This window comes from Oncorhynchus clarkii, chromosome 1 (genome assembly GCF_045791955.1).
Source record: "Oncorhynchus clarkii lewisi isolate Uvic-CL-2024 chromosome 1, UVic_Ocla_1.0, whole genome shotgun sequence".
Lineage (NCBI taxonomy): Eukaryota > Metazoa > Chordata > Actinopteri > Salmoniformes > Salmonidae > Oncorhynchus > Oncorhynchus clarkii.
Genome location: NC_092147.1, coordinates 17,854,407 through 17,926,495, shown reverse-complemented (window position 1 = coordinate 17,926,495; position 72,089 = coordinate 17,854,407). Strand labels below are relative to the sequence as shown.

Below are 72,089 nucleotides of genomic sequence, written 5' to 3'. Positions count from 1 at the left end.
TGCCTCACTGTCATTCAGGTGCCTCTTCCTCCTCCAGCTCCCAGACTGTCTGACCCTCCTTAATAGGCTAATGAAAAGCTTATTTGTAAAAATAAAAATAAAAAACATTAACAAGAATGCAACCATTTCCCTTTACTGAGAAGAACGAAAATCTATCCGTTTTATTTTTAGAATCTAAAATAATTAGACATACACCAATCTTACCATTAGACATTTGATTTGGATTTGATTTGATTTGGATTTATGCCAATCTTATCATTAGACATATACCAATCTTATCATTAGACATATACCAATCTTATCATTAGACACATACCAATCTTATCATTAGACATATACCAATCTTATCATTAGACACATACCCATCTTATCATTAGACACATACCCATATTATAATTAGACATACACCAATCTTACCATTAGACATATACCAATGTTATCATTAGATATATAGCAATCTTACCATTAGACATATGCCAATCGTATCATTAGACATATACCAATCTTATCATTAGACACATAGCAATCTGATCATTAGACACATAGCAATCTGATCATTAGACATATACCAATCTTATAATTAGACATATACCAATCTTATAATTAGACATATACCAATCTTATAATTAGACATATACCAATCTTATAATTAGACACATACCAATCTTATAATTAGACACATACCAATCTTATAATTAGACACATACCAATCTTATAATTAGACATACTGTAGGAATTGTCCCCATATTTATTTTATTTTCATAACCATTGCAGAATATATTCCTCACCTTTTCTGTCCGTAATGGGTTTATATTTCCAAATGAGTCATACAACAAATTACCATGCACATCTCTTATTTAACTGGATATATGTATTTCAAGTTTTGCAATATCACATAGGCAGTGTGGTTTTAATACAGGTATAAAGTCTAATTCAACAGAATATATTTTACATTGAAGTAGGCCTATGTATCAAGTTATGTTTTTATTGTCACGTGCACAAGTACAGTGAAATGCCTTTCTTGCTTGCTGTTTCCCAACAATGCAGTAATGAATATCATTAGTGCAACGAAATAAAAAGTCAAGAACAAAAACACACAATAAAAATAACTATGACTACTGCAAGTAGTATAACTATGACTACTTCTTAGTCGTATTGTTTCAAGTTGTATTAGTCTTATGTACAGTACAGGATACGCATGGAAAAGGCCTACATTGTCAAACGACACGCTTACTTGCAGGTTCCTTCCCGACAAAACAACAATATGAAATAATAAAATCAAATAATACGAACATAATTAAATGGCTTAGTAGAATAGAATAAACATCTTAGTATAAGTATAATACAATAACAAACTATTTACAGTAGAAATATTTACAAGAGGGGTGTATAAACTGAGCATTAAAATAAGAGTTTGGTAGCAGCAGTTGTGATGTGTGTGACTTCTGAAGTAAAACAAGCAGGTAATGTATGTTTATTTGTGTGAGTGTGTGCATGAGTGAGCGTATGTGTGCTAAGGTGCAGAGAATCAGAGCAAATGGTTAGTCCAGTTCAAGTGTTCAGCAGTCTGATGCAGTGGCGACCCGTCATTCAGGGCAGGTGGGCCAAAATGTTTTATTTTTGGGGATGGGCTTCCTGTTTTGCATATTATTTTGGGATTAATACGTGTCACATATCCGTTCGTAAACAATGTAAAAAATATATATATTGTAATGACCCGACGAGATCATAAAGGAACAATTGTCCAGACTGAGGCTTGAGTTTACGAATTGACGGTTTATTAACCCAACTTTACACAGGCTACTGTTTGGCCATGAAGCCCAGACTTAAGCGAGAGAACAATGGCTAAACCTGGTCTTAACTTCCAATGCTCCATCCCCCTGCCCAACCCCCCTCCACGCCATTCCGCCAACCGCCAGGATGTCCAGCATCAGAACATTCCAGGCATTCCCGATTGGCAGATAGCAGGTTTATTGGCATGTCGGACCCCTCGAACACTGGCAAGTACAACACAACCCACTAATAGCCTAACACATAACACACAGCCGTCTGTGCGGGTTGCTACAATACATATCATTGAGTTAATAAAGCTGCATACAAACATGGTCTTTTTGTTTTCTTGAGTAAGGCAGCTCAAAAATGCAGGTGTTTCAGCCTCACTCAGTGCTTTATGTGGTGGGGCAAGCCAGCAAAAAATACGGAGCGTTGCTTCGTGATTGGCTCAGTGTTCTGTCACTAATGGGGACACTACGTCACCTCCAAGTCTAAGGGTAGAGCTAGAAAATTCCAGCCTCTTGGGTGCTGCCAAAGCATTACATTAGCAATCATCAGCCTGCTATTCAGTGGACTGGCTCTGTGGTCCCAAGTCTAAGATTAAGGGTCTCTTTTCCTAGTTTAAAATGATAAACATTAAACATTGGCCATGCTGTCAATGAAGCATGATTTGTGCTTCAATCATAACAACTGTTTACTCAGAACTGCAGAACTGACTTTAGTGAGTTCAAGACAACCGGGAATTCGGGAAAAATAAGCTACAACTGGGAAAATACGTTTTGAACTTTCATCCAACTTGGAATTGTAAATTTGGAACTCGGGCCTCTTTCTAGAGATACGACCTGAAGATCACTGACGTCATCATGATTCAACCTTCTTTTTCCCCATAGTTCCCAGTTGTCTTGAAAGTACCATAAATCCAGAGAATGCCAGACTTTGATGACGCCACCTTCCTGTTCAAGTGAGCACAGAAAAACAAGGTGAGTCCAAAAATATATTGTATGCTGCTGCATAAGTTATGTAATATGCCAGGGAGATATGTATACTGTAGCTACAGTAAGAAAGTAATACTAAGTGTATGTTGTGTAGTAAGCTGTTAGTCGCAGATGTGCCTCACCAAAATAATTTGGTCTATTTTCACCTCTTAATTTCACCTACTGTTCTGACTTGGTGGTGCACATGTAGCCTATAACCTGTTTTTGAGAAATGTAATCATTGAATATTGTAAGAGCTTTCATTGTCTGCTTATATGCCCCCTTTATTTATCCTACGGTTCTGACCTGGTGTACAGGTAGAACACTGTAAGAACGGCCCATGTTCTGAATTCTGTTGCTGTACATTTCAAAAGTGCTGAACAAATAGTTATATTGACTACGTCCGTCCTAGCTCTCTCATTGTCTTAATTTAAATTACGGAATGCCTCTTATCCACTTGTCGTCCCCTTATGCCATAGTTTGTACATTTTATTTATTTATTTTATTTCACCTTTATTTAAAACCTCTTTGGGATAGGGGGCAGCATTTTCACTTTTGGATAAATAGCGTACCCAATTTCAACTTCCTGCTCTATTCATGCCAAGAATATAAGATATGCATATTATTAGTAGATTTGGATAGAAAACACTCTGAAGTTTCTAAAACTGTTTGAATCATGTCTGTGAGTATAGCAGAACTTATGTAGCAGGCAAACCCCGAGGACTAACCATTCAGAATAAAAAAAAAATAGGTCACTGTCTGTTCAATGAGTTCTCATTGGAAAACGATATTTCTTATCGTTTGCAGTTCCTACCGCTTCCCCTGGATGTCACCAGTCTTTGGAATTTGGCTGAGGTTATTCCTTTGTGCAATGAAGAAGTACGGCCATCTTGGAACAGGGTAACGTTATGTGTACTGTTTGAGAGTTGCGCAAGATTTTAAAAGTAGCGTGAGTTTTTGATCCTCCTGTATTGAAAACAGATAGACCTGTCTTCAATTTGATCAATTATTAACGTTTAAAAATACCTAAAGTTGTATTACAAAAGTAGTTTGAAATGTTTTGGCAAAGTTTACAGGTAACTTTTGAGATATTTTGTAGTGACTGCTGTTTTTTTCTGGATCAAACGCTCCAAATAAATTGACATTTTGGATATATATGGATGGAATTAATCTAACAAAAGGACCATTTGTGATGTTTATGGGACATAATGGTGTTCCAACAAAAGAAGCTCGTCAAAGGCATGATTTAGATTTTATTTCTGCGTTTTGTGTGGTGCCTGCAGGGATGAAATATGCTATTGTCTCTTTTTTTACTGTTGTGCTATCATCAGATAATAGCTTTTTATGCTTTCCCCGAAAACCCTTTTTGAAATCTGACATGTTGGCTGGATTTACAACGAGTGTAGCTTTAATTTGGTACCGTACATGTGTGATTTAATGAAAGTTTTAATTTTATAGCATTTTTATTTTATTTGGCGCTCTGCATTTTTCCTGGCAATTGGCCAGGTGAGACATTTGCGTCCTGCCTATCACAGAGAGGTTTTAACCAGGTAGGACAGTTGAGAACAAGTTCTCATTTACAACTGCGACCTGGCCAGGATAAAGCAAAGCAGTGCGACAAAAACAACAACACAGAGTTACACATAAACAAACGTACAGTCAATAATACAAAAGAAAAGAAAAATAGAAACATCTATGTACAGTGTGTGCAAATGTAGAAAAGTAGGGAGGTAGGCAATAAATAGGCCATAGAGGCAAAAATAATTACAATTTAGCATTAATACTGGAGTGATAAATGTACAGATGATGATGTGCAAGTAGATATACTGGGGTGCAAAAGAAGAGAGGGTAAGTAATATTATGGGGATGAGGTAGTTGGGTGTGCTATTTACATATTGGCTGTGTACTGGTACAGTGATCGGTAAACTGCTCTGACAGCTGATGTTTAAAGTTAGAGAGGGAGATATAAGACTCTAGCTTCAGAGATTTTTGCAATTCGTTCCAGTCAATGGTGGCAGAAAACTGGAAGGAAAGGCGGCCAAAGGAAGTGTTGGCTTTGGGGATGACCAGTGCAATATACCTACTGGAGCGTGTGCTACAGGTGGGTGTTGCTATGGTGACCAGTGAGCTGATATAAGGCGGGGCTTTACCTAGCAAAGACTTATAGATGGCCTGGAGCCAGTGGGTTTGGCGATGGATATGTAGTGAGGGCCAGTCAACGAGAGCATACAGGTCGCAGTGGTGGGTAGTATATGGGGCTTTGGTGATAAAACGGATGGCACTGTTATAGACTAGATCCAGTTTACTGAGTAGAGTGTTGGAGGCTATTTTGTAAATGACATCGCGGAAGTCAAGGATCGGTAGGATGGTCAGTTTTACGAGGGTATGTTTGGCGGAATGAGAGGAGGCTGCTTTGTTGCGAAATAGGAAGCCGATTCTAGATTTAATTTTGGATTGGAGATGCTTAAGAGTTTACAGTCTAACCAGACACCTAGATGTATTCTATGTCAGAACCGCCCGGAGTAGTGATGCTGGTCGGGGCGGGAAGCAATCGGTTGAAGAGCATGCACTTAGTTTTACTAGCATTTAAAAGCAGTTGAAGGACACAGAAGGAGTGTTGTATGGCGTTGAAGCTCGTTTGGAGGTTTGTTAACACAGTGTCCAAAGAAGGGCCAGATGTATACAGAATGGTTTCGTCTGCGTAGATGTGGATCAGAGAATCACCAGCAGCATGAGCGACATCATTGATATATACAGAGAAAATTGTCGGCCCGAGAATTGAACCCTGTGGCACCCCCGTAGAGCCTGCCAGAGATCCGGGCAACAGGCCCTCCGATTTGACACACTGAACTCTATCTGAGAAGTAGTTGGTGAACCAGGTGAGGCAGTCATTTGAGAAGCCAAGGCTATTGAGTCTGCCGATAAGAATGCGATGATTGACAGAGTCGAAAGCCTTGGCCAGGTCGATGAAGACGGCTGCACAGTACTGTCTTTTATTGATGGCGGTTATGACATAATTTAGGACCTTGAGCATGATTGAGGTGCATCCATGACCAGCTCGGAAACCAGATTGCATAGTGAAGAAGGTATGGTGGGATTTGAAATGGTCGGTGATCTGTTTATTAACTTAGCTTTTGATTTTAGATTTTAGAAAGGCAGGGCAGGATGGATACAGGTCTATAACAGTTTGGGTCTAGAGTGTCTCCCCCTGTGAAGAGGGGGATGACCGCGGCAGCTTTCCAATCTTTGGGAGGGAATCTAATCAATTTTGGAATAAGGCTGTACTGTAAAAAAATGTGAAAAAAGTCAAGGGGTCTGAATACTTTCCCAGTGCACTGTATGTATGGGGCGGAAAGTGAAAAATGTACGCAAAGGTTATAAATTAGGCCCCTGACCCTTTGTTTCCTGTGTCTGACCTTCTCTAACACCGGCTGTTACACTCTACTTACAAATTACCCAAATCAACAAGTACAGTAAGTCTCTGAGTCTATTAAGTCATTATCTATAATACTCTTTGATACTAGTCTCCAAGTGTACAGTGCTGTGTGGAGGCATTTTACACAGCAGCAGTATTGTAGAATCATGACTATCGTCATAAACTATAGGGCACTGTGCTTCTCCTGACCACGTCATGTGACCAGACCAGGGGATTATCCAGAACCTATTGACAGTTTACACATCACTTGTAACCATTACCCTAAAGCCATTAAAGGGAGACATTTATGAGGCACAAAACACCAGACACTAACTCTCTCACCAGACACTAACCATTTTGTATACATCTGGCCCTGTAGTTTTAACCTGGATTAAACCAAATCTAATTATTCAAGTTATAGTAGTCTTTTAGATGCTTCAGTATAGAACTATGGCCCATACAGACTCAAACACACAACCCTAGTGTTGCAGAACAGATTAGTGGCCATTAATGGGTCTCTGCAGTCCACTAAAATCTGATCTAGGATCAGTCATAGGACAAATCTGCATGTTTTAGAACTTTGGCTCACCAAGGCTCAATCTCAATGTCATGGCAACCTATTCCCTATATAGTGCACTACTTTCGACCAAGAAGTGCACTAGAGAATAGGGGGTCATTTGAATCTTGGTTAAATAGGAGCTCAAATTGTCACCATTGTTATAATGGTGCTGGTGTGATCATTTTCTTCTGGACTGGCTTTATGGTTCTGGATTACAGGAACCCCCTCATGGGATTAGGCATCCTGGCCCAGATCAGAAGACACAATTATCAAAATCATGCCAAGAGTATCCATCTCTCTTAATCTCACGTGGCATAAAATGGGTCATATAGGACCTGGATCTTTAACATATTCAGTTTTTCATTAATCATTCTGTGGGATCTGTGGGATTTTTGCATATCATTCCAAGAATTTGAGAAAATGTGAAGGCCTCAACAATTTATGAATGAAGAGACTTTTACCTGTCTGAGCAACAAAGAATTACAATATACAGTATGAACCTCAACTGACCATATTCTAAATTACTAGGTAGAATACACTTGCTGATGACTTTCAACCAATTTACTAAAAATGTTAGCCACAAAATTTACCCAAGAGCATTTTGTCTATGAGTCTCTGACTTCCAGAAACAGCCTGACATTGAAAACGGAAAAGACTAGCAGTGTTTCTAAAGTACCATAGTGACAGAAATCAACCACTGATGCCTCAAGTCCCGTTACCAGACAAGCATGACTAACGTCAGTCAGGAATAAGTGAGGTAAAGACTGCCCCTGATCCCTTGTTTCATAATTTAATTACTGTTGTACTCCACGACCCACTGTGTAAGCAATGTTATTGTGTTACTGTGTCCAGCCTGTAGCGTGTGTCCTCAGAGTGTAGCTAGCTGATGTAAACCAAGGCTCTGTGGTAGGAAGCTTTCACAATCAACTGGCTCTGGCCCTAATTAGCAATCACACAGGCCAGTTAACAAAGAACCTGAGGCCAGGAGAGCTTTGATTGGGTTCCGCAGGTACTTTTGATGAAAGAAAAACACTTTGAAATCCAGTAACTGACTCTCGGTTCACTCTGTGTTAACTATTCTGGTTTGGCATCCTGATGAAGTTGGAAGGGGAAATCTTTCTGATGTATCAAATCAAATCAAATGTTATTTGTCACATACACATGGTTAGCAGATGTTAATGCGAGTGTAGCGAAATGCTTGTGCTTCTAGTTCCGACAATGCAGTAATAACCAACAAGTAATCTAGCTAACAATTCCAAAACTACTACCTTATAGACACAAGTGTAAGGGGATAAAGAATATGTACATAAAGATATATGAATGAGTGATGGTACAGAGCAGCATAGGCAAGATACAGTAGATGGTATTGGGTGCAGTATATACATATGAGATGAGTATGTAAACAAAGTGGCATAGTTAAAGTGGCTAGTGATACATGTATTACATAAAGATGCAGTAGATGATATAGAGTACAGTATATACATATACATATGAGATGAATAATGTAGGGTATGTAAACATTATATTAGGTAGCATTGTTTAAAGTGGCTAGTGATATATTTTACATAATTTCCCATCAATTCCCATTATTAAAGTGGCTGGAGTTGAGTTAGTATGTTGGCAGCAGCCACTCAATGTTAGTGGTGGCTGTTTAACAGTCTGATGGCCTTGAGATAGAAGCTGTTTTTCAGTCTCTCGGTCCCAGCTTTGATGCACCTGTACTGACCTCGCCTTCTGGATGATAGCGGGGTGAACAGGCCGTGGCTTGGGTGGTCGATGTCCTTGATGTTTCTGGAGAAACCCTGCTCCTCACAGCTACACAAAACACTGCACAGAGAGTACATAATGAAACGGAATGGTCAGAATAAAGGACATTCTGTTCACTGAACAGGCAGTGGCTCGGGTGGTTGTTGTCCTTGATGAACTTTATGGCCTTCCTGTGACATCGGGTGGTGTAGGTGTCCTGGAGGGCAGGTAGTTTGCCCCCGGTGATGCGTTGTGCAGACCTCACTTCCCTCTGGAGAGCCTTACGGTTGTAGGCGGAGCAGTTGCCGTACCCGGCGGTGATACAGCCCGACAGGATGCTCTCGATTGTGCATCTGTAGAAGTTTGTGAGTGCTTTTGGTGACAAGCCAAATGTCTTCAGCCTCCTGAGGTTGAAGAGGCACTGCTGCGCCTTCTTCACGATGCTGTCTGTGTGGGTGGACCAATTCAGTTTGTCTGTGATGTGTACGCCGAGGAACTTAAAACTTACTACCCTCTCCACTACTGTTCCATCGATGTGGATAGGGGGGTGTTCCCTCTGCTGTTTCCTGAAGTCCACAATCATCTCCTTAGTTTTGTTGACGTTGAGTGTGAGGTTATTTTCCTGACACCACACTCCGAGGGCCCTCACCTCATCCCTGTAGGCCGTCTCGTCGTTGTTGGTAATCAAGCCTACCACTGTTGTGTCGTCCGCAAACTTGATGATTGAGTTGGAGGCGTGCGTGGCCACGCAGTTGTGGGTGAACAGGGAGTACAGGAGAGGGCTCAGAACGCACCCTTGTGGGGCCCCAGTGTTGAGGATCAGAAGTCCAGTACCCAGTTGCACAGGGCGGGGTCGAGACCCAGGGTCTAAAAATAAGACTCCCTAAATGTTATCAGCATATCGATTGCGCAACCAGGGCTGGAAAAACCTTGGATCACTGCTATTCTAATTTCCCTAAGGCCCTGCCCCGCCATCCTTTCGGAAAAGCTGACCACGACAACTCGGACAGGAGCGTCACCTCACAGTTAGCACTTAGTTCAACTTCCTCCTGCCATTTTGAGTCGGGTGCAATCTGCCCGGGTTCCCCCACCCGGGCAGTGGCAGTGCTTGCAACACTAGCTGCAGTAACCCATGGGGAGGGGGTCACACTCGGACATTCAGAGAGGGGGTATATTATTGTGGCACAAAATCAAAAGTCTGACTGCATGGAGATTCTTGGGAATATTGCCAATACGGGGGCCCGTGTCGTGGGTGTTTCAGGGAAAAGGTGTACATTTGACCTCCATCATCTAGGACGTGACAATGGTTAATAAAATAAAAATGGTAAATAAAATCTCTCAATTTCTGATCATTTGTTTTTTGCAGGCCTTCTCATACAGCTGCAACTGTAAATGCATTTGTAAATCAAGACCTTTCTTGAGTTGGGCTCTGGGATGGTGCAACTGTTGAGAATGTGAGCCTATGGGTGTGTGGGGGAAAGGGTTTAGTGTGTATGAGTGTGTGGGTGTATGTGTGTATCCCACAACTGTTGCGAAGGAGTAAAATATGTTAGAAACAATAGATGAATAGAGAATAATGTAATTTTGATAATGGCAAACTGGTGGAAGGTAAAATCATTTTCATAAATTGCCTGCATTACTACAAATATTAATAGCTAATTATGGAAAATAAAACAGGATTCTTAAAATATATATATATTTTGATGGCTATATATAATACAAATCGAGGTGAGGGTGATGGAAGTGCATTTCGCAGTTGATCTACTTCTGTTCTGTAAATGGCACTGTGTGATCTTTTCGAAGGATGGATCCCAGTATTTACAGGACTATGGGATACGGGGGTCGGGGGTGGTCTGCCGGGCTTTGTGATGACAACCCAACTCGGGATGAGGAGTGCTTTTAGAGGATGGAATAGTGGGGACCAATTGGAGGTTTACTTAGTAGCAACTCAAATATAATGGTACAGCTACAGTGGGGCAAAAAAGTACTTAGTCAGCCACCAATTGTGCAAGTTCTCCCACTTAAAAAGATGAGGCCTGTAATTTTCATCATAGGTACGCTTCAACTATGACAGACAAAAGGAGAAAAAAAATCCAGATAATCACATTGTAGGATTTATAATGAATTTATTTGCAAATTATGGTGGAAAATAAGTATTTGGTCACCTACAAACAAGCAAGATTTCTGTCTCTCACAGACCTGAAACTTCTTCTTTAAGAGGCTCCTCTGTCCTCCACTCGTTACCTGTATTAATGGCACCTGTTTGAACTTGTTATCAGTATAAAAGACACCTGTCCACAACCTCAAACAGTCACACTCCAAACTCCACTATGGCCAATACCAAAGAGCTGTCAAAGGACACCAGAAACAAAATTGTAGACCTGCATGTTACGGTTTTCTTCCTGGGAAGGAGAGGAGGACCAAAATGCAGCGTGGTTATGGTTGAACATCTTTAATAAAGATGATAACGTGAACAATATACATATACAAAACAAGAAAACGTGGAAAAACCGAAACAGTCCTAACTGGTGCAAAACACAGAGACAGGAAACAATCACCCACGAAATACCTAAAGAATATGGCTGCCTAAATATGGTTCCCAATCAGAGACAACGATAAACACTTGCCTCTGATTGAGAACCACTCTAGGAAACCATGGACTTACCTAGAATACTACACTGAACACAACCCCATCAAACTACAAAACCCCTAGACAAGACAAACACATAATCACCCATGTCACACTCTGGCCTAACCACAAAAATAAAAAATATACTAAGGCCAGGGCGTGACAGTACCCCCAAAGGTGCGGACTCCCAGCCGCACACCTAAACCCATAGGGGAGGGTCTGGGTGGGCGTCTATCCACGGTGGCGGTTCTGGCGCGGGACGTGGACCCCACTCCAAAATAGTCTTAGTCCGCTTTCTTAGCGTCCTTAGAGTGGCGAACCTCGCCACTGACCTTGGCCTAAGAACCCTAACAGAGGGCCCCACTGGACTGAGGGGCAGCTCAGGACTGAGGTAGCTCAGGACTGAGGGGTAGCTCAGGGCTGAGGGGTAGCTCAGGGCTGAGGGGTAGCTCAGGGCTGAGGGGTAGCTCAGGACTGAGGGGTAGCTCAGGCAGGTTGACGGCTCTGGCAGATCCTGACTGACTGGCGGATCTGGCTGAATGGCGGATCTGACGGATCCTGGCTGACTGGCGGCTCCTGGCTGACTGGCGGCTCTGGCGGATCCTGGCTGACTGGCGGCTCTGGACAGGCGGGAGACTCTAGCAGCTCTGGACAGGCGGGAGACTCTAGCAGCTCTGGACAGGCGGGAGACTCTAGCAGCTCTGGACAGGCGGGAGACTCTAGCAGCTCTGGACAGGCGGGAGACTCTAGCAGCTCTGGACAGGCGGGAGACTCTAGCAGCTCTGGACAGGCGGGAGACTCTAGCAGCTCTGGACAGGCGGGAGACTCTAGCAGCTCTGGACAGGCGGGAGACTCTAGCAGCTCTGGACAGGCGGGAGACTCTAGCAGCTCTGGACAGGCGAAGCGCACTGTAGGCCTGGTGCGTGGTGCTGGCACTGGTGGTACTGGGCCGAGGACACGCACCTCAGGGCGAGTGCGGGGAGCTGCCACCTGAGGGCTGATGCGTGGAGGTGGTACTGGATAGACCGGACCGTGCAGGCGCACTGGAGCTCTTGAGCACCGAGCCTGCCCGACCCTACCTGGTTGAATGCTCCCGGTCGCCCTGCCAGTGCGGCGAGGTGGAATAGCCCGCACTGGGCTGTGCAGGCGAACCGGAGACACCATGCGTAAGGTTGGTGCCATGTATGCCGGCCCAAGGAGACGCACTGGAGACCACATGCGTAGAGCCGGCTTCATGGCACCTGGCTCGATGCCCACTCTAGCCCGGCCGATCCGAGGAGCTGGTATGTACCGGCTATGCATCCGCACTGGGGACACCATGCGCTCCACAGCATGACACGGTGCCTGCCCGGTCTCTCTAGCCCCCCGGTAAGCACAGGAAGTTGGCGCAGGTCTCCTACCTGGCTTCGCCATACTCCCTGTGTGCCCCCACCCAAGACATTTTTGGGGCTGACTCTCGGGCTTCCATCCACGCCGCCGTGCTGCCTCCTCATACCATCGCCTCTCCGCCGTCGCTGCCTCCAGCTCCTCTTTGGGGCGGCGATATTCTCCTGGCTGAGCCCAGGGTCCTTTACCGTCCAATGCGTCCTCCCATGTCCATTCCTCTTTGAGCTGCTCCTGTTGCCGCTTCTCCTGCTGCACCTTGGGGCGGCTACACTCCCCTGGTTTAGCCCAGGGTCCTCTCCCGTCGAGGATTTCCTCCCATGTCCAAGAGTCCTGTGTCTTTGGCCGCTGTTGCTGCTGCCCGTTACCACGCCGCTTGGTCCTGTTGTGGTGGGTGATTCTGTTACGATTTTCTTCCTGTGAAGGAGAGGAGGACCAAAATGCAGCGTGGTTATGGTTGAACATCTTTAATAAAGATGATAACGTGAACAATATACATATACAAAACAAGAAACCGTGGAAAACCGAAACAGTCCTAACTGGTGCAAAACACAGAGACAGGAAACAATCACCCACGAAATACCTAAAGAATATGGCTGCCTAAATATGGTTCCCAATCAGAGACAATGATAAACACCTGCCTCTGATTGAGAACCACTCTAGGCAACCATAGACTTACCTAGAATACTACACTGAACACAACCACATCAAACTACAAAACCCCTAGACAAGAAAAACACATAATCACCCATGTCACACCCTGGCCTAACCACAATAATAAAAAAAACACATAATACTAAGGCGGAGGGTGACACTGCACCAGGCTGGGAAGACTGAATCTGCAATAGGTAAGCAGCTTGGTTTGAAGAAATCAACTGTGGGAGCAATTATTAGGAAATGGAAGACATACAAGACCACTGATAACCTCCCTCGGTCCGGCGGCGGTCCCCAGCCCGGGGTCTCCGGCGACGGTCCCCAGTCCGGGGTCTCCAGCGACGGTCCACACAGCGAGGGTCCCCAGTCCGGGGCCTACGGCGAGGATTCGCAATCCAGAGCCTCCAACGATGATCCACGGGTCAGTGATACAAAAGCGGACTCTGAGTAAAGAAGGGGGGGCGGCGTCCAGAACCAAAGCCGCCACCAAGGTTAGATGCCCACCCAGACCCTCCCATATAGGTTTAGGTTTGCGGCCGGGAGTCCGCACCTTTCGGGGGGTACTGTCACGCCCTGACCTTAGTTATCTTTGTTTTCTTTATTATTTGGTTAGGTCAGGGTGTGACAAGGGTGGTTTTGTGTAGCTTTTGTATTGTCTAGGGTTTTTTGTATGTTTATGGGTTTTTACTAGTGTATGTGTTTAAATGTCTATGGTTGCCTAGATTGGTTCTCAATCAGAGGCAGCTGTTTATCGTTGTCTTTGATTGGGGACCATATTTAGGTAGCCATATTCATTGGGTATTTTGTGGGTTATTGTCTATGTGTAGTTGCCTGTGTCTACACTCGTTGTTCATAGCAGACAATTACATTGATGGAAGCAACATTCTTTCCACAATATTAAGCTGATCCACCCCTTAAAAAAAAAGAAAAAAGAAAGAAACATACAGGATGAGTGGCTAAGTAAGTAATACGAGCATTTATAGGAACTTGTTAAAATTACAATATCACATTACCTTTCTAAAGCTATACACTCAAAGAGAACTCACCCCAGTATCTCTTTCAGTTTGATCCAACAGAGCATGGGGAGGGGATCAAAAATATTTCAGAGCAGCTTAGAAAATGTCAAAAGAGCAGTCTCCATTTTAACTGTAAGCCTGGAAACTGTTTTATTGTCACATACACCGGATAGGTGCAGTGAAATGTGTTGTTTTACAAGGGTCAGCCATAGTAGTATAGCGCCCCTACGGCAAATTAGGGTTAAGTGCCTTGCTCAAGGGCACATCGACAGATTTTCCACCTTGTCAGCTCAGATATTTGAACCAGCGACCTTAAGGATGTGAACATTTGAACCAGTGACTCAGGTGTGAATACATATGTAAATTAGATATTTATGTATTTTATTTTCAATAAATATGCAAAAAATAAATAAAACATGATTTCACTTTCACTTTGAGGTATTTTGTGTAGATGTATGAGAGAAAAAATCTATTTAATCAATTTTGAATCCAGGCTGTAACCCAACAAAATGTGAAATAAGTCAATGGGTATGAAAACTTTCTGAAGGCACAGTATTCACACCCCTGAGTCAATACTTTGCAGAAGCATCTTTGGCAGCAATTACAGCTGAGTCTTTCTGGGTATGTCTCGAAGAGCTTTCCACACCTGAATTGTGTAACATTTCCCCATTTTCTTTACCAAGTTCTTCAAGATTTGTCAAATTGGTTGTTGATCATTGTTAGACAATCATTTTCAAGTCTTGCCATAGATTTTTCAAGTACATTTAAGTCAAAACTGTAACTCAGCCACTCAGGAACATTCATTGTCTTCTTGGTAAGCAACTTCAGTGTAGATTTGGCCTTGTGTTTTAGGTTATTGTCCTGCTGAAAGGTGAATTTATCATCCCCCAGTGTCTGGTGGAAAGCAGACTGGACCAGGTTTTTCTCTAGGTATTTTTCCTGTGATTAGATCCATTCTGTTTACTTTTTTATCCTGAAATTCCCCAGCCCTTAACGATTACAAGCATACCCATAACATGAAGCAGCCTCCACTATATGCTTTAAAATATGGAGAGTGGTACTCAGCAATGGGTTATATTTGAATTTGCTCCAAACATAACACTTTGAATTCAGGACAAATGAATGCTTTGACACATTATTTGAAGTATTACTTTAGTGCCTTGTTGCAGACAGATTTCAGAGTAGCTTAAAGAGCCTGGACTATAGGAGGCTGATAACTATGCCTGCTTAATTAGTAGCCAATAATGATACCAATGCCCTTCTGGTTGTGGCCTACTGCTTCCAGAACTATGCTGGCAGCCCAGCCCAGGCATAGTAGACATCCAGGGGATTTTCTCCATGTTGGCCCAACACTTTTTATCGCCCCCTCTACCAGTTCCAGCCCATGTGTGGTCAACATGATCTAGCCCAGTCAACTAGAATTCCAAAACGGGCTTGGCCAACATGATCTCTATTTCCCAAGGAACTTCAGAAAGGCAAAAAACAACAATGGAGCAAATTAGTGTTAAGTGCTTTGCTCAACAGATTTTCACCTCATCTACTCGGGTATTCGCACCAGCAACCTTTCGGTAACTCAGCCTTCAGTTAAGCTCAGCGTTGGCCAATATTGTCAATGGGTCAGTCCAAGAAAGGCTTGGCCAACATCACTCTTCAATGATCCAGTTGACTACAAGTCAAACGCCAACATGGTCTCATTAGTATGTAAAAACAGTGGCATTCAACCATTACGTGGTTAAAACACTCGCTCAAAATAAAACCCGCTTCCACTCTGACCTCTCTAGCACCAGACTTCTCTTGTCTTATTGTTAGAGCCAGTAATGAATATGTTATTATAGTGACATAAGTAATATTGTCACCTTGGGTGCATAAAACATAGACATATCTCATTAGAAATATGTCAGTCAGACCACATGTAAACAAACTCCCACTCATTGTTCTACTGTAACCCAAAACAGACAATGACAGTAGTGAGTTGGCAAGAACATGAGTGCATGTAAATGTGATCCAGTTTAATTAAAGTGTTTAAGAAATTTCACCTCTACTGTACCAGGAGTGGCCAATACTCTGTTCGGATTCTCCAAAATTTACAGACAGATTTACCAACATTCAAACAATTCCAACAAAAAAAAGTAAAATGCCACATAAATATGTGTTCTAAATGTTCCTTTTCTATTATTTTTACATTAATTTGGATGATTTTAAATATTTCAAGAAATAAACACTTTAGAAAAACAAAGCAAATCCACACACAGGCTCTATGGTGATGTGATGGGAGCGGATCATGACTCAATCTGTACGGATGGACAGACAGCCAGAAAGACAAACACCTGATGAGTTACTCTGTCTGACTGAGGACTGGTTTTATGGGGTATAGGCGTACTACATTCATGGCAAATGAAGTAAAAATAAAAAATATGAGTATATTCCCTTCCAATAACGTGCAACTCCTCAGAGCCTGTACACAGTCAAACTGAGGTCAGCTTTGTAATTCCTTACTAATATCAGCAATAGCATTCAATATTTCACGTATTAAGCTGAGTCACAGGGCATATTGCTGGACAATTACGGTCCAAAACAAGCAGATACGGGTGATCTGGGATTTAATAAGCATTAAGCATTTTTCCATCTCTCTTTCTCATTTTCTCTCTGTCCTTCTCGATGAAAGAAAAATAACAAGATAACAAATATGTCACACAGGAAACCGAATAGGGGTGTGGAGATATGTCGCGCTGAGTGGCTCCCTCTATTACCACAAATAGAAATAAGTGTAAGGACTCTTATTTACAGAAGTTCATTCCATTAAAAAAACAAAAACAGGTTGTGACTTAATATAATATCCTGCATCCTTCATCGCACAAATTCAACATACATTAAACGATTTTGATATAAATGCTCTACGGAGAAAGGGATACTTAGTCAGCTGCATAATGACAGTGAAAAGAAGGAAGCCTGTACAGAATAAAAATATTCCAAAAGGGGAAGTTGTACAACTGAATGTATTCAACCAAAATGTGTCTTCCGCGTTTAACCCAACCCCTCAGAATCCGAGATGCGATGGAAGTTGCCTTAATCTACGTCATCGGCGGCAGAACGGCCGATTTCTCCACCTTGCCGGCTCAGGGATATGAACCATCAACCTTTCGGTTACTGGCCCAACGCTCTTAACCGCTAAACTACCTACCACCCTAAGCTTTTTCTTTAAGAAAATCAAGATGCATGAATATATACTGTAGCCATTTAGAGGGTGTCTGTGTGTTTTTGGTATTACTATCCTTGTGCGAACTAGAAGTCCTCACAAGGATAGTCAAACAAGGACAATTCAGATAAGTGGGAACACTGAAAAAGCATTGAACATTGAATATCACTTTGAGCATGATCATGCTATTAATTACACTTTGGATGGTGTATCAATACACCCAGCCACTACAAAGATACAGACGTCCTTCCTAACTCAGTTGCTGGAGAGGAAAGAAACCGCTCATGAGGACAATGGTGACTTTAAAACAGTTGCAGAGTTTAATGGCTGTAATAGGAGAAAATTGAGGATGGATCAACAACATTAGTAGTGACTCCATAATGACAGTGAAAAGAAGGAAGCCTGTACAGAATACAAATATTCCAAAAGGGTAAGTTGTACAACTGAATGTATTCAACTGAAATGTGTCGTATGCGTTAAACCCAACCCCTCTGTATCAGAGGTGCGGGGGCTGCCTTAATCGACATCCACGTCTTCGGCGCCTGGGGAACAGTGGGTTAACTGCCTTGCTCAGAGGCAGAACAACATATTTTTACCTTGTCAGCTCGAGGATTCGATCCAGCAACCTTTCGGTTACTGGCTCAACGCTCTAACCACTAGGCTACCTGCCGCCCTGTTTTTTAGGACAAAAAATAAAAGGAATAAATCTAAGCACAGGCAAAATCCTACAGGAAAACCTGGTTCAGTCTGCTTTCCAACAGATACTGAGAGACAAATTCACCTTTCAGCAGGACAATAACCTAAAACACAATGCCAAATATAGACTTGAGTTGCTTACCAAGATGACATTGAACATCCCTGAGTGACCTAGTTCAAATCTATGGCAAGACTTAAAAATAGCTGTCTAGCAATGATCAACAACAAACTTGACAGAGCTTGAAGAATTTTTAAAAGAATAATGTGTAAAATTGTTCAATCAAACTGTGCAAAGCTCTTAGAGACTTACCCAGAAAGACTCACAATTGTACAGTGCCTTGCGAAAGTATTCGGCCCCCTTGAACTTTGCGACCTTTTGCCACATTTCAGGCTTCAAACATAAAGATATAAAACTGTATTTTTTTGTGAAGAATCAACAACAAGTGGGACACAATCATGAAGTGGAACGACATTTATTGGATATTTCAAACTTTTTTAACAAATCAAAAACTGAAAAATTGGGCGTGCAAAATTATTCAGCCCCCTTAAGTTAATACTTTGTAGCGCCACCTTTTGCTGCGATTACAGCTGTAAGTCGCTTGGGGTATGTCTCTATCAGTTTTGCACATCGAGAGACTGACATTTTTTCCATTCCTCCTTGCAAAACAGCTCGAGCTCAGTGAGGTTGGATGGAGACCATTTGTGAACAGCAGTTTTCAGTTCTTTCCACAGATTCTCGATTGGATTCAGGTCTGGACTTTGACTTGGCCATTCTAACACCTGGATATGTTTATTTTTGAACCATTCCATTGTAGATTTGCTTTATGTTTTGGATCATTGTCTTGTTGGAAGACAAATCTCCGTCCCAGTCTCAGGTCTTTTGCAGACTCCATCAGGTTTTCTTCCAGAATGGTCCTGTATTTGGCTCCATCCATCTTCCCATCAATTTTAACCATCTTCCCTGTCCCTGCTGTAGAAAAGCAGGCCCAAACCATGATGCTGCCACCACCATGTTTGACAGTGGGGATAGGGTGTTCAGGGTGATGAGCTGTGTTGCTTTTACGCCAAACATAACGTTTTGCATTGTTGCCAAAAAGTTCAATTTTGGTTTCATCTGACCAGAGCACCTTCTTCCACATGTTTGGTGTGTCTCCCAGGTGGCTTGTGGCAAACTTTAAACGACACTTTTTATGGATATCTTTAAGAAATGGCTTTCTTCTTGCCACTCTTCCATAAAGGCCAGATTTGTGCAATATACGACTGATTGTTGTCCCATGGACAGAGTCTCCCACCTCAGCTGTAGATCTCTGCAGTTCATCCAGAGTGATCATGGGCCTCTTGGCTGCATCTCTGATCAGTCTTCTCCTTGTATGAGCTGAAAGTTTAGAGGGACGGCCAGGTCTTGGTAGATTTGCAGTGGTCTGATACTCCTTCCATTTCAATATTATCACTTGCACAGTGCTCCTTGGGATGTTTAAAGCTTGGGAAATCTTTTTGTATCCAAATCCGGCTTTAAACTTCTTCACAACAGTATCTCGGACCTGCCTGGTGTGTTCCTTGTTCTTCATGATGCTCTCTGCGCTTTTAACGGACCTCTGAGACTATCACAGTGCAGGTGCATTTATACGGAGACTTGATTACACACAGGTGGATTGTATTTATCATCATTAGTCATTTAGGTCAACATTGGATCATTCAGAGATCCTCACTGAACTTCTGGAGAGAGTTTGCTGCACTGAAAGTAAAGGGGCTGAATAATTTTGCACGCTCAATTTTTCAGTTTTTGGTTTGTTAAAAAAGTTTGAAATATCCAATAAATGTTGTTCCACTTCATGATTGTGTCCCACTTGTTGTTGATTCTTCACAAAAAAATACAGTTTTATATCTTTATGTTTGAAGCCTGAAATGTGGCAAAAGGTCGCAAAGTTCAAGGGGGCCGAATACTTTCGCAAGGCACTGTAATTGCAGCCAAATGTGATTGTAACATGTATTAACTTAGGGGTGTGAGTACTTATGTAAATTAGATACAATGGGCTCTAAATGTCAATTAAACATTTTGGCACATGCGCTGAATACAACAAGTGTAGACAAATTCACTTATATGTGTATTAAAGTAGTTGAAAGTTAAGTATTTGGTCCCATATTCCTAGCACACAATAATTACATTAAGCCTGTGACTGTACACACTTGTTGGATGCATTTGCAGTTTGTTTTGGTTGTGTTTCAGATTATTTTGTGCCCAATAGAAATAAATGGTAAATAATGTATTGTGCCATTTTGGAGTCACTTTTATTGTAAATAAGAATATAATGTTTCTAAACACTTCTACATTAATATGGATGCTACTATGATTACGGATTATACTTATGCCTCTGTAACTTTCTCACTCATCATTATTCACGATTTTTCAGGATTATCTGTAATCATGGTGAATTTGTCCCAAAACCTTTGGACCCCTAAAATGGTGGACTATGTACAAAAAGTGCTGTAATTTCTAAACAGTTCACCCGATATGGATGAAAATACCCTCAAATGAAAGCTGACAGTCTGCACTTTAACCTCATAGTCATTGTATCCTTTCAAATCCAAAATGCTGGAGTACAGAGCCAAAATAACAGAACACGTGTCATTGTCCCAATACTTTTGGAGCTTACTGTATTTCGGTGCTTAATTTTCAATACATTTGCAAAAATGTCTAAAAACACGTTTTCACTTTGTCATTATGGGGTAGAGTGTAGATGGGAGATATTTTATTTATTTAATCCATTTTTTATTCAGGCTTAACAAAATATAGTCAAGGTATGAATACTTTCTGAAGGCACTACATAGTTTTGTTTTTGTACAGTTAGTTCTGATGGCTGGAGTTTATTTGTTGCAAAGATGATTTCTTTAGACAGTGATTCTGCCATAGAGAAACCCATGTCCACATTTCACTGCTGTTTATAGTATGGAGTAGAGGTCGACCGATTAATCGGAATGGCCGATTAATTAGGGCCGATTTCAAGTTTTCATAACAATCGGAAATCTGTATTTTTGGGCGCAGATTTGACGATTTTTTAAATATATTTTTTATTCCTTTATTTAACTAGGCAAGTCAGTAAAGAACACATTCTTATTTTCAATGACTGCCTAGGAACGGTGGGTTAACTGCCTCGTTCAGGGGCAGAATGACAGATTTTCACCTTGTCAGCTCGGGAGATCCAATCTTGCAACCTTACAGTTAACTAGTCCAACGCAATAACGGCCTGCCTCTCTCTCGTTGCACTCCACAAGGAGACTGCCTGTTACGCGAATGACCAGCCTTCTGTGGGTTCAGGCTCACTTCGGTCCACCTGTCCCGGGTTACTGTCCATCTCCAGGCAGCTCTGAACAAAGAACAATAGTTATTTGAATAGGATTATTGAGGTGACCTCAGCAGGCAGGCCCAGGGCTGTGTTTGGTCAGCTCTCTCTCTATCTTCTCCTGTAGTTTATGAAAGGAGGGCCTTTTCTTGGGCTCGGCCTCCCAGCAGCCCCTCATCAGGGCGTAGACACTGGGGGGGCACTCCGCTGGAGCATCCATACGGTAACCCTGCTCCACCCGCTCCTTCACCTCCTTCACAGACTGAGGGAGACGAGGAAGGAGATAGAATAGGAGAAAGACAGAAAAAGAGATGGCGCATGAGATAATGCCACCCCCTCTTAATGGGTCGGTTCACTTTTTAGTGGACATAAAATAAAAGGTCAAACCTTCAGCCTACATACTGTATCTGTATGTTAATCACCTGGATTAAACAAGTACAGTACAACTCACTCATTCTAATTATATGGTTAGACACTAAGCATGCTCTAAGTCATTCTAGCTGATCCCCCCAGGCTGTCCCTATATCCCCCCCTGACCTACCAGGCAAACAGGGACAGGGACAGGGCTACAAGGGGTTGACAGTGAGACTGTGTGTCACAGGAGAGTGTAAGTACCATAATCTCCCTCCCCCCATGTACAAACACAAAATACGCACAAAAGGACGCAAGTACACACACTCACACTCTCTCTCACATCCCCACCCCTCCCCTTCGCTCTTCTTTTTGGCTGGCTGCCATCAGGAGCTGTTGCCTTAGAAACGCGGCCTACAAGCACTAATCCTTGTTTATCTCTGCTGTTATTACCTGGTTAGTGCCATTGCTTTGATTCTCTGCTTTACATACCTGTGGGGGGAGTAACAGACTCCCTACAAACAGATACAGCATGGAAAAAGGGGATTTTAAGTATGGAGTAAATAAATAAATACACACGCCCTTCCGTTTCACTCCAGTTAACTGCCCTCTGATCACAGCAGAGTTTGTTAATCGGCGCTGCTTCACTAAGACTGAAGTGTGTCTCTTCAATTGAACACATATCGACAATGAGTGTCAATGAAAATATAGTGCTATATAAACAGAGGTCTGGGCCAGATTACAGTATGTGACACCATGGGAAAGAAATAAAAACCTACTCATGGGGTCCTCTACTGGTACAACATCATGACTACACATGGAAGAACCCCATCTTATGAATGCTCAAATTTCACCCCCGACTCCTATTCAGGACAGATCAAATGAGTCCGGGGCAAATCCATGTCCTGACGCACTAACCTGCCTTTAATCTTAGGGGAAGTTTCTTTAGTTTCAGTACCATAAGTCTATCAGTGGATAAAGCACTGCTGACGTAAACTGGATAATGGGTCATAGAGGGATAAGGGTCAAACAAACCCCATTTTCCATGACCTGCCCTAATAGATCAGGCGTTTTATGTAACCTGAGATTATGGTCATTTGGAGAGACGCACTGGTGCCAGGATGTCAATGTTGTTTTCGGTTAGTAAAAACTACTGGGTTGCCACTGATCAGCGGTAAGATAAGGGCACTGGACGCTGTAGCAAGCATCCTGAGAACAGCATCAGTAAGCTTTATTGTACTGTGGCTCACCTCTCACGGGCAAAGACCTCTGGAACACCTGCTGAGAACAGAGGACCTTGCAGCTTCCATGAAGCACAGAGAGCTATGGCATGCCATCATTCAACGCATTGCACCACCATAATAAGCAAGTGAGCAACTGGGTCAGACTGTCTTGATAATAATTTTCAAAGCAGCCGTTCATATTTTTGTCACACACTAATTTCTGTTGCATTGTTGTGCCAGTAACTCAGAACTATACATCACTGTTCATAAAGATCAGTAAAGTCAGGACTCACCATCTTGGGGTAGGGCTGTCGATCGTAGGAGAACGTTTCCCAGAGGAGAACACCATAGCTCCATACGTCTGACCGCATGGAGAATTTCTGCAGGACAATCACACATGACCACAAAAGCAATTCAATGACAAAATTCCACTGATGGCTGCTCGACATGATAGTTACTGTGTAATAGCCACATAGGCTAAAAAAACTGACTCCAAACCTTATAGTTCACATACAATTCACATGAATTACACATACTGTTAAGTCTGTAAAGTGGGCGTCAGTAACCGAAAGTTTGAATCCCTTAGCCGACAAATCTGTCGACGTGCCCTTGAGCAAGGCACTTAGCGCTAATTTCTCCAACACTCCGAAGGTGTCTCAGCGGGAGTTGGGATATGCAAAAAAAACTTTTACAATTCACACATTTGCATTAATACACACTTGTGAAATAGGACAGATAAGCACCCACCTAATTCATATTTTATAATAAACATGTCTGTACAGTAAGCATGATAAACACTAGATGTTAGAGGTAAACATGATCCTACCTCTTTCTTCAGGGCCTCAGGGGCTGTCCATTTGACTGGTAGTTTAGCGTTGTCCGAGGCCTTGCAGTCCACCTTGGTCAACCCAAAGTCACTGACTTTGGCCACTTCTTCGTTGGAGATCAGGATGTTACGGGCAGCTAGGTCTCTGTGAACCAACCTCTTAGACTCCAGGTACTCCATGCCCTCGCACACATCTCTGAACACACACATATACACACTCTTACTGAAATACACAGAAATGCAAAGCATCTAATAAAGACTCTCTTAAAAAGAGGCTTTCAGTAAAGTTGGTAATGTTTTAATGTATAACATATAAAGTTATATTAAATGATATACTCCGAGTCAATTTTCATGTCATAAGAAGCAATTCCCTACGACCACGCCCACAAAATTAGGTGAAACACATTCTTTCCCATTGACCGCCGTTGTAAAAGAGCCAACTTCATCGTCAATGTTTAGTTAGTGCATTCGGAAAGTATTCAGACCCCTTGACTTTTTCCACATTTTGTTACGTTACAGCCTTATTCTAAAATTGATTAAATTGTTGTTTTTCCCTCATCAATATACACACAATACCACATAATGACAAAGCAAAAACAGTTTTTTAGAAATGTTTGCAAATGTATTACAAATATAAAAAACTGAAATATCACATTTACATAAGTATTCATGTAAATATTACATTTACATAAGTATTCATGTAAAGATTACATTTACATAAGGTATTTAATTGTTATTTTATTTTATACATTTGCAAGAATTTCTAAAAACCTGTTTTCACTTTGTCATGATGGGGTATTGTGTGTAGATTGATGAGAAAATAAAATAATTAATACATTTTAGAATAAGGTTGTAACGTAACAAAATGTGGAAAAAGTCAAGGGGTCAGAATACTTTCAGAATGCACTGTATACAGAAGTAACAAAACATGCTGAAAAGCTGCTGTGTTGTTCAATGTACATGTAATCAGGTCAAAACTCCAATCCTACGGTTGCCTCGGGAGCAGGTAATATTGAAAAGTAGTCTTTAGACATGCTGCACTTTTCTTAAATGTAATTTTGTAATTGACTAAAACAAGCCGATAACAAGAAAATTGTGTTTGAAAAATGTCCGTTTTTTGCTGTGGGCCAATGGGGTAACCTAGGTTGATTTCCCCACAGGCGGGCAGGGCCACGAAATTCTATCAAATACCGCCTGGGACTGTGGTGGGGCCTCACAGTGCAAAACGTAGAAGCTGGCCAGTGCTAATGACAAAACGGCCCCTCGTCTGGAGGAAGTTCACCAGATTACCCTGCAACACACAAATAATACAGTTGGATAACAGTTGTGTAATCTGAATTAGATTTGAGTAGATAGTCCTAATTGTTTGTTTGTTACAGATAATTGTTTTGCATCAACAAGCTGTTAGGGCTTGTCTCTTGGACTGAGATTAAGCCTACTCCTAGTCTGTTAGTTAGTCTTGATTGACTGTGATGACAGATTGACGGTACTGAAGTCACGGCAGCAGAACCTTGGCCATGAGCTCTGTGACGATGTGCAGTCCATTGTCTACGATCACCCCCAACAACCGCACCAGGTTCTTATGCTGCAGTTTCCTAGTGGAAAGTTCGTAATCAGATCAAAAACAGATCAAAACAATTAAATGAAAAAAAGAAAGGAACAAAGGTCAGACAGTCGTTACTCCATTTAATGAAGTTCATTAAGAAACTGTGTCGCCACTCTGGACTCACGTCATAACAGTGGTCTCTTCTAAGAATGCCTGTGCCATTACATCACATTTGCTGTTCTTTACTGCCACCTTCTGGCCAATGTAGTCTCCTTCAAACACCGCTAGGGGACAACAAAACAATACCAAATTAAATCTGTAACAGAATCAGGGTTCAATTCAAGGTTACAATGGTTTACCGGATTATTTAAAAAAAACTCCACCGACACAATCGAGGAAATTGCAGCCTCACCTCCAAACTCCCCCTCTCCGATACTCTCTCCCAAGGTCAGCTTCCTGATGTCCAGCAGCCATCCCGCTGACACACACAGAGATACCAATCTAAAACGGTATCTTTTTTTCTCTCTCTCACTTCTAAAGAAACAGGTAGCTTTTATATTTATCACTCTCACTTCTAAAGAAAGTCACATTAACACCCCACCACCACATCCTCCCACATACAGAATACCCTTCATCCCCCTCACCCAGGAAGGGTTCTCCGAGCCTTAAGGAGGCCAACTCTGACACATCATGAGAGTGTAAAGACCAAGCCCTTACTTTTAGACAGTTCCAACTCAGCTGACTTGGTGCCCTCCTTATCTTTGGGCTTCAGAAGTTTGGTGGCGATAGCTCCCTTGTGCTTGGAGTGGAACTGCAAAGATGGCCATTATTATTATTAACCTTTATTTATACAGGGTGGGTCCCCATTGAGACCAGGTTCTCATTTACAAGGGAGCCCTGTGAACATGAATATATACAATAAAATGTAACAACATAATGTAAAATAACAATACCAATACAACAAGAATAATCAAATCAAACAGAACTCTCACATATCACCTCCCTTAAAACTTTATCTAAACTTTCCAATGAGACCAGCGAGTCTAGCTTCAAGGTGGCCTGAAGGCTATTCCATGAGCTGGGGGCATAAAAACTAAAAAGCATTTCTCCCCCAACTAAATGGAGACCCACGGGACCTCCAGAACCATCCAGTCCAGAAAGCGGGTCAGCTTGTGACAGCTTACGGTATATTAAGAACAGAATGATGGTAAGGGAAACTGTACACAACAAATGCATTTTTTACAAATCCAATAGTCCTGCGTGTCAGGAAGCAACTGGATTCTCCCTTTATTTTCTCACATGAGTAAGTCAGCGATAGGAGTCAGGACTAAAGACTTCTGTGCTCCACAGATAAGTCAGGACTAAAGACTTCTGTGCTCCACAGATAAGTCAGGACTAAAGACTTCTGTGCTCCACAGATACGTCAGGACTAAAGACTTCTGTGCTCCACAGATAAGTCAGGACTAAAAACTTCTGTGCTCCACAGATAAGTCAGGACTAAAGACTTCTGTGCTCCACAGATAAGTCAGGACTAAAGACTTCTGTGCTCCACAGATAAGTCAGGACTAAAGACTTCTGTGCTCCACAGATAAGTCAGGACTAAAGACTTCTGTGCTCCACAGATAAGTCAGGACTAAAGACTTCTGTGCTCCACAGATACGTCAGGACTAAAGACTTCTGTGCTCCACAGATAAGTCAGGACTAAAAACTTCTGTGCTCCACAGATAAGTCAGGACTAAAGACTTCTGTGCTCCACAGATAAGTCAGGACTAAAGACTTCTGTGCTCCACAGATAAGTCAGGACTAAAGACTTCTGTGCTCCACAGATAAGGGAGTGGTGAGGCATCTCTAGTCTTTACAGTCACCCGTATCTCCAAACTCCCTAATGACTGTGCTTCCAATAGCTCGGAAACTCACAGGCACAACATAGATAAACCTTAAAAGGTCTGCTAAGACCTTTCTTTTAAACTGTAAGCAATTAATGACAGTTACTTTCTATGGGTGACAGTTTGCCGTGGTTAGGTTCAAATACAATTCTGAGTGATTATTTTTCCATATAGAGGCTGATTATGAACATTAGCTCCTCAGGATAAAGATGTAGGCAAGACATTTGTATGGAAATCCTGTATTTTCATACACTCCCCTTTTAAATGTGACTCTACTATACTACCCTACCAAGCAAAAAGGCAGTAACTGCTCATTTGGTCAAAAATTAGTTAATGTCATTTTTGCTACATTAAATACATGCTTAAATATATGTGCCCCCCCCCAACCCCTCTTTCTGTTTACCATATATGCATAGTCACTCATATGCATACTACCTCAATTAGCCCGACTAAACGGTGCCCCCACACATTGGCTACCCGGAATATCTGCATTGTGTCCTGCCACCCACCACCCCCTCTTTTACGCTACTGCTACTCTCTGTTTATAATATATGCATAGTCACTTTAACCATACCTACATGTACATACTACCTCAATCAGCCCGACTAACCGGTGCCTGTATATAGCCTCACTACTGTTATAGCGTCCTTCATTCATGCTGCCAAACACACCCTTGTAAAACTGACCATCCTACCAATCCTCGACTTTGGCGATGTCATTTACAAAATAGCCTCCAATACCCTACTCAACAAATTGGATGCAGTCTATCACAGTGCAATCCGTTTTGTCACCAAAGCCCCATATACTACCCACCATTGCGACCTGTACGCTCTCGTTGGCTGGCCCTCGCTTCATACTCGCCGCCAAACCCACTGGCTCCATGTCATCTACAAGACCCTGCTAGGTAAAGTCCCCCCTTATCTCAGCTCGCTGGTCACCATAGCACCTCCCACCTGTAGCACACGCTCCAGCAGGTATATCTCTCTAGTCACCCCCAAAACCAATTATTTCTTTGGCCGCCTCTCCTTCCAGTTCTCTGCTGCCAATGACTGGAACGAACTACAAAAATCTCTGAAACTGGAAACACTTATCTCCCTCACTAGCTTTAAGCACCAACTGTCAGAGCAGCTCACAGATTACTGCACCTGTACATAGCCCACCTATAATTTAGCCCAAACAACTACCTCTTTCCCTACTGTATTTAATTTATTTATTTATTTTGCTCCTTTGCACCCCATTATTTTTTATTTCTACTTTGCACATTCTTCCATTGCAAATCTACCATTCCAGTGTTTTACTTGCTATATTGTATTTACTTTGCCACCATGGCCTTTTTTTGCCTTTACCTCCCTTCTCACCTCATTTGCTCACATCGTATATAGACTTGTTTATACTGTATTATTGACTGTATGTTTGTTTTACCCCATGTGTAACTCTGTGTCGTTGTATCTGTCGAACTGCTTTGCTTTATCTTGGCCAGGTCGCAATTGTAAATGAGAACTTGTTCTCAACTTGCCTACCTGGTTAAATAATGGTGAAATATATATATATTTTTTTAAATAGCCTCGCTACTGTTATTTTTCAACTTAAATTGCACTGTTGGTTAGAGCCTGTAAGTAAGCATTTCACTGTAAGGTTGTATTCGGCGCACGTGACAAATAAACTTTGATTTGGACAAGTATCCTGCCTCTATTGTATTGTGTTTTTGAGAAAATGGGGGTCATGTTAGCAGTAACTGCATAAAGTTACTGTGAAACCAAGGTAAATAAAAGCCATTTTTCTCAGTTCCACACTATGAGCAGTTACTGCCTTTTTGCTTGGTAGGGCAGTGTATAAACTAGCATTTTTTATTTGAGATCAAATGTTTACTATGAGGCCGATGTGAGTAAGAACTTTAAACAGGTTAAACACATTCGTAAGGCTGTGGGGCCAGAATGAATACCAGAGCGCTTAATCAGAGCATGCGCTGACCAGCTGGCAAGTGTGTTCACTGACATTTTCAACCTATCCCTAACCCGGTCTGTAATACCAACTTGTTTCAAGCAGAACAGCATAGTCCTCATGCCCAAGTATGCCAAGGTAACCTGCCTATAGTAAATTGGACCCACTCTAATTTGCATACTGCCGTAACAGATAGAATAGAATAAAACTTTATTGGACATTTTTCTTTGGCATCACCTTCATTAAAATAATCACATACACATTCATTTTTTATTTATCTGTTATTTTATCAGGTAAATTGACTGAGAACACTTTCTCATTTGCAGCAATGACATGGGGAATAGTTACAGGGGAGAGGAGGGGGATGAATGAGCCAATTGTAAACTGGGGATTATTAGGTGACCATGATGGTATGAGGGCCAGATTGGGAATATAGCCAACTACTTAACTTAACACCCCTACTCTTACGATATGTGCCATGGGATCTTTTAATGACCTCAGAGAGTCAGGACACCCGTTTAACATCCCATCCGAAAGACGGGTGAATGGGCAAGACAAAAGATTTAAGTATCTTTGAACAGGGTATGGTAGTATCTGCCAGGCGCACCGGTTTGTGTCGAGAACTGCAACGCTTCTGGGTTTTTCATACTCAACAGTTTTCTATGATGTCAAGCAAAGAGGCGATGAGTTTGACGGTAGGCCTGGAAATACATCCACAGATACACCTCCAATTGATGTCTATTAGCCAATTAGAACCTTCTAAAGCCATGACATAATTTTCTGGATTTTTCCGAGCTGTTTAAAGACAGTCAACTTAGTGTATGCAAACTTCTGACCCACTAGAATTGTGATACAGTGAATTATAAGTGAAATAATCTGTCTGTAAACAATTGTTGGAAAAATCAAAAGAAATCAGCCAACAATTGTTGGAAAAAGGAATAGAAATCAGCCAAGATCTCAGAAAAAAATTGTAGACCTCTACAAGTCTGGTTCATCCTTGTGGGATCAATTTCCTGACACCTGAAGGTACCATGTTCATCTGTACAAACAATAATATGCAAGTATAAACAACATGGGACCATGCAGCCGTCATACCACTCAGGAAGGAGTTGTGTTCTGTCTCCTAGAGATGAACGTACTTTGGTGCGAAAAGTGCAAATCAATCCCAGAACAACAGTAAAGGACCTTGTGAAGATGCTGGAGGAAACAGGTACAAAAGTATCTATATCCACAGTAAAACGAGTCCTATATCGACATAACCTGAAAGGCCGCTCCTCAAGGAAGAAGCCACTGCTCCAAAACCACCATAAAAAAAGCCACACTCTGGTTTGCAACTGCACATGGGGACAAAGATCGTACTTTTTGGAGAAAGGTCCTCTGGTCTGATGAAACAAAAATTTAACTTTTTGGCCATAATGACCGTTGTTTTGTTTGGAGGAAAAAGGGGAAGGCTTGCAAGCCGAAAAACACCATCCCAACCGTGAAGCACAGAGGTGGCAGCATCATGTTGTGGGGGTGCTTTGCTGCAGGAGGGACTGATGCACTTCACAAAATAGATGGCATCATGAGGAGGAAAATTATGTGGATAAATTGAAGCAACATCTAAAGACATCAGTCAGGAACTCAAAGCTTGGTCACAAATGGGTCTTCCAAATGGACAATGACCCCAAGCATACTTCCAAAATTGTGACAAAATGGCTTAAGGACAACAAAGTCCAGGTATTGGAGTGGCCATCACAAAGCCCTGACCTCAATCCTATAGAAAATTTGTGGGCAGAACTGAAAAAGAGTGTGCGAGCAAGGAGGCATACAAACCTGACTCAGTTACACCAGCTCTGTCAGGAGGAATGGGCCAAAATTCACCCAACTTATTGTAGGAAGCTTGTGGAAGCCTACCTGAAACGTTTGACCCAAGTTAAACCATTTAAAGGCAATGCTACCAAATACTAATTGAGTCTATGTAAACTTCTGACCCACTGGGAATGTGATAAAATAAAAAAAAAGCTCTACTATTATTCTGACATTTCACATTCTTAAAATAAATTGGTGATCCTAACTGGCCTAAAGACAGGGAATTTTTACTTGGATTAAATGTCAGGAATTGTGAAAAACTGAGTTTAAATGTATTTGGTGTGTGTAAACTTCCGACTTCAACTGCAGCCATGTTATTTTTACTCGTTATGGTTATTCAATCTGCATTGTTGGAAAAGGACCCGTAAGTAAGCATTTCACTGTTCGTCTACACCTGTTGTTTACGAAGCATTTGACAAATACAATTTGAAAGTACAGAATGTCACCTTTGTGGGTATTTTTTATACTTATCTGTTTTACCTTTTAGAAATGAAAGCACTCCATGTATCTAGTCCCCCCCATTTGAAGAAGTCATAAATATTTGGACAAATTCACATATAATGTATTAAAGTAGAAAAAAGTGTAGTATTTGTTCCCATATTCCTAGCACTCATTGACTACATCAAGCATATGACTCTACAAACTAAATAACAAATCCATCTCTGCCTCACCTCTATCATGTCTATGAGGTTGTAGAAGTACTGGGTGTTGTCGATGGTCAGTTTGCTGTGCTGGTACATGACTCGGTAGTGGATGACCTGGCTGGAGTAGCCGACACAGAGCACATAATCACCAGGGTGGCGGATGGACTCCCGCACCAGGAACAGGCCATCCTCTACAGGCCACAGCTTGGACACCGCCTCGGGACCTGAGATCTTCCCATGGAACCAGCTGACATGGACCAAAAAATTATTAGTAGAAGCAATTAATAAAGAGACATTCCACAAAGTGTATTGCACAGGGCTAAGGATTTTGTTCTGGTCAAGTCACATGTTCAGGAAATCACCTGGCCCTAGCTATATAAAACCCTCTTAGGCCTCACTCCCCCCTATCTGAGATATTAACTGCAGCCCTCATTCTCCACATATAACAACCGTTCTGCCAGTCATATTCTGTTAAAGGTCCCCAAAGCACACATATCCCTGGGTCTCACAATCTTTTCAGTTTGCTGCAGCTAGTGACTGGAACAACCTGCAACAAATACTCAAACTTGACAGTTATCTCAATCTCTTTATTCAAAGACTCAGTCATTGACACTCTTACTGACAGTTGTGGCGGCTTTGCGTGATGTATTGTTGTCTCTACCTTCTTGCCCTTTGTGCTGTTGTCTGTGCCCAATAATGTTTGTGCCATGTTTTGTGCTGCTACCATGTTGTGTTGCTACCATGTTGTTGTAATGTTGTGTTGCTACCAAGCTATGTTGTTGTCATTGGTCTCTCTTTATATAGTGTTGTCTCTCTACTCGTGTTGTGTGTTTAGTCCTGTATTTAAAAAATATATATATATATTTTTAAATCCCAGTCCCCGCAGGAGGCCTTTTACCAGGCCGTTATTATAAATAGGAATTTGTTCTTAACTGACTTGCCTAGCAGAATAAAGGTTAAATATTCTTTTTTAAATAGCTCTAAGCTTACATAACTAGAAAAAAAATCCCCATCTAAATTATATTGTAAACTGCTAGTACAAAAAAATGTCACGATGAGGAAGTGTACATATCAGTCCTTCAGTGGAAGACAGTGTGGAGAAGAACAAAAAGGAAACAGAAAAAAAACACAAATGCCTAAATTGCACAATATACATGGTGGTCAGTCATATGACTGGGGATAAAGGAAAAATAATGAAATCCAGACTGATAGCCTTAAATAGACTTACGGCATGAGACTGAGACTGGGGTCGACACGAATGGCCTCTCGCATGTTGGTGGCAGAGATGAGTCCTTCCTCTCCTGTGGTGTTGTGTCTGGCCTTGTAATGTTCTTTCCCCTAGAAAACAGCACCAGAACAGCTTTCAGTAGAATCATGCAAATAGATACATTTTTTATCTCAGTTCAGTTCAATTATATTTATAGAGCCCCCACCAAAGCAGACAGTGCACAAAGATCATGGGCAAGTTTTTATTTTTATTTTAGAAAAGTACATTGTAAATTATGTGCTTACATTTGTATACGATCACATATCTCTCTCTATTATGCATGGGAATATTTTGGAACAGATTACCTAAATAAAAATATCATGGAGCTTATTTTCTGGTGTTTTTACAGTCTTTTTTTGCTCAGAAAACTTGTGGGGCAAAATAAAATCGCCTGTGCGCCAAATTCGGCCTGTATGGAACCTTGCTATAAATCATTACGTACCATTCCTGTTCTCATAATAGTGACGATGTCTCCTTTGCGATAGGCCAGTTCATGGCAAAACATGTATTTTTACTGCCCCAATTACATTGGTAACCAGTTTATAATAGCAATAAGGCACCACGGGGGTTTGTGGTATATGGCCAATATACAGTACCACCACTAAGGGCTGTGTCTAGGCACTCCGCGATGCGTCGCACTTAAGAATAGCCCTTAGTCGTGGTATATTGGCCATATACCACACGTCCTCGTGCCTTATTACTTAATTTTTGTTCAGACACTGGTGATTGTACATTATGAATTACGATAAGTTATTTCTCAGGCGGTAATGAATCACACTACTAACAGATAAAGAAGCTTGTGTCCTGATAGAAAGATGGCTTTTATCTCCCAGTGAGTGACCCTGTAGTGACCCGAACATAGAATGGATACATACCGTTGCCATCCTCAAGATTGGAATATGCCTGGGTGGATGTAAATTCATAAGTAAAGAGAACTCCTGTTTAAGGAGAGCACATTATGCAAAACCTCATATGGAAAACGTTCAACACAAGTCTAGCAATAATAGTAGGCTAAATAAACAATATGTTATTTAAGAGTAACAGTAGCCTCCCACTGGGAAAAAAATGGTTGAATGAACGTTGTTTCCACGTCATCATTTTTTTTTGTATCGTGATGACCTTGAATCAACGTGGAAAACTGAATGGATTTGCAAAAGGTCATCAACATAAGGGCATTTTGTATTTTTTTTCACACAATTATTTTTATCTAAAGTGTGTCATGGTGACATTTTTTGCAGTGGTGGAAAAAGTACCCAATTGTCATACTTGAGTAAAAGTAAAAGATATCTTAATAGAAAATTACTCAAGTAAAAGTCACCCAGTAAAATACTACTTGTGTAAAAGTCAAAAGTATATTTAACACCAAATAATTTAAGTATCAAAAGTAAAAGTATCAATAATTTCAAATTCCCTGCACCATTTTCTTGTTTTATTATTTACGGCTAACCAAGGGCACACTCCAACACTCAGGCATAATTTACAAACGAAGCATTTGTGCTTAATGAGTCTACAAGATCAGAGGCAATAGATGACCAGGGATGTTCTCTTGATAAGTGCATGATTTTGACACTTTTCCTGTCCTGCTAGCCATTCAAAATGTAACGAGTACTTTTGGATGTCAGGGAAATTGTTTGGAGCAAAAAGTACATTATTTTCTTTAGGAATGTTACGTTAGTGAAGTAAAAGTAGTTGTCAAAAATATAAATAGTTAAAGTACAGATACCCCCAAAAACGAGTTAAGTAGTACTTTAAAGTATTTTTACTTAAGTACTTTTCACCACTGATTTTTTGTTAATTTCACGTAGTTGACAACTTATGTGCAGTGGGCTACCACTGCTCATTTCCCTGTCATTAAAATATATACATTCCTGAAAAAATAAGCCCTTTTTGAATTATCAGTTCAATATAATTATTAAAAGAAAGGAAAAAACTAAGTAGGCAACAGCATTAACAGACGACTGAGGGTGGGGCATCATATGGCAGTGGCAGTCTGTATACCTGTGGCTCAGCAATGTAGCAAAATGTTGCCTAATGTGGTCCAAGGACAGATGTGATCAGAGCGCTAAGAGGATAGTTTTTTGGTGACCAGTCAATAGACACATGAACTAACACTATTTCCTGACAATGAGAAGACAGTTGAAGCCATAACACAGCTGAAACTGTCACTTACCTATAACGCTGCATTTGTACGACATGTTACATTTATCGTTGCAGTTTCGAGTGGGTAACCAATCGCTGCGATTCATTACAGGCTATTCCGTAGAAAAGGAAATCGAGGTAGAGATAACTGCTTACTTCTTCCTTAGGTCAGACGTCAAGAACGGAAAGGTTAAGCAGACGCTAAGCAGACGCATCTTCGAATACTAACAGCGCTTCATACACTATTATTCATCATCACTCACAATAGCCCATCTCATCGCCCCCTTTCCGATCATGAATATTCAATAAGCCAGAGGGGTGTTCTAAGATATGTGGAAGCGCTGACAATTTTTTCAGTGACATGACTGGCAACACATTTTAAAAGGTTCGTGGGGCGCCAGTTCCGTCAAAAATAATATATTATTCATTCACACAATGAGAAAAGTATACATGAGTTATGTCTTTAATATTCATCCTTGGTTTTAGGCAGCACTACAAAGACGTTCAAATAATATTACAGCAACATGAACTCACCTTTTAACAAGAAGTTGATTGCAACATGATCCAAAGACAAAACAGTTAATTAAAATGGCTATTGTGAAGATGCTCTTTGAAAATAAAGACATCAAAAGCGTTTTTTTTTCTTTTTTTACAAAAACCTTAATTCAAAGATATCTGCATTTTTCCTCATTCATCACAATGATAAGATGTTCAAAATATTGCATGATACAGTATTGATTTATTACAATGTTCCCCTTTTAGAACTGTCAGCCCATATCACTCCTCCTCGCCTCTCCACCTGATGTGTGGTGAGCATTCTGGCCCAAATCGGTTACTGTGCATCCCCCAGTGGGTGTCACACATTGGTTGTGGATAAGGTGAGCTTCCCCCTAACTACAGTTGAAGTCAGAAGTTAACATACACTTAGGTTGGAGTCATTAAAAAACTAGTTTTTCAATCACTCCACAAATTTCATGTGACCAAACTATAGTTTTAGCAAGTCGGTTAGGACATCTACTTTGTGCATGACAAGTAATTTTTACAACAATTGTTTACAGACAGATTATTTCACTGTATCAGTATTCCAGTGGGTCAGAAGTTTGCATACACTAAGTTGTCTGTGCCTTTAAACAGCTCAGAAAATTCCATAAAATGTCATGGCTTTAGAAGCTTCTGATAGGCTAATTTACATAATTTGAGTCAATTGGAGGTGTACCTGTGGATGTATTTCAAGGCCTACCTTCAAACTCAGTGCCTCTTTGCTTGACGACATGGGAAAATCAAAAGAAATCAGCCAAGACCTCAGATAAAAAATTGTAGACCTCCACAAGTCTGGTTCATCCTTGGGAGCAATTTCCAAAATGCCTGAAGGTACCATGTTCATCTGTACAAACAATAGTACCCAAGTATAAATACCATGGGACCACGCAGCCGTCACACGACTCAGGAAGGAGACGCATTCGGTCTCCTAGAGATGAACGTACTTTGGTGCGAAAAGTTCAAATCAATCCGAGAACAGCAGCAAAGGACCTTTTAAAGATGCTGGAGGAAACAGGTAAAAAAGTATCTATATCCACAGTAAAACGAGTCCTATAGACATAACCTGAAAGGACACTCAGCAAGGAAGAAGCCACTGCTCCAAAACCGCAATAAAAAAAGCCAGACTACGGTTTGCAACTGCACATAGGGACCAAGATCGTACTTTTTGGAGAAAGGTCCTCTGGTCTGATGAAACAAAAATATAATTGTTTGGCCATAATGATCGTTATGTTTGGAGGAAAAGGGGTACGCTTGCAAGCCGAAGAACACCATTCCAACCGTGAAGCACGGGGGTGGCAGCATCACGTTGTGAGGGTGCTTTGCTACAAGAGGGATTGGTGCACTTCACAAAATAGATGGCATCATGAGGAGGAAAATTATGTGAATATATTGAAGCAACATCAGTCAGGAAGTTATAACTTGTTCGCAAATGGGTCTTCCAAACGGACAATGACCCCAAGCATACTTCCAAAGTTTTGGCAAAATGGCTTAAAGGACAACAAAGTCAAGGTATTGGAGTGGCCATCACGAAGCCCTGACCTCAATCACATAGAAAATGTGTGGGCAGAACTGAAAAAGCGTGTGCGAGCAAGGAGGCCTACAAACCTGACTCAGTTACACCAGTTCTGTCAGGAGGAATGGGCCAAAATTCACCCAACTTATTGTGGGAAGCTTGTGGAAGGCTACCTGAAACATATGACCAAAGTTAAAAACAATTTAAAGGCAATGCTACCAAATACTAATTGAGTGTATGTAAACTTCTGACCCACTGGGAATGTGACGAAATAAATAAAAGCTGAAATAAATCACTTTCTCTACTATTATTCTGACATTTCATATTCTTAAAATAAGGTGGTGATCCTAACAGGGAATTATTACTAGGATTAAATGTCAGGAATTGTGAAAAACTGAGTTTAAATGAATTTTGCTAAGGTGTATGTAAACTTCCAACTTCAGCTTTATGTAAAAGCACTATGTAAATCCAATCAATTAATTATATGAAATCTCCAAACACACTCCACAAAAGACAGATTTTTATGCAAAGAATATGGCTGCATATAATAACTCATTTCATAAGAACTTTATTCTCATAGCATGCTAGACAGACTGTGCAACATAGGAGCTATCTGTCAACTCCTCTTAAACAAAACATATTCTATAACCCTGTGATTTCCTTAAAAGCGTTTTGTGGTGCAATCAATCACATCTTCAAAAATGCAGATTTTTTTTTTTTCAGGTGTCTGACAAATTTATAGACATCTTTAAACTACACAGAGAGAGTGCTTTTCAAAGCGCTGTTTTCAGAGTGTTTCTTTACAGCTTTAGCATTTTATTTGTCATTGCCTGCAATTTTGGCACAATGAACTGTACATTTTTAAAACTTACTTTAATGTACTAATGTCGGTCTTTAAAGGGGGGCTGAACTTGGTTTCAAGTCTCATTAGGAAATGCGACAGAACGGTTTCGGAGGCGTGCTTTGATGTGGGTTACTCGTCTTGTGTTTGAACATGGGAAGTATTTGTACTTTTAATATGCCAAAACAGTACAGTTACATTCACTCACCCTTCAAGATAACTTGAACCAGTCTAACCATGTCTCGAAGTAGTCTTGCTAGTAAGTTAGCCAACATCTTTCACCAAGTCGCTTCAGCCGCCCGGTGTGCAACTGTGGCAAAATTGGGTTGACTTTAGATTGCCTGTCTGTGGAGCTAGTTAGGGACTGTCAATAAATTACACAATGTAAATGAGACAATAACTTCATGTTGCACACCTGTTCTCTTTAAATTATTTCAATATTTGTATATTCATTTCTAAAATGTATAGTTGGTTTGATGTCAAGTCATTGAAATTTGGAGCTATTGATATTTTTAAATGTTGTCCCATGTACATTGTGTAATTTACTGAAGGTCCCTAACTAACCCCATAGCGATATCAAATGTCAAACCAAATTGACCATGGGCATTACGATCTGGTCCTGTGCAGCTGCGCTCTGAAGTGATGATTATTTGGGTGCTGCCAGCTGTGGGCAGGATGAAAATAAACCCAATATATGTACCTAAATTAGTAACTCCTGCAGTCTTCAGTATATAACTGGCCTGTACAGTAAATGATTACATATTTTCTTCAATAAGAAAAGCAGGGGGAAAAAGTCCTTACAGTACATACAAAACAATGTAAGGAACAGTGGTTGGTACAAGTACTGTAAATGGGAGGGCTTCAGAAGTTGAATGGGCAAATATTCTGGAAATGGAATGATGCAATCATTTAGCCTGGTTCCAGATCAGTATGTGCTTTAGCAAACTCCTCTGATGATTGTTGTCATGAAGCACATACAGATCTGGGACCAGACTATCAGTCATTAGCTCCTAGAAACCTCAGTAAGTCAGTCTGACGTTAAAGCCAATTTTCAGCACAATTTTAAGAGTAAATCATCTTTACCTTTCCTATCCCATTCCCTCTAGTGGAGACATACATGTTACAACTAAGTCAGTTATATTCATATAGATTCTGAAAATTAAAAATAAATGTAAACGATGTGACATTCTGCCAGTATAGACGACTAACCTGCTATAGCCTGGGTGCTGATATGTTTGTTTTACTCTATCATTATCATGCCAACATTAGAAGCAAAACCAGACTGCCATCCAAGCTAACACTGCTCTGTCAGAGATCAAGCATCCACCTCTTCTGTATCCTCTTTCTTGTCTTTCTTGACCTCCCCCTCCCCAGTCTCGCTCCCGTCCCTTCTGCGCTTACGGTTCCGAGCGCTGGCCTTGGACGCCGGCAGGGAGTCCATCCCCAGAACCTTGTGGATCTGACGGAACGCCAGCAGTCGCAGAGCATGCTGGAATCAGAGACGAGAGGATCAGTGGACTTCAAACACATTCCATTGTCACACATATCAATGGGTAAAAATCAAAGACGAATGGAGTGTAATTAGAGCTAGCATAATGACTAGGGGTTTAAGTTAGAGGGATTTGAGTGTACAAAACTTTAACACCTGCTCTTTCCATGACAGACTGACCAAGTGAATCCAGGTCAACGCTATGATCCCTTGATTGATGTCACTTGTTAAATCAGTGTAGATTAAGGGGAGTAGACAGGTTAAAGAAAGATTTTTAAGCCTGGAGACAATTGAGACAATAATTGTGTGTGCCATTCAGAGGGTGAATAGACAAGAGTAATGAAAGTGCCTTTGAACAGAGTATGTTAGTAGGTGCCAGCCAGGCGCACCGGTTTGTATCAAGAACTGCAACGCTGTTGGTTTTTTCATGCTCAACAGTTTCCCATGTGTATCAAGAATGGTCCACCACCCAAAGGACATCTAGCCAACTTGACACAACTGTGGGAAGCATTGGAGTTAACATGGACCAGAATCCCTGTGGAACATTTGACACCTTGTAGAGTCCATGCTTTGACGAATTGAGGCTGTTCTGAGGGCAAAAGCTCAAGAGGTTGCAACTCAATATTAGAAGCGATCTCAGTGAGATTGAAAGAGGAGTCGCAAAGAAACACAGGGGGTTTAAAGGTTGTGTGTACACACACACACACACACACACACACACACACACACACACACACACACACACACACACACACACACACACACACACACACCTTATCCATGATTTCTTTACAGAAATTCATATTCAATGTCTTCTGTACGCAGCACAGTTTCCCAGTCTAAGATGGTAGACCACCAAATGTTAAAGTTGATTATACCAATCACATGGTGAGAGTGTGGTAGTGAGCATACCTGTGCGCTGGCAGTAATGTCTTCCCTGGCTTGTTTGGTCATGCTCCACAGAGCATCGGTTTGGTGTTTCTCACAGGGGTCCAGCAGCCCAGGACCGTCTAAGAAAGAGGAACACAAAATCAGTACACACACACTGATTTGTTTAACACTTTGGTTACTACATGATTCCATATGTGTTATTTCATAGTTTTGATGTCTTCACTATTATTCTACAATGTAGAAAATAGTAAATATAAAGAAAAACTCTGGAATGAGTAGGTGTCCAAACTTTTGACTGGTACTCTCTGTGTGTGTGTGTGTGTGTGTGTGTGTGTGTGTGTGTGAGAGAGATATATATATATATATATATATATATATCTATCACACACACATCCTACTGCCACATTATTTAGATTGTTCCACTCACTGTTTACATACCACCTCTTTGTACAACTTAGTTCATTTTCAGAGCTATGTTTACCACTGACAAAGCACATTGTACAGAGCAAACTGCAAGTTTCCCCATGGACCCTGAATGACCAGTGGAAAGCACTAGAGAACAAAGGTGCTCCAGGTGGGTCAAAACAGAGCTATTTTTTACATTTGTAATTTAACAGATGCTCTTATCCGGAGCGACTTCCAGTAGTGCATACATTTTCGTACTGGTCCCCTAGGGGTATGTATCAAACCCGCAACCCTGCCATTGCAAGCCATGCTCTACCAACTGAGCCACACGGTATCAATGTGATGTGGGCGTGATCCCCCCCCCCCTGGCCTAACAAATAGATGTGGGGTGAACCTGGCCTAACTAATAGATGTGTGGTGATCCCCCCTGGCCTAACTAATAGATGTGGGGTGATCCCCCTGGCCTAACTAATAGATGTGGGGTGAACCTGGCCTAACTAATAGATGTGGGGGTGTTCCCACCCTGCCTAACTAATAGATGTGGGGTAAACCCCCCCTGGCCTAACTAATATATGTGGGGTGAATCCCCCTGGTCTAACTAATAGATGTGGGGTGATCCCACCCTGCCTAACTAATAGATGTGGGGTGATCCCACCCTGCCCTAACTAATAGATGTGGGGTAAACCCCCCTGGCCTAACATATAGATGTGGGGGTGATCCCCCCCCCCCCTGGCCTAACTAATAGATGTGGGGGTGATCCCCCCCTGGCCTAACTAATAGGTGCGGGGTGAACCCCCCCTGGCCTAACTAATAGATGTGGGGTGAACCCCCCCTGGCCTAACTAATAGATGTGTGGTGATCCCACCCTGCCTAACTAATAGATGTGGGGTGATCCCCCCTGGCCTAACTAATAGATGTGGGGGTGAACCCCCCTGGCCTAACTAATAGATGTGGGGTGAACCCCCCCTGGCCTAACATATAGATGTGGGGTGATCCCCCTGGCCTAACTAATAGATGTGGGGGTGATCCCCCCTTGGCCTAACTAATAGATGCGGGGTGAACCCCCCCTGGCCTAACTAATAGATGTGGGGTGAACCACCCCTGGCCTAACTAATAGATGTGGGGTGATCTCCCCCCTTGGCCAAACTAATAGATGTCGGGTGAACCCCCCTGGCCTAACAAATAGATGTGGGGGTGATCCAACCCTGCCCAACAAATAGATGTGGGGGTGATCCCACCCTGCCTAACTAATAGATGTGGGGGTGATCCAACCCTGCCCAACAAATAGATGTGGGGGTGATCCAACCCTGCCCAACAAATAGATGTGGGGGTGATCCCACCCTGCCTAACTAATAGATGTGGGGGTGAACCCCCCTGGCCTAACTAATGGATGTGGGGGTGATCCAACCCTGCCTAACTAATAGAAGTGGGGTAAACCCCCCCTGGCCTAACTAATATATGTGGGGTGAATCCCCCTGGTCTAACTAATAGATGTGGGGTGATCCCACCCTGCCTAACTAATAGATGTGGGGTGATCCCACCCTGCCCTAACTAATAGATGTGGGGTAAACCCCCCTGGCCTAACATATAGATGTGGGGTGATCCCCCCTGGCCTAACTAATAGATGTGGGGGTGATCCCCCCCCCTGGCCTAACTAATAGGTGCGGGGTGAACCCCCCTGGCCTAACTAATAGATGTGGGGTGAACCCCCCCTGGCCTAACTAATAGATGTGGGGTAAACCCTCCCTGGCCTAACATATAGATGTGGGGTGATCCCCCTGGCCTAACTAATAGATGTGGGGTGAACCCCCCCTGGCCTAACTAATAGATGTGGGGTAAACCCCCCCTGGCCTAACTAATAGATGTGGGGGTGATCCCCCCCCTGGCCTAACTAATAGATGTTGGGGTGATCCCCCCCCCCCCCTGGCCTAACTAATAGATGTGGGGGTGATCCAACCCTGCCCAACAAATAGATGTGGGGGTGATCCCACCCTGCCTAACTAATAGATGTGGGGGTGAACCTCCCTGGCCTAACTAATAGATGTGGGGTGAACCCCCCCTGGCCTAACTAATAGACGTGGGGTGAACCCCCCCTGGCCTAACATGTTCAGAGCTATGTTTACCACTGACAAAGCACATTGTACAGTGCAAACTGCAAGTTTCCCCATGGACCCTGAATGACCAGTGGAAAGCACTAGAGAACAAAGGTGCTCCAGGTAGGTCAAAACAGAGCTATTTTTTACATTTGTAATTTAGCAGACGCTCTTATCCGGAGCGACTTCCAGTAGTGCATACATGTTCGTACTGGTCCCCTAGGGGTATGTATCAAACCCGCAACCCTGCCATTGCAAGCGCCATGCTCTACCAACTGAGCCACACGGGATCAATGTGATGTGGGGGTGATTCCCCACCCTGACCTAACTAATAGATGTGGGATGAACCTGGCCTAACTAATAGATGTGGGGTGAACCCCCCCTGGCCTAACTAATAGATGTGGGGTGATCCCTCCCCCCTGGCCTAACTAATAGATGTGGGGTGACCCCCCCCGGCCTAACTAATAGATGTGTGGTGATCCTCCCCCTGGCCTAACTAATAGATGTGTGGTGATCCTCCCCCTGGCCTAACTAATAGATGTGGGGTGATCCCCCCCCTGCCTAATGAATACTAAAACTCCTTCACCTGGCAGTAGGATGCCAGTAGCGATACATTCCAGGACCCTACGCATGGCTTCCCCTGGGCTGAGGGGCCCTGTGGCACTGCTGATGGCCTTCTCTACCAGCAGCTCCATAGCCTGAACACAGGGAAAGGACACACACACACACACCACGTAAAACACAATTCACACAATCGAAAACATCAATTATCATCAACTAGCTTCCTTAGAAAAGCTCAACACTGAGACAGAACATCCTCACCCAGGATGACATCTTGCCCCAGGTTGGCACTCGCTGGCAAAGATCCCGTAACACTCTAATGATGATCACACAGGACTGAAGACCATTGGCACGAGCCTGTAGATGCCACACACACACACCTGTTACAGTACAGTGTTACACAAAGGCTAGCCTGGAGTACTTTGTAGTTAGCCTGAGTCCCAGATCTGTTTGTGCCGTTTGGCCAACTCCATTGCTGTCATCGTCACGATCCGGGACTCCAGCTAGTTTGAAGTGATCCATTGTACATATTGTCTTTACCTGGAACCACTTGGCGTGTCTCAGAGCAGCTAGGTATTCCAGGCACTTGTTCTGGTTCAGAACATCAGCAGGGTCTTTCTCAGGCACCCCTAGAGTAGGAGAGAAAGGACACACTGGCTCATTGATTACTGATTGATCACTCATATGACTGTCCAGCAGTGCCACCTACAGTTCTGTTTCACATAGATTTATAGGTTATGGCCCAGTATTAACAACAGAGAGATATTTAAATATTTAAGTGATTGCATTGGATGTGTTGATTAACAAAAGATGACAAACAGGATAATTCAACACAATGATTATGTCAGACTGTCTTCCCACAAATCTTTTCCATGGTAAGACAATGTAATGTGCCTACAATGCATTCAAGTTGGGAACTCAAGGAATTCTGTTTTGGGACTTGATGTTCTTAATGCATTCATTGCCATGTCATACTATTTATCAATAGACAGACATATTGAACTGAGTAGACATATGGAATGCCAAATGGTAACTTCTCAGTAATTTCACAAGATAAGCTACAGTAAGCAGTACCATGGGGCTTTCCATACTTCCATGTTCCTAGAGACTGTTGTGGCAAAAGTGGTAGACATTACCGCAGGGGTGGACAAACTACAGCCCGTGGGCCGGAACTGGCCAACGAGACTATTCAATCCTGCCCGATAGAGGTTTGAGTAAAAAATGTGTGTGTGTGTGTGTGTGTGTGTGTGTGTGTGTGTGGGGTTAAAAAAAAAAAAAACACTTCAGGCCACTCGAGCATCTAAAACCAGATAGAAAGTAAGTAGAAATTATAAACGGACATACACTACCGTTCAAAAGTTGTGTCACTTAGAAATGTCCTTGTTTTTGAAAGAAAATCACATTTTTTGACCATTAAAATAACATCAAATTGATCAGAAATAACCATAAAACTTAATTAAAAAGTACCCGCAAAACACCAGTCTCAACGTCAACAGTGAAGAGGCGACTCCGGGATGCTGACCTTCTAGGCAGAGTTTCTCTGTCCAGTGTTCTTTTCATTGGTCAGTCTGAGATATGGCTTTTTCTTTGCATCTCTGCATAGAAGGCCAACATCCCAGAGTCACCTCTTCACTGTTGAGACTGGTGTTTTGCGGGTACTATTTAATGAAGCTGCTAGTTGAGGACTTGTGAGGCGTCTGTTTCTCAAACTAGATAGTCTAATATACTTGTCCTCTTGCTCAGTTGTGCACCGGGGCCTCCTACTCTTACTATTCTGGTTAGAGACAGTTTGCGCTGTTCTGTGAAGGGAGTAGTACACAGCGTTGTACCAGATCTTCAGTTTCTTGGCAATTACTCGCATGGAATAGCCTTCATTTCTCAGAACAAGAATATACTGACGAGTTTCAGAAGAAAGTGCTTTGTTTCTGGCCATTGAGCCTGTAATCGAACCCACAAATGCTGATGCGCCAGATACTCAACTAGTCTATAGAAGTCCAGTTTTATTGCTTCTTTAAATCAGAACAATAGTTTTCAGCTGTGCTAACATAATTGCAAAAGGGTTTTCTAATGATCAATCAGCCTTTTAAAACGATAAACTTCGATTAGCTGATACAACGTGCCATTGGAACACAGTAGTGATGGTTGCTGATAATGGACCTCTACATAGGCGTACAGATATTCCATTTTTAAAAATCAGCCATTTTCAGCTACAATTTACAACATTAACAATGTCTACACTGTATTTCTGATCAATTTGCTGTTATTTTAAATGGACATCAAAAAAAGTGTTTCTTTCAAATACAAGGACATTTCTAAGTGACCCAAACGTTTGAACGGTAGTGTATATATTTCAAATAACTGCCATTTTTCAGGCCCGTAAATTGCTTTTGACAAACAATTCGGTCCGTAAAAGAATCTGCGTGTCCCTCCACAAAATTTGGTAATCCCAATGTGGCCCTTCAGCAAAAAACATTGCCCACCCCTGCGTTAGATCCTCTGGTACAGGGGGATATACATGTACATACTGTATGGTTGTCTAGGTCTGCTGATACAGGCAGACACACTGATCAACAAACCCAAACACAACTTAAGCAATGGGAAATATAATTTGTTTTCCAAGTAGTGTATACAGTAATAGAAAAAGGTGAAATCAGCTCAAATAGGTGAGGGAGTGTTTTACATCTCACAATGGTTCTAACAGTGTGCTGCACTGCATCGCAGCCTAATCAATTCATAAATCTAGTCCCAACTTTAATAGAGACCATTGTGTGGGGATAGAATTACACTCCAACACCGTGTCAACCAATACTTTGATAATGCCGTTTCAGTTAGCAGGCATGAGAGATGGAAGTGTGGGAAGGTCATGGGACCTTGTGAAATCCCTTAGCAACTATTAACCAATTACATGACAGAAATAGACATGGCGATCAATGGTAACAAAATAAAGTCATTATTTAATTTCAGAAAAGTGTTAAATGCACCCTTAACCCTGGGTATCATCTTCACATAGCTCAGTACTTCCATTGTTGTCATGGTTTCATGGGGCATATCTGGGCATGTTTAGAGAAACATACACAAAAACCTTAATGGCATAGAAAGGTCGGAGAGCACGGCTTTAGATTTCCATATCAGACAAAGTGAAAAACAACTCGACTACTGGTACTACAAATTATGGATAAATTAAAACAAGAGACAGAAACAAAATGGTGAGTCAATTCACTTCATATCATCGGTGTCCGGGATGGGAGAAACAAAAGTATTATTCTATGATATCTACCACATTTGGATGAAATAGTCATTATGTGCTTGGTTAAAAGTCCCATTTTAGTTATTTTTGTTCAGCTTGAGGTTTGGGGGACACACAGTGCATTTATTGGACTGAAAGCTTGGCTTCTCTAACCTTTCTCAGCCGCTTTGTCTCCTGCCTTTTCCTCCTTGTCAGGGGCAGGGTCCTCCCTCATCAGTGGCGAGGTTAGAGAGATGGTGACCTGCATTTTTGGCTCCTTGCTCGAAAAAATCACGATGTTGGCTTCCTCAGGGTGAGCCTTCACCTCATACTGATCTTCAGAAAATGGCTGCCGGTTAAAAGGACACTGGATTACTCACTACAGAGGAGGGGGTTATCTTTATGGACTGGGGGGCAGGGGAGATTAGTTTGATAGGGCACTGGATTAATGTATTTGGCCCCAGATATTCAAATAATTTCTTAATAGCTGCATTTAGCTTTTAAAAAGGCCAATTTAGATAACCTTGTGCTAGTGGACAAATGCAGAATTATAGATATATTTTTTTTAGACAGTGGTTGTCAATACATGGGCACAAATGTTGTTTTTAATCAATGGCTTTATGTAACCTTAGGGGAGTAAATTTTAACTATAGCCCCACTCTCTCTGTAGGGTTCAGGTGTCATAACCAGGCAGTGGCACTAAAGATCAGTCAAATGCACTACTAATGAAACACTTATTGTAGCAGAACTTCAGGAGGGAGGAAGGAAATGCAACACACACCACAGGTTTAATCTACACCTGGGCTCAACAAGTATTTGTTTTCTTTCAAATGCTTTGAACATTTAATTAAACCTGCTTGGAGTGCCAGATGTGCAGAATTTGCACTTGTATTTGATTTGTTTTACCATTTCATTGTTTCCATTGTGCCAGACAAGCTCATAGCTCAATCAAGCGCAGCCAAAGTATTTGAATGAAAACAATTACTTTAAGCCAAATCTGTTTGGTATAGGTCCTCTCCTTAACTGTTTCGTTTTGAATAGCCTTGATGTCCATCTGTATCCACTCTCCTTTAATAATTAATGATACAGTGTGATCTTCCAATTAGTTCCTCCTTCAGTGTTGGTGCCGATTTCTTTCACTTTAGCCCTGATGACAACCTCACGACATGAAGTCAAGCGTTGTGGTTCGTATTTAAAATGATCAGATTTCCTCTGTTGTGACACTTTGCCTAACAAATATGATGGGGGGGCTGCTTATAATGATTGATGTGATTAATATTTCTGGTGTGTAATCCAACGGTATGTAGAAAATCCCACCTCCAACACATAGACAGTGGATCCCAAAAGCCAGTGATTCCACTAAAGGAAAGCTGTCTGTGGTCTTACCGCCATTTCTTTGGGCAGCTGCTCAGCAATGTCCTTCAGCAGAGAGAGGGTGGGCTTCTTGGCAGCCAGCAGAATGAGCTCCACGTTCCTATCCCCATGGAGCAGCAGGCCCTTGGCCAGGATGCCCACCCTCATCACCCCCTTCAGCATACGGGCCGCCTGGTTGTCCGGTCTATACACCAGGGATCAGAGGACCAGCAGGAATGAGTAAAGAAAAAGCTACAGATCAGGCTACATGCCCATGGCCCACACCACGAGGGATCAGCGTTACAGAACTTTCAAGTATAAATGTGTTGTATAGAACATTGTGTGAATGATGTAGTGCACTAGTACAGACCCATACAGCTCTTACCCTTTCTCTCCAGCATCAGCCTCTGTAGCAGCTGACGGAGCAGCCGACGGAGCAGCCGACGGAGCAGCCGACAGAGGCTCTTTCTCCAGCAGGGAGACAGACACCAGTTTGAGAGCTCTCTCAGTGTGGGAGACGATCCTCTGCACTGCCTGCAGCTCCTCCTCCACAGGGTAGATGGTGGAGTGTTTGGCCATGATGTGGCGGTCGTCTGGGGAGTCCGGCCGACGCACAGGCTGCTAAGGGGAAAAGAGAAGAGCTCAATGAAACCAGGTGCCCTCTTAAAACTAGCCACTTCTGGAAACAAACAGAAAAGCTAAAACACCAGTTTTTTTCTCTATTGATCAAGTTCATGTAAATGATTGATTGAATCATTGATTCTCACCAGTAGGGGGGGAACTGGCATGCCGGGCCGGCTCATGAGTGGAGGGGGGGCCATCATGTGCCTCTGCTCCCCCCAGTACAACTGCTCCTCCTCCCTCCTCCTCCAGTACATGTCCTCCTCATAGCGGCTGGCAGAGGACACACATACAGAACAGGATTATTAAATATTCTGACTGGGTAGATTTTTCTGCTGAGATACCCGTCTCTGTCAGGTGAAAATGCTGATCAGGAGATAGGGAAACATCTTTGAGACAGTTAGAAAGCAGTTTGCAAGATTATGCAGGGGGAATCAAGAGAACTTCTTGATCAACAGAAAGCCAATTACAGACTCCTTTTTCAATCTGCGTATTCCCTCAAATCTCAGTTGTCTTGAGTCTGCACAGAACTTTCAGGACCTAGAATCAATGGAGAAACTCAAGTTTTTAATCCTGTATCTATTGGACACATTCACAAAAATTGTTATAGCATCTAAACCCTCAAGCTGCATAGCGGACCCTATTCCAACTAAACTAATGAAAGGCAGGCCAAGCACCGGAAGTAGCTCTATGTTGAACATAATAAATGGCTCCCTATCCTCCGAATGTGTACCGCAAACGACCACCCCTCATCACTGTCAAAAGCACCATAAAACGGCCTCCCGGGTGGCGCAGTGGTCTAAGGCACTGCATCGCAGTGCTAGCTGTGCCAGCAGAGACTCTGGGTTCGAGCACAGGCTCTGTCGCAGCCGGCCGCGACCAGAAGGTCCATGGGGCGACGCACAATTGGCCTAACGCCGTCCAGGTTAGGGAGGGTTTGGCCGGTAGGGATATCCTTGTCTCATTGCGCACTAGCGACTCCTGTGGCGGGCCGGGCGCAGTGCGCGCTGACCAGGTCGCTAGGTGTACGGTGTTTCCGCCGACACATTGGTGCAGCTGGCTTCCGGATTGGATGCGCGCTGTGTTAAGAAGCAGTGCGGCTTGGTTGGGTTGTGTTTCGGAGGACGCATGACTTTCAACCTTCGTCTCTCCTGAGCCCATACGGGAGTTGTAGTGATGAGACAAGACAGTAACTACTAACAATTGGATACCACAAAATTGGGGAGAAAAAGGGAGTAAAATGTTCTGTTTTTTTAAGAAAATAAAAAAAGCGCCCTAAAACACTTCAGCGAGCAGGCCTTTCTAATCGACCTGGCCCGGGTATCCTGGAAGGATATTGACATTCCGTCAGTACAGGATGCCTGGGTATTCTTTAAAAGTGCTTTCCTCACCATCTTAAATAAGCATGCCCCATTCAAAACATGTAGAACTAAGAAAATATATAGCCCTTGGTTCACCCCAGACCTGACTGCCCTTGACCAGCACAAAAACATCCTGTAGCATTCTGCATTAGCATTGAATAGCCCCCACAATATGCAACTTTTCAGGGAAGTTAGGAACCAATATACACAGGCAGTTAGGAAAGCAAAGGCTAGCTTTTTCAAACAGAAATTTGCATCCTGTAGCACAAACTTCAAAAAGTTCTGGGCCACTGTAAAGTCCATGGAAAATAAGAGCACCTCCTCCTAGCTGCCCACTGCACTGAGGCTTGGAAACACTGTCACCACCAATAAATCTACAATAGAGAATTTCAATAAGCATTTTTATATGGCTGGCCATGCTTTCCACCTGGCTACCTCTACCCCAGTCAATAGTTCTGCAACACTCACAGCAACTTTCCCAAGCCTCCCCATTTCTCCTTCACCCAAATCCAGATAGCTGATGTTCTGCAAAAATCTGGACCCTCTCTAAAATTACCCCTATTACTAGCCTGTTCAACCTCTCTTTCGTATCGTCTGAGATCCCCAAAGACTAGAAAGCTGCCGCGGTCATCCCCCTCTTCAAAGGGGGAGACACTCTAGACCCAAACTATCCTACCCTGCCTATCTAAAGTCTTCAAAAGCCAAGTTAACAAAACAGATCACTGACCATTTCGAATCCCACCGTACCTTCTCCGCTATGCAATCTGGTTTCCGAGCTGGTCATGGGTGCACCTCAGCCACGCTCAAGGTCCTAAATGATATCATAACTGCCATCGATAAAAGACAGTACTGCGCAGTCGTCTTCATCGTTCACCAACTACTTCTCAGACAGAGTTCAGTGTGTCAAATCGAAGGGCCTGTTGTCCGGACCTCTGGCAGTCTATGGGGGTGCCACAGGGTTCAATTCTCGGGCCGACTCTCTTCTCTGTATATATCACTGATGTTGCTCTTGCTGCTGGTGATTCTCTGATGCACCTCTACGCAGATGACACCATTCTGTATACTTCTGGCTCTTCTTTGGACACTGTTAACAAACCTCCAGACAATCTTCAATGCCATACAACACTCCTTCCGTGGCCTCCAACTGCTCTTAAATGCAAGTAAAAGTAAATGCATGCTCTTCAACGATTGCTGCTCTACCCGCCCGCCCGCCCAGCATCACTACTCTGGACGATTCTGACTTGTGGATAACAAGTGGACAATTACAAATAAATAGCCCACCCAACTACCTCATACCCATATTGTTATTTATTTTTTGCTCATTTGCACCCCAGTATCTCTACTTGCAGATTCATCTTCAGCACATCTGTCACTTGTGTTTAATTGCTAAATTGTAATTATTTTGCCACTATGGCCTATTTATCGCCTTACCTCCCTAATCTTACTACATTTGCACACACTGTACTTTTGTTTATCCCATGTGTAACTCTGTGTCGCACTGCTTTGCTTTATCTTGGCCAGGTCGCAGTGGTAGATGAGAACAAGTTCTCAACTGGCCTATCTGGTTAATAAAGTTGAAAAAAAAATTGAAAAAAATAAAGCACTAAATAAAGTTAGGTTCAAAACCTCTTACGGATCAGCCCGTTTTTCTCCAATTTTCGCCTAAAATGACTTATCCAAATCTAAACACTGCTGCTAAATTCTTGACAAGAACAAAAAAGAATGTGATCATATTACTCCAGTGCTAGCCTCTAGATAGGCTTTCTGTTAAGGCTAGGGCTGAGTTCCAAGGTTTTACTGCTAACCTACAAAGCATTACATGGGCTTGCTCCTACCCATCTCTCCGATCTGGTCCTGCGTTAACACCTACACCTGCGCTACGGTCACAAGACGCAGGCCTCCTTATTGTCCCAATAATTTCTAAGCAACAGCTGGAGGTAGGGTTTTCTCCTATAGAGCTCAATTTTTATGGAATGGTCTGCCTACCCATGTGAGAGACGCAGACTTTAAGTCTTCTCTTGAGTAGGTCCTAACCTGTACCCCAACACATTGACTCGGTACCAATACCCCATGTACAGTGGGGCAAAAAAGTATTTAGTCAGCCACCAATTGTGCAAGTTCTCCCACTTAAAAAGATGAGGTCTGTAATTTTCATCATAGGTACACTTCAACTATGACAGACAAAATGAGAAGAAAAAAATCCAGAAAAATCACATTGTAGGATTTTTTATGAATTTATTTGCAAATTATGGTGGAAAATAAGTATTTGGTCAGTTTCTCAATACTTTGTAATTGCCAACAAAGCATATATAACAGAGGTCAAACGTTTTCTGTAAGTCTTCACAAGGTTTTCACACACTGTTGCTGGTATTTTGGCCCATTCCTCCATGCAGATCTCCTCTAGAGCAGTGATGTTTTGGGGCTGTTGCTGGGCAACACGGACTTTCAACTCCCTCCAAAGATTTTCTATGGGGTTGAGATCTGGAGACTGGCTTGGCCACTCCAGGACCTTGAAATGCTTCTTACGAAGCCACTCCTTCGTTGCCCGGGCGGTGTGTTTGGGATCATTGTCATGCTGAAAGACGCAGCCACATTTCATCTTCAATGCCCTTGCAGATGGAAGGAGGTTTTCACTCAAAATCTCACAATGCATGGCCCCATTCATTCTTTCCTTTACACGGATCAATCGTCCTGGTCCCTTTGCAGAAAAACAGTCCCAAAGCATGATGTTTCCACCCACATGCTTCACAGTAGGTATGGTGTTATTTGGATGCAACTCTGCATTCTTTGTCCTCCAAACACGACGAGTTGAGTTTTTACCAAAAAGTTATATTTTGGTTTCATCTGACCATATGGCATTCTCCCAATCTTCTTCTGGATCATCCAAATGCTCTCTAGCAAACTTCAGACGGGCCTGGACATGTACTGGCTTAAGCAGGGGGACATGTCTGGCACTGCAGGATTTGAGTCCCTGGCGGTGTAGTGTGTTACTGATGGTAGGCTTTGTTACTTTGGTCCCAGCTCTCTGCAGGTCATTCACTAGGTCACCCTGTGTGGTTCTGAGATGTTTGCTCACCGTTCTTGTGATCATTTTGAGATCTTGCGTGGAGCCCCAGACCGAGGAAGGTTATCAGTAGTCTTGTATGTCTTCCATTTCCTAATAATTGCTCCCACAGTTGATTTCTTCAAACCAAGCTGCTTACCTATTGCAGATTCAGTCTTCCCAGCCTGGTGCAGGTCTACAATTTTGTTTCTGGTGTCCTTTGACAGCTCTTTGGTCTTGGCCATAGTGGAGTTTGGAGTGTGACTGTTTGAGGTTGTGGACAGGTGTCTTTTATACTGATAACAAGTTCAAACAGGTGCCATTAATACAGGTAACAAGTGGAGGACAGATGAGCCTCTTAAAGAAGAAGTTACAGGTCTGTGAGAGAAATCTTGCTTGCTTGTAGGTGACCAAATACTTATTTTCCACCATAATTTGCAAATAAATTAATTAAAAATCCTACAATGTGATTATCTGGATTTTTTTTATCCTTTTGTCTGTCATAGTTGAAGTGTACCTATGATGAAAATTACAGGCCTCTCATCTTTTTAAGTGGGAGAACTTGCACAATTGGTGGCTGACTAAATACTTTTTTGCCCCACTGTATATAGCCTAGTTATTGTTATGTCATTTTCTTGTGTTACTTTTGGATATTTATTTTTAAAAGTTGATTTAGTAAATATTTTCTAACTCTATTTATTGAACTGCATTGTTGGTTAGGGCTCGTAAGTAAGCACTTCAAGGTAAGGTATTGTATTCGGCGCATGTGACAAATACAATTTGATGATTGAGTGTCCGGTTTTGTGCCCCCTCAGTCTCGTGCGGTGGAGGAGATCTTCGTGGGCTATACTCAGCCTCGTCTCAGGGTAGTAAGTTCGTGGTCTGTTGATATCCCTCTAGTGGTGTGGGGGCTGTGCTTTGGCAAAGTGGGTGGGTTATATCCTGCCTGGTTGGCCCTGTCTGGGGGTATCGTCGGACGGGGCCACAGTGTCCTTCAACCCCCCCATCTCAGCCTCTAGTATCTATGCTGCAATAGTCTATGTACCGGAGGGCTAGGGTCAGTCTGGTATATATGGTGTAATTGTCTTATCTGGTGTCCTGTGTGAATTTAAGTATGCTCCCTCTAATTCTCTCTCCCACCAGAAGACCTGAGCCCTAGGACCATGCCTCAGAACTACCTGCCTGATGACTCCTGGCTGTCCACAGTCCACCTGGCTGTGCTGCTGCTCCAGTTTCAACTGTTCTGCCTGCGGCTATGGAACCCTGACCTGTTCACTGGACGTGCTACTTTGTCCCAGACCTGAGGTTTTCAACTCTCTATCGCACCTGCTGTCTCGACCTCTGAATTCTTTGCTATGAAAAGTCAACTGACATTTAGTCCGGAGGTACTGACCTGTTGCACTCTCTAAAACCACTGATTATTATTTGACCCTGCTGGTCATCTATGAACGTTTGAACATCTTGAAGAACAATCTGGCCTTAATGACCATGTACTCTTATAATCTCCACCTGGAACAACCACCCATCAGAGCCTGGTTCCTCTCTAGGTTCCTGCCTTTCTAAGGAGTTTTTCATAGCCACCGTGCTTCTACATATGCATTGCTTGCTGTTTGGGGTTTTAGGTTGAGTTTCTGTATAGCACTTTGACATCTGCTGACGTAAAAACGTTAGATGTTGCAGGCATTCTATTAATATATTAGGAGGAAAGGTACTGAAAAGGGGAACAGGCATGATATTCTATTACTTCTATTACTGAAGAAGGCAGGGGATTCCCCTTTTGGTTGAACCACAGTGTGACAGCGTGGGCTGCAAAACTGCATGGGGAGTTTACCCAGCACCCACAAGTGGGGTTCCCCTGTCTGCCTTCCTCTGGCATCATCAGCAAGAAACATAGGAAGAATGACTAAGCACAGCTCAAACCTTAGCCCCAAATGGATGAGGCTAGGATTTGGGGAGGGTACGCTTGATCCTAGATCTGTGCCTAAGCAAGGGCTCTGACCTCATCTCTGTGTGCCAGCTGCCGTCTGGCTCTGACCTCATCTCCAAGTGCCAGCGCTGCTCGTCATCCCGCTGTCTCTTCAGCACAGCCTTCTGCTTCCTCAGTTTGCCCTCTTGCAGCTTCCTGGCCCGATTACTGGGCTTGATCTCCACCGGCAGCTCTGGGTTCACCTTCTTCTACAGGAGGGGATGGAAGGGATAGTAAACAATGTCAAGAGCTTTCAAATATACATACATAAAATACATACATAACACACACCCAGTGAGTGAGTAGCAGGCTCTCCAACTGAGAGGTAGGCCTATAGCCATCATCCAAATAAATTATTATATGATGTGTCAAGGTATACATAATTCAACAGATGACCAAATTACAAGGGGGCTACAGGACATCAAGCAATGTCTACATCCTGCCTAAATAAATTCTGCCATCTAGTGGCGCTAGTTTTGCAGTGACTTGACATAATGCTTGTACAACAGGGTTCAATGCCTAAGTTAGTCAATTAATTTTGGCAGTACAATAAGTGCATTGTAGTACGTAGCTGCTAGCTCTAGAAACATCTTGCGAAAAGATAGTACTACATACGATGCATTTTCTTACCTTGTACTGCAGCCGGTGTCTGCGTCCCTTCAGGTGCATGTCTTTAGCATTCGGGTCATTGAAACTGCATTCACAGAGTTTACAGTGGAAGCGAATTACCTTCCCATCATCATTACGCACCTGAGGAAAAAAATGTAAACTTGCATTACAACATACAACATACCTTAGTATCTTTAACAACATGGTTAGTGAATCAATTAAATAAATAAGAAATAAATGAACTCCTACCTCCTCCACATAGTCATGTCCTACAGGCTGGACGTCGGCCTGCCTCCCCACTCCATCCCCGTCCTCATCGTCACTCGTGGTCTCACTCTTTGACACTGTTGCTGACTGCTTGGCTTCATTCTCCTTGGCTACTGGAGGGGTGGCCGACTTGTTGGCTGTCAAGAGAAAGTCCAAATATAAGTATGGAGCATTTTAGCATTTTACCAAAATTACTGCTTAAATTAAACATTATTGGTTTATTCTGTCAGGACAGATATCATAATTCCAACTAATAAACACTGATTCCTTGGAAGACTTACCAAGAAGGGTTATTTTGGGTGCGACTGGCTTCTTCACAGGTGCTGGGGCCTTGGTGGCGTTTACGACCACCAGTTTGGGTGGCGCTACCGGAGCAGTTGCCGTAACAATAGGGGTTGTCTTCCCAGCTGTCGACGTTGAGATAATTGGAGCATTGTTCACTAAAACAGGCTCAGTTGAAGGTATAGGTTTGCCTAGTTTGGTGTGGAGCTTCACCACCTACACAGGGTTAAGAGGGAGAGAAATAAAACTAAGGCATGCACAATACCAGTATCGCAATATTTAAAACATGAAGGAGAGCAAACTCTTTGGTCCTTTAAAAACCTGCTGTATGTAAAATATTGTGCTATAGCTTGGAAAATAAATACATGTGACTCTGGATGACAACATAATGTTTGTTTCCAACATTAGGGCTGTTTTCCTAAAGAAGTTAAATCTGCTTTGTGTTTCGTTTCCTTGCCACGATACTAACGAGTATCGTGATACTAGTATCGTCCCGGCCCTAAATAAAACATGATAATACATTGTGAGGTGGACTCCGTAGGACTCCCTGGAAAACATTGACAACTGTTACGGAGTGGGCTATACAGGCTAAATAAAATAAAAAGTAACAATAAAATGGATGTCACATAAATGCCTGATTAAAAAGTGTTATACTAAAGACATACCAACTATCACAGAGCTGATCTAGATCAATTAGCTAGCTAAATGGTGCATCAATTAGCTAGCTAGTTGCCTGATGTTACTCCTCCTGTCAGTGCAGCTGTGCTGACCTTCTGGTGCTTGGCCCCTCGGATATGGGCAGCGTACGCGTCTACGCCAGTGCAGGCAATGTCACATAGTTCACAGCGTAGCTGGGTCTGAATCCCCCGGGGCCCGTTGCTCCCCCCCGCGCTGCCAGACTTCAGAGCTGCATCCTTCTTCTTGTGCTTCTGGCCCTCGAGGTGCTCTCGGTACGTCTGCAGAGAAAACAATTCAACAACAGTTAATTAAACTTATCTACAAAAGCAAACCGTCAACAACAAAAAAACTGTACATCCTGTGTTGCTACATTATGTCTCCTCTTAGGCACTTTGCATGTTTAACTGTTGTATGTTCAAATACTGTACATTCATTTGACTCTAAAGTGCTTATGTCCATTGCCGACAAATAACCTGTCCCTCATAACGCATCATCCACAAAGCGCCGCTACCTGCGGTCCAGCACAGCTGATCTTGCAGATGTCGCAGTAGTGCAGCTGGGGTTGCTTGGGCGGTGCTTTCGGCTTCTGAAGCTTGTTCTGGTGGAACATGGGCTTCTTGTAGGCGTTGACCGTGGGAGCAGCCACCATGTTGCTGCCCGCATTGCTCCAAGAGGAGCTGGTGAGCTGCTTGGGAGGCAGATGGGACTGCTGCGGGGGCGGCTGGGGCTGAGGAGGAGGTAGCTGGGCAGGCTGGTAGTATGAGGGGGTGGAAGTGTAGCCACTTGAATCATAAGTAGAGTAGCTGACGCCTGAGAGGTAAAAAAGAAAGAAAAAAAGAGAGTTGAGACGGGGAAGAAGGGTGGGGTGGGGGGGTCACACTGTAAAAACATACACTGCGACAAATTTATATATTTCACAAAGATTGATTCTTGGCTGTGTGGGGATATGTTCTTGTTCTTGCCAGAGTAGGTGCCAGCTGTGGAGCTGAAGGACGAGCAGGGGGTGTAAGACGAGATGGGGGGCTGCTGTACACTGGTGGACACTGGGTAGATGTTGTAGCTGGTGGACGCTGAGCTGGCAGGGGCCAGAGGCTTTAAAGTTGTGACATGCCTCTGTGGTGGTGGCGGCTGGCTGTATACTGTGCTGACTGGACTGTAGCCACTCTTCACGCCTACAGGGAAGGGAAGGAAACCATCACAGAGTGTTGTTTAACAGGCTTGGTTCCAATTCAACGATATTCAATACACTGGCTTTTGTAGTACGCCAGCAGCCAAGTTCTTTTGCACAATGTAGATGTTTAAATGAATAGTGTATAACACAGTAAAAACGATGTACTGTCAGACGAGAGAACATTTCAAATGAATTAGTGGCTTTTGTATTAGAGTGTTAGGACTATTTATGTGTGATTATGCGTGGGAAGAAGGTTGGCAATGACTCACCTGTCTGGTAGTAAGCTTCTGTTGGCGTCCGATGGGCTGGAGCTATACTAGTCTGGTAGTATTGCTTAGTCTCATAACTAGTGGCTGCAGGCAGGCGTCCATAACTGTAGTTATCCTGAAAGGTTGTTTTACAGCATGAACATGGATGGCAGAAAAGTGTAAATAGTAAGCAAAATAGATTGTGACTTTAACAATCTAAAATTCTCCCCATGTACTTGCATTTATATACAATAGCTCAGTAGTCACCAACCTTTTCTGAGTCAAGCAAGCCGAGATCTACCGCACAGATTTTTAAAACACGACTTAACTGTAACATTAACCTAATAAAAACGGTTCTGTAGGAATGAGGTTTGTGTAGTAGGCCTAATGAATTATCACATCATATTGGCTATATGCATGGTCTGCCAATATTGTTCTTCTTAGACCATATACTTCAAAAGGCGATCTTTGATAACAAAATAGATCATTAGTGTAGCACTTGTTACGCACAGCGGAGAATCAATTTTAATAATTTGCTTCTTTATTTTACTGGACTGATGGTACCTGCATCTGATGGTCATGGTGCTTTCAAGACAACTGGGAACTCGGGAATAAAAAGGAGGTCAATGATCTTTAGATTGGAAAGTCGGAGCTCTAGAAAGAGGCCCAAGTTCCGACTTGGAATTCTGAGTTGGATGACCGTTCAAAGCGATTTTTCCCCAGTCGGTGAGACTGACCAGAGAGGGGGCACACCGTCTCCACCTGATGGCGAAACTCGAGTCGCACCGCATCTGCCTCATGCATAAATTCATGTTGTTCCTATGACCAGAGAAAGTGAAATATTCCTCGATATTAAAATATAGACAACGAGCTGCTGCTAATAATAATATTAATAATCAAAACGCAGGGCTAGCTACACGTGTGCACCTACTGCTAATAGCGCAACACACAAAAAAGGAGCACAAGCCTTTATCGTTGGCTTTTCTACAGACATTTTTGGTGATCTACTAGGAATTCCTTGACGCTCGACCAGTCGATCGTGATCGACCACTGCAATAGCCAATAGATAAAACACGACAACAGCATGCAATGGGATGATAAGGAATGGAATTGTGACTTACCGTTTCAGTGTATATCGGTAGCTGGTATGTCTGTGGGGTGGTGGTGGGTTGGGGCGTGGGGTCCGGCTGCCGGTAGCCATAGTCTGGGGGGGTAGCGTGGGTCTGGTAGGCCACCGGGTAGGCAGAGGCAACGGGCCTGGCTGGTTGTGCAGGGGCAGGAGCATAGGAGGCAGTCACTGCATGGGCCACGGTAGGGGCCGGCTGGACATTGTAGCTGGCTGTGGTGGGATGGGCATAGGCTGGTGGAGGCTGAACACTGTGGGGACAGAGACAAGATGGAGGGAAGAATGAGGCACGTGAAAGAAGGTAAGGAACTTGTCTGTCAGCCCTACATTAAAGACCAAAATTGGTTAAAGAAAATTGTGAAAAATAAAGTATACCAGTTGAATTTAAGAACCAAAAAAAGTACAGCTGCACCATACAGGTTGCAAAAAGAGATTTGATGTGCGGATTCCATGGCACGAGGTTTATGAACTGACAAACTCTGCCTAGCTCTGCAGATTGTGCTGTTTAGAGAATCATTAGATCACTTGTTTTGATACTGCCCATATTTAGCTTTGTTTTGGTCGCAGGTACAGGAACGGCTGAAGAATTGCAACATTTACCCGGATCTCTGCAAATAGCACTCCTGGGTGACTTGAAAAGCCATAGGTCAATTGATCAATAATACTCTTAGTAAAAATGTTCATCTTTAATTTACAATCAGTAGAAACTATGAGAATAGAAAGTGAAACATTACAGCACAGTTGAAAAAATATGGCAATTAGAAATCAAAACTGGAAGGTTTTCAGAGATAGATCGGAGGGGTTGAGGGTAGCTGAAGGGTGGGACTAAAAACTAATTAAAAAAGATAACGAATAAAATATTCAGTGTCCGTAAAATGTATATAGTATGTATAAGCAGGTAGAAGCATACGTGTTGTTGTCCATTAGTTTACTCAACATACACTGCCTTCGGAAAGTTCAGACCCTTTGTCTTGTTCCAGTCAGGTTACAGCCTTTTTCTAAAATGTATTAAATCGTTCTCGTCCCCCCCCCCCCCCCCCCCCCCCCCCCACTCAATCTAGACACAATGCCCCATAACGAACAAAGCAAAAACAGGTTTTTAGAAATGTTTTCTAATTTATTAAAAAATGAGAAACGGAAATATCACATTGACATAAGTATTCAGACCCTTTACTCTGTACTTTGTTGAAGCACCTTTGGCAGTGATTACAGCCCAGAGTCTTCCTGGGTATGAAGCTACAAACTTGGCAAACCTGTATTTGGGGATTTTCTTCCATTTTTCTCTGCATTTCCTCTCAAGCATTGTCAGGTTGTATGGGGTGCGTTGCTGCACAGCTATTTTCAGGTCTCCCCAGAGATGTACGATTTGGTTCAAGTCCGGGCTCTTGCTGGGCCCCTCAAGAACATTCAGAGACTTGTCCCGAAGCCACTCCTGCGTTTTCTTGGCTGTGTGATAAGGGTCATTGTCCTGTTGGAAGGTGAAGCTTCACCCCAGTCGGAGGTCCTGAGCACTAGGAGCAGGTTTTCATCAAGGATCTCTGTACTTTGCTCCATTCATCTTTGCCTCTATCCTGACTAATCTCCCAATCGCTGAAAAACATCCCAACAGCATGATGCTGCAACCACCATGCTTCACCTTAGGGATGGTGCCAGGTTTCCTCCAGATGTGATGCTTGGCATTCAGGCCAAAAAGTTCAATCTTGGTTTCATCAGACCAGAGAATCTTGTTTCTCATGGTCAGAGTCCTTTGGTTGCCTTTTGGCAAACTACAATCGGAGCTGTCATTTGCTGTTTATTGAGGAGTGGCTTCCGTCTGGCCACAATACCATAAAGGCCTGATTGGCAGAGTGCTGCAGAGATGGTTGTCCTTCTGGAAGGTTCTCCCATCTCCACAGAGGAACTCTAGAGCTCTGTCAGAATGACCATCAGGTTCTTGGGTCACCTCCCTGAGTCTTGGTGGTTCCAAACTTCTTCCATTTAAGAATGATGGAGGCCACTGTGTTCTTGGGGAACTTCAATGCTGCATTCAATTTTTGGCACCCTTCCCCAGATCTGTGCCTTGACACAATCCTGTCTCAGAGCTCGATACACGTGTGTGTGTGTGTGTGTGTGTAGCAACAGTCAAAAGTTTGGACAGAGCTACTCATTCAAGGGTTATTCTTTATTTTTTACTATTGTCTACATTGTATAATAATAGTAAAGACATCAAAACTATAAAATAACACATATGGAATCGTGTAGTAAGCAAATCAAAATACACTGCTCAAAAAAATAAAGGGAACACTAAAATAACACATCCTAGATCTGAATGAAATATTCTTATTAAATACTTTTTTCTTTACATAGTTGAATGTGCTGACAACAAAATCACACAAAAATGATCAATGGAAATCAAATTTATCAACCCATGGAGGTCTGGATTTGGAGTCACACTCAAAATTAAAGTGAAAAACCACACTACAGGCTGATCCACCTTTGATGTAATGTCCTTAAAACAAGTCAAAATGAGGCTCAGTAGTGTGTGTGGCCTCCACGTGCCTGTATGACCTCCTACAACGCCTGGGCATGCTCCTGATGAGGATGGTCTCCTGAGGGATCTCCTCTCAGACCTGGACTAAAGCATCCGCCAACTCCTGTTACAGTCTGTGGTGCAACGTGGCGTTGGTGGATGGAGCGAGACATGATGTCCCAGATGTGCTCTATTGGATTCAGGTCTGGGGAAAGGGCGGGCCAGTCCATAGCATCAATGCCTTCCTCTTGCAGGAACTGCTGACACACTCCAGCCACATGAGGTCTAGCATTGTCTTGCATTAGGAGGAACCCAGGGCCAACCGCACCAGCATATGGTCTCACAAGGGGTCTGAGGATCTCATCTCGGTACCTAATGGCAGTCAGGCTACCTCTGGCGAGCACATGGAGGGCTGTGCGGCCCCCCAAAGAAATGCCACCCCACACCATGACTGACCCACCGCCAAACCGGTCATGCTGGAGGATGTTGCAGGCAGCAGAACGTTCTCCACGGCGTCTCCAGACTCTGTCACGTCTGTCACATGCTCAGTGTGAACCTGCTTTCATCTGTGAAGAGCACAGGGCGCCAGTGGCGAATTTGACAATCTTGTTGTTCTCTGGCAAATGCCAAACGTCCTGCATGGTGTTGGGCTGTAAGCACAGCCCCCACCTGTGGACGTCGGGCCCTCATACCACCCTCATGGAGTCTGTTTCTGACCGTTTGAGCAGACACATGCACATTTGTGGCCTGCTGGAGGTCATTTTGCAGGGCTCTGGCAGTGCTCCTCCTGCTCCTCCTTGCACAAAGGCGGAGGTAGCGGTCCTGCTGCTGGGTTGTTGCACTCCTACGGCCTCCTCCACGTCTCCTGATGTACTGGCCTGTCTCCTGGTAGCGCCTCCATGCTCTGGACACTACGCTGACAGACACAGCAAACCTTCTTGCCACAGCTCGCATTGATGTGCCATCCTGGATGAGCTGCACTACCTGAGCCACTTGTGTGGGTTGTAGACTCCGTCTCATGCTACCACTAGAGTGAAAGCACCGCCAGCATTCAAAAGTGACCAAAACATCAGCCAGGAAGCATAGGAACTGAGAAGTGGTCTGTCACCACCTGCAGAACCACTCCTTTATTGGGGGTGTCTTGCTAATTGCCTATAATTATCACCATCCATCTTCGTGATTCTTTGCCATATGGTGTACCGCAGGCAAAAGCCTGAGTCGTGGGTTTGTTTTGAGCACTCTACTGTACTTTTTGCATCTCATCCGTAGACTATCCATACGGTTTCACATGATTCTTGCGTAGGTGGTAAAATAGGTTAGTGATGTTTGAACCGATTGTCAGGACCGTTCTGCGGCATATTTTGCAGAGGATGGTTTTCTGGTCCGTGTCAGACTTTTCATACCTAAACCACGTCCATGCGACCGAAGTAGCCCCTCTTTTAGGTACGAGCTCCGTGCTCTGTGTCACGTTCACTCTCCTCCATGTTTGTTTGTGTTGCAAATTCCCTTTTACACGGCACGTGTGGAAGAACGCAAAGCGTTGCCCAAAATATTGCCGTAAAGAATGTGATTTGCGACACAACGAAATAAAAAATAGAGCATATGAAACGATAGAGGTTTTTCTATCGTCACATGATGTACAGTCATATCGCCCAGCCGTATTTGAGATTCTTCAAAGTAGCCACCTTTGCCTTGATGACAGTTTTGCACACTCTTGGCATTCTCTCAACCAGCTTCATGAGGTAGTCACCTGGAATGCATTTTAATTAACAGGTGTGCCTTGTTAAAAGTTCAATTGTGGAATTTCTTTCCTTCTTAATGTGTTTGAGCCAATCAGTTGTGTAACTAAAAACCCTTGAATGAGTAGGTGTGCATACTTTTGACTGGTACCAATTACATTGATAGAACCCACAATGTATCTGCAATTTTAAAGCTGATCTACTCCTATACATAAATAAATAAAATACATTTTTAAAAAAAATATATATATATATATATATATGGCTCAATGGTAAGGACTGTCTAAAAACAGGGCAGTGTGTGCTGTAGGCAAATGCATGATGATGTTTAATAGATGGCCTATCTCTGGCCATCTATTAAACATCCTCATGCATTTGCCTACAGCACACACTGCCCTGTTTTTAGACAGTGCTGGCCATTGTTGAGCCACCTATCTACTGAAACATCAGTCTGTTTTAAAAAATGACTCAAGGAGGAGTACTGAAATAAGAAATCACCACCCACAATAAAAGCAATACTGCAGACTACAGCACTCTACATTTAACTTTTAAAGGATGGAAAATCTATTTTCTGCAGAATATGCAATGCCGAAAGGATAACCTTGCAAACATAAAGCAACAGCCCTATCATTATAATGTATTTTGATGCTAACAGACCGCCTTTCTAAAATCATCTTTGTCAGCATTTTGTCTGGAATAACCACGATTTGTTTCATGAGGGACAAAGAAAGATCAAAGTAATGGATTATGGGGGGAATAAATACAAATTAAATCTGTGAAAAAGTTTAGGCTGTTCCTCACTCATACTGTACTGGTATACAATGGCACAAGGCAGCAGACATTGCAAAATGGAACTGACCAAAGAAAGCAATGTTCCTATAAAAGGAGAGTGCAGTGACATCACAGTCAAATGAGCCTGATTTATTCTAAAAAATAATCCAACTGAGAATCTACTGAGAGTGACAGCTGTAGAATGAGCTGGCAACTTGCAGCTCTAGGCTGCCATGTAAACATCAGGGAATAGTGTAAAAAAAATTACAAAATCTATGGTGATAGTTAAAAACAAGGCAACAGTAAACATGTTGTCCCCCACAAATGATGCAGCCTCCCCCCCTGGGCCAATTGAGAAATTGCATGTGACTAACATTTCAGGTAATTACTATAGCTCCCATCTTGGGTCAATCAGTGTCATTTTTGTAAATGCCGGACCTCTATGGCAAGACGCATCATTCACCCAAGTTTGGACAAAATCGGCCAGCACAGTGTGATGAACTACTATTGTATGGAAGAAAAAAATAACTAAAGTCCCTTCACCGATTTCATCATGTGGGTCAACAAAGTATTCTAACTAGTGATGCACCAATGATACATTTTTGGCCGGTACCGACGTCCCACATTTTCCTTGCCAAAAAATACGATACCGATACTTAACATTTTTGCGACATTTCAACTATTTAATTGTACAAGAATGCTTAACACACACACACACACACGGACGCAGCGGTCTAAGGCACCGCATTTCAGTGCAAGAGGCGTCACTACAGTCCCTGGTTTGATTCCAGGCTGTATCACATCTGGCCGTGATTGGGAGTCCCATTAGGGCAGCGCACAATTGGCCCAGCGTTGTCTGGTTTTGGCCGGTGTAGGCAGTCATTGCAAATAAGAATGAGTTCTTAACTGACTTTCCTAGTTAAATTAAGGTTACCCACACATACACCAACCACACTGACCAAAAAGTTATTTAATTGGCATTTACATATGTCCCCATTACCAGTAAAACATAATCAAAACCTATTTCATTTACTTACTTGCTGTGCTGTTTTATTGTTCAGTCGTTTCATTCTCAACCAGGATTTCTATGGAACGCCGTTTGAGTCTTTGCGTGTCAAAAAATATACTGTTTAACACTATTTGACTTGTCAAATAAGTTTGTAGACCAAACAGGACCTGAATATGAATGTCACATAATAATTTAACGCCTTCATTCATTTTGTACGTAGTTATTACACATTGATTACACTACCACTCGTATTTCATGTTACAACGAATTATAGATAAATATGCTATGATGCCGGTAAAGTAGTCTAGCTGGTCATTAAAAACATTTTAAAAAACTTAGCTAGCTCATGGATGCAAACAATGTTCTTCCACAAAAAAAGATAGCAAAACGACATCTGTATCAGTAGCTATAGTTAGCTAGCTAACTATATAGCTAGGTGTAATCTAAAATAACCCTAATTTAGAAGACAGTTCCTATTTGATTAATTGTGGTCGTACCCATCTATGAGAAACTAGCCACAATACTGGCCTTCAAAATAAAAGTATTGCATAATTCTACTACTATTCTACTCATTTGCATCACTGTCAATTACATACTTTAATTTTGAAGGAAAGCCTCAATAGTGGAATTGGCAGTTATCTTCACAACACATAACCCCGTCCGGTTGAGCCTCACTAGCCAGATGAAGCTAGCTGGCTGCTTATAACATTAGCTTTGGGCAACAGGGTTAAGTAGCTGGCTAGCTCTTTATTTTCATGAACTGAAGTTCAATTTCAATAGGAGAACAACAATACTTACAAGGACTCCTAAATCATTGCTAAGAATAATGAAAATGAATGCCGTTTCTACTGGTCATTGTTTTCAGGCTGGTTGTATTGGTGCTAGCTGGGTAACGTAGGCTAACCCCATTCTGTACAAATGTGCGCAACCGCGACATTCAAACGAGGCTGCAAAGAAAACTATTGGGACTGTAGCGACATCAAAATTTGGGGTGTGGACTACGTTTCTATGCAAGCGTTGATTGACATGGTAATGGCTCTATAGTATTGGAGAAAAGTTGGGGGAAAAAAAACTGACCCCCCCCGACGTTGTACGTTACATCGTGACGTGTCATGACGTAACGTACAGCACGCAAAAAGCATCTAATTCTGTCTTACAGCCTCTCTCCACCAGATGTAGCACTTCTCTCACCGTTTAAAAACAAGAGTAAGGGTAAGGGGGGGGATCCCTAGTCATTTTTTGCGTCATCACTGCAAGCTATCATGACTCTCAAAAGCCGCTGTTTACTTCTGAAGATCAGGTTTTTAGGGTGGTGCTAAAGTGATTCAAATTTGACACAAACCTTCAAATAGGTATGTAATGGCACATTATATAAACTCTTTATAGCGTTTTATTTACATGTTAGAGGCAATAAGGTGATAAGTTGGACAGATCAAGTGAAAAAAGCCATTTCCCCAAACAACATCCCTCCTTCTCACTATCATGCCATAGGTTTAGCTTCCTCACCCGCCATTTTTAAAAAGACCCGACGGAGCTCATTGCCTTCTTGAATCATGCAGAGATAGGCATCATGAAGGTCTCGTCCTTGATTTTGTTGGAAAAGGGGATAAATTGTGCTTTACATTGGTATTGACATTACAGTTGATCTGGAAGCGTTACGTTTTTTGGGCGCAAAAATAAGGTCAATTGTACGGACCAGCACAATGTACAAAAGTGAGTGAGTTTACGTCACCAAGCTAAAGCTTGCTACCCCAGAAGATGCGGTCGAGCAAACAATGCTTTATTACCAACGCGGTATTGTAAATACATAATTTGTGGCCTGTGTTTGCTGACTTTTTTGTACAGCTTTAACAGTGCTACTGTATATTTTTTTGACACGCAAAGACCCAAACGGCGTTCCATAGTATGTACAGTGGGGCAAAAAAGTATTTAGTCAGCCACCAATTGTGCAAGTTCTCCCACTTAAAAAGATGAGGCCTGTAATTTTCATCATAGGTACACTTCAACTATGACAGACAGAATGAGAAAAAAAAAATCCAGAAAATCACATTGTAGGATTTTTAATGAATTTATTTGCAAATTATGGTGGAAAATAAGTATTTGGTCACCTACAAACAAGCAATATTTCTATCTCTCACAGACCTGTAACTTCTTCTTTGAGGCTCCTCTGTCCTTCACTCGTTACCTGTATTAATGGCACCTGTTTGAACTTGTTATCAGTATAAAAGACACCTGTCCACAACCTCAAACAGTCACACTCCAAACTCCACTATGGCCAAGACCAAAGAGCTGTCAAAGGACACCAGAAACAAAATTGTAGACCTGCACCAGGCTGGGAAGACTGAATCTGCAATAGGAAAGCAGCTTGGTTTGAAGAAATCAACTGTGGGAGCAATTATTAGGAAATGGTAGACATACAAGACCACTGATAATCTCCCTCGACCTGGGGCTCCACGCAAGATCTCACCCCGTGGGGTCAAAATGATCACAAGAACGGTGAGCAAAAATCCCAGAACCACACGGGGGGGACCTAGTGAATGACCTGCAGAGAGCTGACACCAAAGTAACAAAGCCTACCATCAGTAACACACTACGCCGCCAGGGACTCAAATCCTGCAGTGCCAGACGTGTCCCCCTGCTTAAGCCAGTACATGTCCAGGCCCGTCTGAAGTTTGCTAGAAAGCATTTGGATGATCCAGAAGAAGATTGGGAGAATGTCATATGGTCAGATGAAACCAAAATATAACTTTTTGGTAAAAACTCAACTCGTCGTGTTTGGAGGACAAAGAATGCTGAGTTGCATCCAAAGAACACCATACCTACTGTGAAGCATGGGGGTGGAAACATCATGCTTTGGGGCTGTTTTTCTGCAAAGGGACCAGGATGACTGATCCGTGGTAAAGGAAAGAATGAATGGGGCCATGTATCATGAGATTTTGAGTGAAAACCTTCTTCCATCAGCAAGGGCATTGAAGATGAATCGTGGCTGGGTCTTTCAGCATGACAATGATCCCAAACACAACGAAGGAGTGGCTTCGTAAGAAGCATTTCAAGGTCCTGGAGTGGCCTAGCCAGTCTCCAGATCTCAACCCCATAGAAAGTCTTTGGAGGGAGTTGAAAGTCTGTGTTGCCCAGCAACAGCTCCAAGACATCACTGCTCTAGAGGAGATCTGGATGGAGGAATGGGCCAAAATACCATCAACAATGTGTGAAAACCGTGTGAAGACTTACAGAAAACGTTTGACCTCTGTCATTGCCAACAAAGGGTATATAACAAAGTAGTGAGATAAACTTTTGTTATTGACCAAATACTTATTTTCCACCATCATTTGCAAATAAATTCATTAAAAATCCTACAATGTGATTTTCTGGATTGTTTTCCCCCTCATTTTGTCTGTCATAGTTGAAGTGTACCTATGATGAAAATTACAGGCCTCTCTCATCTTTTCAAGTGGGACAATTTGCACAATTGGTGGCTGACTAAATACTTTTTTTGCCCCACTGTATGTCGTGAAGCTAATAGCAGTGACGCTATTACGGTGTAACTCCAGTAGGGCAACATCGGAAAAATAGCACACTTGGTAGTGTTAACCGGTGCTCAACCAATCGGCAAAAGCCAACATCGCCCACGACAGAGAACGGTTGAATGTCAAGGGCAATGAATTCCATTATCTTGGCTTTAATAGATTTCGCGGTTGAGCTGTCTTGCTGTTATTTTGTTACTCTTTCAAATAGAGGTCAACCGATTATGATTTTTCAACGCCGATACCGATTATTGGAGGAACAGAAAAAGACGATATGGATTAAAATCGGACAATTTTTCTATATTTGAAATAATGACAATTACAACAATACTGAATGAACACTTATTTTAACTTAATATAATACATCAATAAAATCAATTTAGTCTCAAATAAATAATGAAACATGTTCAAATTTGGCTTAAATAATGCAAAAACAAATTGTTGGAGAAAAGTAAAAGCGCAATATTTGCCATGTAAAAAAGCTAACGTTTAAGTTCCTTGCTCAGAACACGGGAACATATGAAAGCTGGTGGTTCCTGTTAACATGAGTCTTCAATATTGCCAGGTAAGAAGTTCTAGGTTGTAGTTATTATAGGACTATTTCTCTCTATACCATTTGTATTTCATATTCCTTTGACTATTGGATGTTCTTATATGCACTATAGTATTGCAAGCCTAATCTCCGGAGTTGATAGGCTTGAAGTCATAAACAGTGCAATGCTTGAAACACAGCGATAAGCTGCTGGCAAATGCAGGAAAGGAGGAGAACGTTCTGCTGCCTGCAACATCCTCCAGCATGACCGGTTTGGCGGTAGGTCAGTCATGGTGTGGGGTGGCATTTCTTTGGGGGGAAGCACAGCCCTCCATGTGCTCGCCAGAGGTAGCCTGACTGCCATTAGGTACCGAGATGAGATCCTCAGACCCCTTGTGAGACCATATGCTGGTGCGGTTGGCCCTGGGTTCCTCCTAATGCAAGACAATGCTAGACCTCATGTGGCTGGAGTGTGTCAGCAGTTCCTGCAAGAGGAAGGCATTGATGCTATGGACTGGCCCGCCCGTTCCCCAGACCTGAATCCAATTGAGCACGTCTGGGACATCATGTCTCGCTCCATCCACCAACGCCACGTTGCACCACAGACTGTCCAGGAGTTGGCGGATGCTTTAGTCCAGGTCTGGGAGGAGATCCCTCAGGAGACCATCCGCCACCTCATCAGGAGCATGCCCAGGCGTTGTAGGGAGGTCATACAGGCACGTGGAGGCCAAACACACTACTGAGCCTCATTTTGACTTGTTTTAAGAACATTACATCAAAGTTGGATCAGCCTGTAGTGTGGTTTTCCACTTTAATTTTGAGTGTAATCGGCCATAATCGGTGTCCAAAAATGCTGATTACCGAATGTTATTAAAACCTGAAATCGGCGCTAATTAAAATCAGCCATTCCGATTCAAATTCGGTCGACCTCTACTTTCAAATGACTGCTTGACTTGTTTACTACTCAATCAGCAGACATTGTGGGTCTATAAGTACCTAGGTGTCTGGCTAGACTGTAAACTCTCCTTCCAGACTCATATCAAACATCTCCAATCCAAAATCAAATCTAGAGTCAGCTTTCTATTCCGCAACAAAGCCTCCTTTGCTCACGTCGCCAAACTTACCCTAGTAAAACTGACTATCCTACCGATCCTCGACTTCGGCGATGTCATCTACAAAATAGCTTCCAATACTCTACTCAGCAAACTGGATGCAGTTTATCACAGTGCCATCCGTTTTGTTACTAAAGCACCTTATACCACCCACCACTGCGACCTGTATGCTCTAGTCGGCTGGCCCTCGCTACATATTCGTCGCCAGACCCACTGGCTCCAGGTCATCTACAAGTCCATGCTAGGTAAAGCTCTGCCTTAGTTCACTAGTCACGATGGCAACACCCACCCGTAGCACGCGCTCCAGCAGGTGTATCTCACTGATCATCCCTAAAGCCAACACCTCATTTGGCCGCCTTTCCTTCCAGTTCTCTGCTGCCTGTGACTGGAACTAATTGCAAAAAAATATATATAATAATAATAAATAAATAAATTTTTAAAAACGCTTAAGTTGGAGACTTTTATCTCCCTGTTTGTATTTGATCAATGTTTTATTAAGTATGGATTGCATCCGATCTGTCGGCTCTATTCATGGTATTTATATCTGCATCGTTTGGCAACTGAAAGTGGCTCAAGTTTTCAGCAAATTCACTTTGTCCCAAACGTGACAGGTAGATAGTTTCAAAATTATAAAACTGACCAGAAACTCGCTTTCAGCTAATTCGTGCGTCCCTGCCGCTAGAGAAAAAGATAGCTAGCCAATATGCCAAAGTAAGATACTGGTTGTTTCTGATTGTTACACAAATAATGTAAGCAAGCTAACTCTATAACTAATATTTGGCATATTAAATGAGACAGTTTGAGGTTTCATTATATTCCAAGTGCGAAGAAAGCGCTCCTTAGCCGGGTAAGACTGGGACCTGCTTGCCTGGCTACCTTATTTCGCTAGCATATCCATTGCAATGAACTCCCAAGGCCTCGAGCTTGCAATATCGCACAAGCAATGAGGCATAGCTACTCATCGCAATAAGACGGGACGACGACTCGAGATGAGTGCATGCTACCCATACCCAGAATCGATGTAATTACCTGTACTGAAGACCGGCACCATGCGTGAATCCATAATAATTGCTTGCAGCCATCTTGGAATCTACTGTACTGGGAGTCCGGGACAGACTTTCTGTCACGTGTCCGTCATCTACAATCGCGCGCATGCTTCGACATTTAAAGGAGCAATTCGCAGTTAAAACAATAACAAAGCAAAGTTCCCGCCTCTGTTTTGATTTGAGGGATGGGCCTGGAGAAATAGAGGGATGGGCCTGGAGAAATGGAACCACTCTCAAATAACTCTATTATATAAAAATGATAGTTTTTACCATTATTTGAGGCCATTGTGTTTTTTTACGTTTACATTGTTTACAAACATTGGAGTAAAACAAGCATATATTTTGGGTTATGATAGGGTACGACAGTTGAACTAAACTCATGAGGCATTAGAAGTTATTCAAGAAATTGACGGGTATATATAATTAAGCTAAAATAATGGATGTAACAACTGCAGATTGCCATTTTAACTCTAGATGCGCTGGGACAATGTATTTCACCATTTAAAA

The 72,089-nt window shown here is 42.7% G+C and overlaps 2 protein-coding genes across 8 annotated transcripts; both read right to left on the bottom strand.

Moving 5' to 3' along the window:
* Window positions 1-20,789: 20,789 nt before the first annotated feature.
* LOC139415467 (megakaryocyte-associated tyrosine-protein kinase-like) lies at window positions 20,790-35,298 on the bottom strand. Of its 2 annotated transcripts, XM_071163563.1 has the most exons (12): window positions 35,088-35,292; window positions 33,793-33,820; window positions 32,879-32,988; window positions 31,678-31,897; window positions 26,046-26,139; window positions 25,741-25,806; window positions 25,513-25,612; window positions 25,293-25,377; window positions 25,000-25,073; window positions 23,783-23,978; window positions 23,250-23,336; window positions 21,341-21,644 (listed from the first exon to the last, which is right to left on the bottom strand). In XM_071163563.1, exons 1-12 carry the CDS (start codon window positions 35,099-35,101, stop codon window positions 21,453-21,455), a joined length of 1,266 nt encoding a protein of 421 aa, XP_071019664.1. In that variant the 5' UTR covers window positions 35,102-35,292; the 3' UTR covers window positions 21,341-21,452. The 2 variants fall into 2 exon arrangements, with proteins under 2 accessions (XP_071019672.1, XP_071019664.1); XM_071163571.1 differs by lacking the exon at window positions 33,793-33,820 and having other exon boundaries at window positions 20,790-21,644; window positions 35,088-35,298.
* A 205-nt stretch (window positions 35,299-35,503) lies between these two features.
* On the bottom strand, window positions 35,504-71,666 carry LOC139374227 (zinc finger RNA-binding protein-like). Of its 6 annotated transcripts, none has more exons than XR_011627662.1 (20): window positions 71,566-71,666; window positions 59,336-59,591; window positions 58,236-58,350; window positions 57,758-57,967; window positions 57,307-57,605; window positions 56,888-57,073; window positions 56,117-56,333; window positions 55,818-55,972; window positions 55,590-55,709; window positions 54,993-55,168; window positions 48,736-48,862; window positions 48,354-48,589; window positions 48,002-48,173; window positions 46,790-46,964; window positions 43,930-44,018; window positions 43,651-43,746; window positions 43,415-43,526; window positions 40,352-40,449; window positions 37,569-39,439; window positions 35,504-37,410 (listed from the first exon to the last, which is right to left on the bottom strand). XR_011627662.1 is itself a non-coding variant. In XM_071115468.1 (20 exons), the coding sequence occupies exons 1-20, from the start codon at window positions 71,616-71,618 to the stop codon at window positions 39,266-39,268; spliced, it is 3,030 nt and encodes a 1,009-aa protein (XP_070971569.1). In that variant the 5' UTR covers window positions 71,619-71,666; the 3' UTR covers window positions 37,662-39,265. The 6 variants fall into 6 exon arrangements, 5 of the variants coding, with proteins under 5 accessions (XP_070971390.1, XP_070971602.1, XP_070971569.1 ...); XM_071115468.1 differs by lacking the exon at window positions 35,504-37,410 and having other exon boundaries at window positions 37,662-39,439; window positions 48,354-48,385; window positions 48,422-48,589; XM_071115540.1 differs by lacking the exon at window positions 35,504-37,410 and having other exon boundaries at window positions 37,662-39,439; window positions 48,354-48,385; window positions 48,422-48,586; window positions 55,029-55,168.
* Window positions 71,667-72,089: the final 423 nt, after the last annotated feature.

Coding starts and splice junctions, on each gene's coding strand:
- LOC139415467 (XM_071163563.1), bottom strand. Junction 32,989..33,792: donor CAATCTTGAGGATGGCAACG/GTATGTATCCAT, acceptor GCTGTTTTCTAG/GGGAAAGAACATTACAAGGC. Junction 25,807..26,045: donor TGAGTTGGAACTGTCTAAAA/GTAAGGGCTTGG, acceptor TGTGTGTGTCAG/CGGGATGGCTGCTGGACATC.
- LOC139374227 (XM_071115289.1), bottom strand. CDS start 71,618: ATGGCTGCAAGCAATTATTATGGATTCACGCATGGTGCCGGTCTTCAG. Junction 59,592..71,565: donor GGTGCCGGTCTTCAGTACAG/GTAATTACATCG, acceptor CTGTCCCCACAG/TGTTCAGCCTCCACCAGCCT. Junction 57,968..58,235: donor AGAAGCTTACTACCAGACAG/GTGAGTCATTGC, acceptor CCTTCCCTGTAG/GCGTGAAGAGTGGCTACAGT.